Source organism: Salmo salar, chromosome ssa13 (genome assembly GCF_905237065.1).
Source record: "Salmo salar chromosome ssa13, Ssal_v3.1, whole genome shotgun sequence".
Taxonomy (NCBI): Eukaryota; Metazoa; Chordata; class Actinopteri; order Salmoniformes; family Salmonidae; genus Salmo; species Salmo salar.
Window position 1 is genome coordinate 72,979,367 of NC_059454.1, and position 72,089 is coordinate 73,051,455.

General features: G+C 43.4%; 1 protein-coding gene and 1 non-coding gene across 3 annotated transcripts; one reads left to right on the top strand and one right to left on the bottom strand.

Moving 5' to 3' along the window:
• Positions 1-3,319: 3,319 nt before the first annotated feature.
• Positions 3,320-50,995, bottom strand: hlcs (holocarboxylase synthetase (biotin-(proprionyl-CoA-carboxylase (ATP-hydrolysing)) ligase)). 2 transcript variants are annotated; one of them, XM_014137272.2, is made up of 11 exons: positions 50,576-50,995; positions 49,983-50,129; positions 46,284-46,446; positions 44,902-45,956; positions 44,501-44,683; positions 33,536-33,819; positions 9,771-9,838; positions 9,412-9,572; positions 5,520-5,634; positions 5,137-5,350; positions 3,320-4,907 (listed from the first exon to the last, which is right to left on the bottom strand). In XM_014137272.2, exons 1-11 carry the CDS (start codon positions 50,978-50,980, stop codon positions 4,736-4,738), a joined length of 2,967 nt encoding a protein of 988 aa, XP_013992747.1. In that variant the 5' UTR covers positions 50,981-50,995; the 3' UTR covers positions 3,320-4,735. The 2 variants fall into 2 exon arrangements, with proteins under 2 accessions (XP_013992747.1, XP_013992748.1); XM_014137273.2 differs by lacking the exon at positions 49,983-50,129.
• Positions 50,996-51,886: 891 nt separating this feature from the next.
• On the top strand, positions 51,887-58,958 carry LOC106567741 (uncharacterized). The gene is made up of 5 exons (XR_001320144.2): positions 51,887-53,754; positions 57,325-57,618; positions 57,695-57,755; positions 57,959-58,032; positions 58,248-58,958. It is a non-coding gene; the product is annotated as an uncharacterized protein (transcript).
• The last annotated feature ends 13,131 nt before the right edge of the window (positions 58,959-72,089 follow it).

A 72,089-nucleotide genomic window follows, 5' to 3' on the forward strand; every position in this document is an offset into this window, starting at 1 on the left:
ATATACCTGCTGGAGCGCGTGCTACAGGTGGGTGCTGCTATGGTGACCAGTGAGCTGAGATAAGGGGGGACTTCAGCTAGCAGGGTCTTGTTGATGACCTGGAGCCAGTGGGTTTGGCGACGAGTATGAAGCGAGGGCCAGCCAACGAGAGCGTACAGGTCGCAGTGGTGGGTAGTATATGGGGCTTTGGTGACAAAACGGATGCCACTGTGATAGACTGCATCCAGTTTATTGAGTAGGGTATTGAAGGCTATTTTGTAAATGACATCGCCGAAGTCGAGGATCGGTAGGATGGTCAGTTTTACGAGGGTATGTTTGACAGCATGAGTGAAGGATGCTTTGTTGCGAAATAGGAAGCCAATTCTAGATTTAACTTTGGATTGGAGATGTTTGATGTGAGTCTGGAAGGAGAGCTTACAGTCTAACCAGACACCTAGGTATTTGTAGTTGTCCACATATTCTAAGTCAGAACCGTCCAGAGTAGTGATGCTGGACGGGCGGGCAGGTGCAGGCAGCGATCGGTTGAAGAGCATGCATTTAGTTTTACTTGTATTTAAGAGCAGTTGGAGGCCATGGAAGGAGAGTTGAATGGCATTGAAGCTCGTCTGGAGGGTTGTTAACACAGTGTCCAAAGAAGGGCCAGAACTATACAGAATAGTGTCGTCTGCGTAGAGGGGGATCAGAGACTCACCAGCAGCAAGAGCGACATCATTGATGTATACAGAGAGAAGAGTTGGCCCAAGAATTGAACCCTGTGGCACCCCCATAGAGACTACCAGAGGCCCGGACAACAGGCCATCCAATTTGACACACTGAACTCTATCAGAGAAGTAGTTGGTGAACCAGACGAGGCAATCATTTGAGACACCAAGGCTATTGAGTCTGCCGATGAGGATGTGGTGATTGACAGAGTCGAAAGCCTTGGCCAGGTCAATGAATATGGCAGCACAGTATTGTTTCTTATCGATGGCGGTTACGATATCGTTTAGGACCTTGAGCGTGACTGAGGGGCACCCATGACCAGCTCTGAAACCAGATTGCATAGCGGAGAAGGTGCGGTGGGATTCGAAATGGTCGGTAATCTGTTTGTTGACTTGGCTTTCGAAGACCTTAGAAAGGCAGGGTAGGATAGATATAGGTCAGTAGCAGTTTGGGTCAAGAGTGTCCCCCCCTTTGAAGAGGGGGATGACCGCAGCTGCTTTCCAATCTTTGGGAATCTCAGACGACACGAAAGAGAGGTTGAACAGGCTAGTAATAGGGGTTGCAACAATTTCGGCAGATCATTTTAGAAAGAAAGGGTCCAGATTGTCTAGCCCGGCTGATTTGTAGGGGTCCAGATTTTGCAGCTCTTTCAGAACATCAGCTGACTGGATTTGGGAGAAGGAGAAATGGGGAAGGCTTGGGTGAGTAGCCGTGGGTGGTGCAGTGCTGTTGACCACAGTAGGGGTAGCCAGGTGGAAAGCATGGCCAGCCGTAGAAAAATGCTTATTAAAATTCTCAATTATAGTGGATTTATCGGTGGTGACAGAGTTTCCTATCCTCAGTGCAGTGGGCAGCTGGGAGGTGGTGTTCTTATTCTCCATGGACTTTACAGTGTCCCAGAACTTTTTTGAGTTTGTGTTGCAGGAAGCTAATTTCTGCTTGAAAAAGCTAGCCTTGGCTTTTCTAACTGCCTGTGTATATTGGTTTCTAACATCCCTGAAAAGTTGCATATCACGGGGGCTGTTCGATGCTAAAGTGTTAGGTACTTCCATAAAAAACGATTATTCTCATATCAGTGTTATGTACAGTATATCAACAATGGTCCCATTTATTTCTAAATTAACCTAAAAGAGCCACAGTGTAATTTGTGCTTTATGAATTTCAGAGGTCAGAAAATGTACAATGTAACACCAAATAAACACTACAGGTGGTTACCTGGGTATTTGCATGTTTCAAATAGAGCATAAAAACATTTAAATTCAATAACGCACCTTCCACTAGTTTTCAAAGACTCTTCAAAGTTTATGTAAATACTGTATGTCCACTCCATATGCTTGTTTTCCCTGCTAGTCTTTTAGGTTTCATCACGATGGGATATGAAGTCAGTCAACCATTCACCATCTAACCAGTACACATGGCAGAATGCTTGTAAAACAAAGTTCAGCAAACATATCAGCTCTCAACCATTATTTTCTCAATCTTACATCCTTCACTTCATTCTGTTTTCTATAACTTATAGAATAGAGTTAGCGTAAACATAGAAGCCAAGGATTTCCATCTAACTACCCTTTAAAACAACATGTCTAGATTTTCTTGAAGAAAAGCTCTGATATTTGAAGGTGAGCCAAAGGGCTCTGCTGTCTCTCTGGGGAGGCTGGATTGAGATGTGGTATTATGCAGCCAATATTAAAGAGGATAGATCCCTTTTGACCCTTGAGACCTGCCACTGAAATTGTTAAATAGGATATTGAGGAGGCACCATTTATGGCTCCAGAGGTAAGCTATTTGCTTAATGAACTTTAGGCTTGAGAAAATCCGGAGTCTTTGTAGCTGATGCTCCAGAGTGTACAAACGCACACCATCAGCTACATCAGAACGGTGCAGCTAAGACCTAAATCTTCATTGATCAAAATCGCTACATTGGAAGCCAGTTGTTTTCAACAGCGTTCAGAGGACCATATTGTTTCCTTAAAAAGTAACAGTACTCATAAAGCCAGGCACTGTAAATACCTCAATGTTGCCATTGAATACATTCTGTTAGCGCACTGCTAAACTTTGATGAAACCATATTGGGTACATTTATTAAAATCTGAGAAGGGGGAAATGAGCTTGTAATGGAGCTGAGGGCTGCATCCAGTTTGTGGAGTTAGCATGCATATTTTCTCCTTATCTAACCCCCCCCCAATCCTCACTCCCTCCTGGCCACCTGCACCAAGGGTCTCACCCACACCTCATCACTCCCCCACCGGAAGAGGGAGGGAATCTACTTCCCCCCTCCCTCTCCCACTCTACAGCCACTGCTGGGCAAAGCTGGACTCAATCAACAGTGTCTTTCTCTTTAGTACAGTTCAAGGGGCATGGAGAAAGGAGAGCAGAGCAAAGAAAGCAACAGGAAACCTACCTCCCTTCGTTTAAGAGGCCCCTTCTTGTTGTCCAATGACATGCCTTTAGATGGGAGACTGGGTTGTTGCAAACAACATTATTTTGAGGCAGACTTGAAACCCAATTCCGCTCTAGGGGATTCGTCCATGTGTCTACACCTTATTCCTAATACCCATGCAAAGGTATCATGGTCTACAAACTATTGCAAGTCAGAAAAATGATATATCCAAATCCATTTATTTCAGTATAGGTTTTTAATAATAGCTCTTATTGGAATGACAAGATAATTGATATTTATATATGTTTACCAAACAGTTTCTTCATCAAACAACTGCAACCAGTATTCCTTTATTACATAATTACATAGTTATAGAGTGCTGATGTTTTACATCAATTGTGTGTATTATCAAAATATACAGATCACCTCTTTATCTTACAAATATGTATCTTATGTTAGACATTGTGTATCAGTTATAGTCTCTGAAACTTAAAGTCAGGAATGCAATCCAGCATGCCTGTCCTAAAGAGTAACAAAATCATATCACTGTAACCTCCAAAACATCAAATGCAAGGCTTGAAGTAAGTGATATGAATTTATAGTTCTTAAATTGGAGTTCTAAGATAACATAAGTTAATACATGACTCAGCGCAACAGGCTTGGGTTATCCCGTAGCTCAGTAGCAAACAATGCTAAACAGTCCAGCAATTGGGATTAGGTGCCAGCCTTCGGGCAGTCTATCACATTGTGTTTGCACTCAGTGAATACATTTGCATCTAAGTGTGACCTCCCATGTCAATATAGCATCACAATGTCTTTACGCAAAGCAGATTTGGTACATTTCCAAGCGATAAGCTAAAGACGTGTTTTAACATGTTAATAGCACTCGCGTCAACACCTCTGGAAAAAAAGACTTTTGACCTCCAGCACTTTCTCGAGAGCCTTTGAGTGTTGTAACTAAAGATATTACATGGAATACTACATTACAAAAGGAAATAATCAGTGTTGACAATTTGACTTCACAACCTTTGCACAAAATTACTGGAAATATTACACTTAAACCATGCTATTGTACAATATATATTGAATATAAGTGAGTTGGGTGAATAACTAATTTTGTATTCTTCATAAACTACTGTATTTTAGAAATCCTGTAGCTGCCAACTACAATTTGATCATGTAATAAAGATGTGCTTGTCTGGGGCTACAACCAAAATGTATGCTGTTAGGAAACCCTGATGTAATACATGAACTAGTCAAGTAATTCCACTACCACCGCACTACACTAAACAGGCCAACTTTTAAAAACAGCTACCTAAATACCATGGAATTGTATCCTAACAAACGTTTTCAGATGCTTTACTTCCCAATAAGTTTCAGCCAATCTATCAAGTAAAATGAGCGAACATTTGTATTTATACTTGCAGATAAGTAATTGATAGGTCAATTCGTTATTTTTTCAAGTAAAAAACAAGAAAAAAATTAAGTAGTATTTTTCCCTAGCAGATTAGTTGTGTGAGATCTCACAAATAGTTAAGAGTATCTCCAACTCAAGCTACATAGGAGCTGGCTAATCTTCTTTCATGATGCCCCTGGCTAAAATGCCCTTCAGGCAACCAGGAGGGGCTACTCTATAGGGATCCTTACAGGGTCCTAGCGTTGCTTGGTGACCACCAGGTTCCTTAGCATGTCAAAGGAGTTGCCGTCAGGCTGCACGGAGACCACGCCCTGCTCCTCGGAGCGCACCTGCAGGAAGCCGTTGTCGTCGAGGCCCACTACGACAGCCTGGGGGCCATCCTCACTCCACAGACGCACCTGGGTCCCACTGAGACAGGACGGAGGGCACAGCAAGGTCAATGTAGCGGAAACACAATTCCCATGTTTAGATGTTATATCTGAAGAGTGAGAGGTGTTTATTGATGTGTATGTGTAGGAAAGAAGTTCCTCTTGAATGACAATTAATATTATGATCAGCAGTAGCAACTGCAGCAGCGGGAGTAGATTCTACAGGTAGCCTACAGAGTATAAAATAATATCCATCCAAGTTATCTTACTTGTGCACCCATCTCTTGTAGTAGAGGGGTAGGACGGCCTCTGACCCCCGATCTTGGAAGTCAGAGATGAGCTGCTCCAGGCAGGTGAGGGTGCGGCCAATGAGCTGGGCTGAGCTAAGGGCCTCCAGGCTTGTGCCACGCTCTCGGTTGTGCTGCATCACCAGGTCGTTGATGGCAATGGTGGGGTTGCTGTTGCTGACGTTAAAGCCACAGCCTGGAGAAGCAGATTGCTTAAAGACATTCATTGAGAAGACACTTCACCAAGAATAACAAATGGTATTGTATTCAAGCACTGTCTTTTTCTATAAGTTAACAGGTTAAGTCCTCAACAGAAGCTCCATTATACTGCACTTGGATAAACATAAGTAGAAGAGGATTCTGACCAATGAGGAGATGGAAGGTTGGCCCCATGACTGTTGATGTCACCAACACTCCTCCTAGCTTCATCAGGTTACCGTAGTAAATGTCATTAGGCCACTTCACCCTTAGGTCGATGTCCTACAACGAGACCAAAACTGACGTTGAGATACACTTTTATATCACACATACACTGGGGCGGCAGGTAGCCTAGTGGTTAGAGCGTTGGACTAGTAACCGAAAGGTTGCAAGATCGAATCCCCGAGCTGACAAGGTAAAAAAATCTGTCGTTCTGCCCCTGAACAAGGCAGTTCTGCCCCTGAACAACCCAGTGTTCCTAGGCCGTCATTGAAAATAAGAATTTGTTCTTAACTGACTTGCCTAGTTAAATAGAGGTAAAATAAATAAAAAAAATTTAAATGCTGGTGTAACACATCAATACATAAAAGTACTATTAAATACGGAGATATAGTACACGATACCGTATCCACTTTTATACAACGCGTGGTTCTAATCCTGAATGATGATTAGTTAAAACCGCATTCCAGCCAGTGTCTATTCCACAAGTTACCACCAGCTAAATCTTTTACATTAAAATGCCTATTTACTCTGTTCCATCGGACTGCGCAATCCACTGTCTCATCAGCCCAGCCAGGCAATTTATAAACTTGATTTCCACTATTAAAAGCATCAAGACATTCTCACATTTCTTTTAGACTAACATGTAGTTTTCAACAGCGGAGCTTTGTATAAACCTTGCTGTCTGTCTCTCTGACATTTGCAACATTGTTTCAATATTCAAATTCGATCTTCAGCTGTCCCATAGAGAGCCATTGTGTTGAACACTGCGATGTTTAACAGTGAGAATGGCAGAATGGTGAACTTACTAAATGACAGAGTTTGGCTGTGTGATATTAGGTTGCGTCTTGTGTAAATATTTTCCGTCTGGATTTTAATGATTTGTATGTTCGGGAGAAGAGATGTGGCAGACAGGCAGGTAGCTTTTCTAAGCCAGTCAAAATCATGAATCAGCATAATTTTTATGGATATATACAAAGAACTATCAATAGAAAACAGGTAAAAACAAAACGAAGTGCAGCTAGTTTACAGTCTTTCCAGCTTCAGTTTGAAGTCATTGTGTTAGCTGTGTTGTTGGCTAGCTCCTCTGAACAACAGTGTCCTGAAGAAAGAGCACATTTTATATGCCAGGCAAATCGTGCATCATTAGCTCATTGTTATGGATGTATCCAAATAAATGTCATTAGAAAACAGTTCAAACAAACGCAAACACAGCTACTTTCCTGTTATTCTGGCAGCACTGTTTGACATGGCTGTAAGTTAGCTGTAGTTGGCTAGCTAGCAAGGGGTAAGAATGTTGCCAGCCAGTATGGTAAAGGACCATTTAGAACAAAGGACTGGGTCGCGTCCATAGATACAGAACAAAAAGACTGAACGACTGGGTCGTGTCTCTGGAAACCGAACCGATAGAACAAACGACCAGCCAGCTTGGGTAGCAACCCTAGATTTGTGTCGGGACTATATCCTGTGGAAGGATGAAATAGTATGAATAAATTCATCAAAATAACATTTTTAATGATATAGGTCAATCATTATTTTAATATGTTGGTAAGCTGTTATATAAAAGTGATAATGCCCTTGAAGCCGCTGTTTGGAGGACCGTGCCAATATATCCTCCAAACACCAGATTCTCGGGCATTATTACTTAAATAATCAAATATGTAGTATTACATGTAAGACATAACATGCTAGACATGGAAATAGTTAGTTCTAGATCAAGCTAAGACAGAGATCAAAATAATGTGTCTGTCAACCTGAACAGCTCTTCTGAGTCTGGCCTGCTTTGAAGGTTAGGTTCTCCCCATCTGCAGCACATCCCTTAAAACGGCCACCATGTCTGTTTATATTTACCCATAACTCATGGCACACATCTACAATGGCTTTGACAGACCTACATTACCTCCAAAAATGGCATATCCAGCTACATGTAAACCTGGCCTCTAGTCTTGATTAAGAGAGAAATATTTAGGCAAAGTGTTGGCTGTTATTTCTTCACATCCAGTACTATTTCCTGCGCCATGCATTGGCTTGTTCTACACTTTGGCTGACTGGCCAGAGCCCATAAATTACTGGGAAGTGTGACACCAGTGTGTTTCTCATCACAGACCCCCACACTGCAGCGCATATATTTTCTCACACACACACACACACACACACACACACACACACACACACACACACACACACACACACACACACACACACTCCTGGAAGCAAAATAGGGCCCTTACACCATGTAAAATAGATGCTTAATGAGAGAGGGGGAGAAAGGAGAGTTCTAGCACAGAACCCTTGGATCAGTGAGTTAGACATACCATCCATTTGGAGAGGGAAGTGCATTGCGTTGAATAGAACAAGAAGAAGAGGGACACCTGACCGGCCATAAACAGCTGTGTGAAACCTGGAGCCCTTTATTTCGGCATAAGGAGTGCTCTCAATGGTAAATGTATCAGTGCAGTAAGTATTCTAGTGATGACAGGCTTAACCTCAGTAACATGGATTGGGATAGGGCAGGTCTATGGCTGTAGCTTGGAGATACACTACATGACCAAAAGTAAGTGGACACCTGCTCGTTGAACATCTCATTCCAAAATCATGGGCATTAATATGGAGTTGGTCTCTACTCTTCCATTAATATGGAGTTGGTCTCTACTCTTCCATTAATATGGAGTTGGTCTCTACTCTTCCATTAATATGGAGTTGGTCTCTACTCCCTTTGCTGCTATAACAGCCTCTACTCTTCTGGGAAGGTTTTCCACTAGATGTTGGAACATTGCTGCGGGGACTTGCTTCCATTCAGCCACAAGAGCATTAGTGAGGTCGGGCACTGATGTTGGGCGATTAGGTCTGGCTCGCAGTCGGCATTCCAATTCACCCAAAGGTGTTTGATGGGGTTGAGGTCAGGGCACTGGGCAGGCGAGTCAAGTTTTTCCACCCCGATCTTGACAAACCATTTCTGTATGGACCTTGCTTTGTGCACAGGGGCATTGTCATGCTGAAACAGGAAAGAACCTTCCCCAAACTGTTGGCACATCTAGAATGTCATTGTATGCTGTAGCGTTAAGATTTCCCTTCACTGGAATTAAGGGGACTAGCCCGAACCATAAAAAACAGCCCCAGACCATAATTCCTCCTCCACCAAACTTTATAGTTGGCACTATGCATTCAGGCAGGTAGCGTTCTCCTGGCATCTACCAAACCCAGATGCCAGATTGTGAAACGTGAGCCATCACTCCAGAGAACGCATTTCCACTGCTCCAGATTCCAGTGGCGGCGAGCTTACACCACTCAAGCCGACACTTTGCATTGCACATGGTGATCTTAGGCTTGTGTGCGGCTGCTCGGCCATGGAAAGCCATTTCATGAAGATCCCGACAAACAGTTATTGTGCTGACATTGCTTCTAGGAACTTGGTAGTGCGTGTTGCAACCGAGGACATACGATTTGTATGCGCTACGAGCTTCAGCACTCGGCAGTCCCATTCTGTGAGCTTTTGTGGCCTACCACTTCGCGGCTGAGCCGTTGTTGCTCCTAGACGTTTCAACTTCACAATACCAGCACTTACAGCTCTAGCAGGGCATAAATTTGACGAACTGACTTGTTGGAAAGGTGGCAACCTATGACGGTGCACTTTGAAAGTCACTGACCTCTTCAGTAAGGCCATTCAACAGCCAATGTTTGTCTATGGAGATTGCATGGCTGTGTGCTCTATTTTATACACATGTCAGCAACGGGTGTGGCTGAAATACCCCAATCCAGTAATTTGAAGGGGTGTCCACATACTTTTGTATATATAGTGTAGCTTGGTGATAACCATGCAGCAGCATGTAGTGTTTCTACCTGGTAACCGGGAAGGGTGCGTACGGCCTCCACCACGGCCAGGGCAGCCAGGTGCTGCAGGAAGGGGATCCTCTGGCCCAGTCTGGAACTCACAGCCACTTGCACATGCACACTAAACATGGCACATCCCAGAGGACTTAGCCACGCATTCCCCCCACGGCCTGACAAACGGAAAATGCAACAAAAAAACACACAAAAACACAGTAAGAGGCGACATGATGTAACAATCCACCTTTAGGTTGTTCATTGGAACGAGGTACAAAAATGTACCAATGTAAGTGAATTGAAAAGTAGTAGCTAAGTGAGGGAGAGAGAACAAGAAAGAAAGCGAGCGAGAGCACGTTGTGGTGGAAACTGACCTCTACCCTGGGTCTGTCGAGCCGCGATAGCAGTTAACCCCATTTTCTCAGGCAGCTGGAGCATCAACCTGGAGGACAGGAGTGAAGGAAGGAGTCAGAATATGAAAGTGTTGCCTTCACATAACTGATTAGTGATAAGAGTATTATTCATACACTGACAACACTCTGTAAATGACACCCTCTGAGAAAAATAGTAGTTGAGTCACTAGTTTAGTTCTGCATTCAAATCATTGGTGTTACAGAAATCCTTTCTGTATTAGCTAGCTGAGGAGGAAGGTCCTTCTATCACTTTCTCACACACACACACACACACACACACACACACACACACACACACACACACACACACACACACACACACACACCCTGCTACACTGCGTGTGACGTGTCAACTTCAACAACTCACCAAAAACATTGACTAATCACACGTGAAATGGGCCTAACACAAAAACACAAGCAAATGCCTTTGCACTGAGAGTAAAAAAAAAAAAAGGACTTAAATATTTTCTCCTCTCAAGTAGCTTGGCTGCAGACGCCTGGTAGTTAATATTTTCTTTCTAGAAGGCCCAGAGCTACTAGTGTTGCTTTGGATGGCCACCCTGCATTAATCACACTCAGTTAAAGATAAACTACTCAGGCAGGTGGTGTTAACTCTGCACCTGTCCTTTAACCCCAAACACACACCACAAATGCCACAAACACACACAGGCCCTGGAGCTAATACGTTTTAAACACAATCTTTCTACATTTTAGTCATTTAGCAGACGCTCTTATCCAGAGTGACTTACAGGAGCAATTACGGTTACCGTAATTTCCGGACTATAAGCCGCAACTTTTTTCCCAGGCTTTGAACGTTGCGGCTTAAACAATGACGCGGCTAATATATGGATTTTTCCCGCTTTCAAATGTTTTTCTCCAAAAAAAACACATTCTGTGACGTGCTCAGTTTTTTGGCGGCATGAAGCTTTCATTAGACCAATGAAATTGCCGAACGGGTTAAGGTCAAACATCTTTTTTTGTTTACTGTTTAGATTAAATCGAGCGCTCTCAAACTTCCCATCATTCTGATTACGGTAGTCATTTTGTCACCCTGATTCCTGGGGGCACAACAAAATATTTGCAGCCACTTGACATCAGTGTAAATCGTGCATTTAAGGTGGCGCTCTGTGTTCAGCGGGAGGCTTGGATGACAAGTGGGGAGAAATCCTTCACTAAAACGGGCCGCATGCGAAGAGCAACTTATGGTCAAGTCTGCCAGTGGGTCCTGACAGCGTGGAGCATTGTCAAAAAATCCACTATCATCAACGGGTTTCGAAAGGCTGGACTGCTGCATGTTGAAGAGGGCTCAGCGGGGGATTTGCCTCCGGATGAAAATGACGAGAGTGACAATGAAAACGATCCAATATTGGATGAAGCAATTCTGAGGCTATTCAACTCTGACACCGAAGGAGAGGACTTCAGTGGTTTCAGTGCACAGGAGGAGGAAGATAGTGACCAATGTCTTTCTTGGTAGGCTACTGTTTACTGCAAATTTTTTATTTTTTGTTACAAGCCGTGTTTCGTTAAAGCCTATTTATTTTTGGTACAAGCCGTGTTTCGTTAAAGCCTATTCATTTTTGTTACAAGCCGTGTTTCGTTAAAGCCTGTGTAAAGTTCATTTGTTTCAATGTACCGGTAGGCACCTGCGGCTTATAGACACGTGCGGCTTATTTATGTTCAAAATAATACTTTTTTAAAAATTCAGTGGGTACGGCTTATATTCAGGTGCGCTTCATAGTCCGGAAATTACGGTAAGTGACTTGCTCAAGGGCACATCAACAGACTTAACTTAGTTGGCTCGGGGATTTGAACCAGCAACCTTTTGGTTACTGGCCCAAAGCTCTTAACCGCTAGGCTACCTACCTGTTCTTATCTAATCATTTGGTCAGCAATTAATCAATTAAAATGAAATGTTACTTGTCACATACGCCGAATACAACAGGTGTGGACTTTACCATGAAATGCTTACTTACGAGCCCTTTATCAACAATGCAGAGTTAAAAAGTTTTAAAAAATTGCACACAAAAAAAAACAGTAACACAAAAACAATGAGGTTACAGTGCCTTCGGAAAGTATTCAGACCCCTTGAATTTCCACATTGGTACATTACAGCTTTAGTCTAAAAAGTATTAAATTAAAAAATATCCTCATCAATCTACACACACTACCCAATAATGACAAAGTAAAAATAAAAACAGAAATACCTTATTTACATAAGTATTCAGAACCTTTGCTATGAGACTCGAAATTGAGCTCGGGTACATCCTGTTTCCATTGATCATCCTTGAGATATTTCTACAAGTTGATTGGAGTCCACATGAGGTCGAAGGAATTGTCCGTAGAGCTCAGAGAGAGGATTGTGTTGAAGCACAGATCTGGGGGAGGGTACAAAAAAAGGTCTGCAGCATTGAAGGTCCCCAAGAACACAGTAGTCTCCATTCTTAAATGGAAAAAGTTTGGAACCACCAAGAGTCTGGCTGCCCGGCCAAACTGAACAATCGGGTGAGATGGGCCTTGGTCAGGGAGATAACCAAGGACCCGATGGTCACTCTGACAGAGCTCCAGAGTTCCTCTGTGGAGATGGGAGAACCTGCCAGAAGGACAACCATCTCTGCAGCACTCCACCAAACAGGCCTTTATGGTAGAGTGGCCAGACGGAAGCCATTCCTCAGTAAAAGGCACGACAGCCCGCTTGGAGTTTCCCAAAAGGCCCCTAAAGGACTCTCAGACCATGAGAAACAAGATTCTCTGGTCTGATGAAACCTAGATTGAACTCTTTGCTCTATATGCCAAGCGTCACATCTGGATGAAACCTGGCACCATCCCTAAGGTGAAGCATGGTGGTGGCAGCATCATGCTGTGGGGATGTTTTTCAGCAGCAGGGACTGGGAGACTAGTCAGGATCAAGGGATAGATGAAAGGAGCAAAGTACAGAGAGATCCTTGATGAAAACCTGCTCCAGAGTGCTCAGGACCTCAGACTGGGGCGAAGGTTCACCTTCCAACAGCACAACGACCCTAAGCACACAGCCAAGACAACGCAGGAGTGACTGACGCCGAACTGACTGCAGTTTGCGTGGGCAAATGCTCACCTTCGATGGCCAATGGCATGCTGGAGACTTCAGTGGGAAAATGCTCACCTTCGATGGCCAATGGCATGCTGGAGAAGTGTGCTCTTCACTGATGAATCCCAATTTGAACTGTATCGGACAGATGGCAGACAGCATGTATGGTGTCGTGTGTGCGAGCGGATTGCTGATGTCAACGTTGTGAACACAGTGCCATTAGTGGCGGTGGGGTTATGGTATGGGCAGGCATAAGCTACGGACAACGAACACAATTGCATTTTATCGATGGCAATTTGAATGCACAGAGATACTGTGACGAGATCTTGAGATCCATTGTCGTGCCATTCATCCGCCGCCATCACCTTATATTTCAGCATGATAATGCACGGCCCCATGTCGTAAGGACCTGTACACAATTCCTGGAAGCTGAAAATGACCCAGTTCTTCCTTGGCCTGCATACTCACCAGACATGTCACCCATTGAGAATGTTTGGGATGCTCTGGATCGACATGTACAACAGCATGTTCCAGTTCCCGACAATATCCAGCAACTTCGCACAGCCACCGAAGAGGAGTGGGACAACATTCCACAGGTCACAATCAACAGCCTGATCAACTCTATGTCAAGGAGGTGTGTCGCGCTGCATGCGGCAAATGGTGGTCACCCCAGATACTGACTGGTTTTCTGATCTACGCCACTTCCTTTTTATTAAGGCATATCTGTATTCCCAGTCATGTGAAATCCATAGATTAGGGCCTGATGAATTTATTTCAATTGACTGATTTACTTATATGAACTGTAACGCAGTAAAATCGTATCCATTTTTGCATGATGCGTTTATATTTTGATTTAGTGTATAATTCAACAAAATAATGTTTCAAGAATGCTAATCTTATCTGTTTCTGACTACAGAAACAATTTCAGAACATTCTGAGATGGTGGGTGTCGAAATCTGGTTTCTTGTGCTTTTTGAGGTGGAATTATTATTGTTTGCAGCAAATTCCTTGATCTACCCAAATATTTTTTATAAATGTTTTATTTTACCTTTATTTAACCAGGTAGGCTAGTTGCGAACAAGTTCTCATTTACAACTGCGACCTGCCCAAGATAAAGCAAAGCAGTACGACACAGACAACAACACAGAGTTACACATGGGATAAACAATAAACAAGCCAATGACACAGTAGAAAAAAAGAAAGTCTATATACAGTGTGTGCAAAAGGCATGAGGAGGTAGGCAATAAATAGGCCATGGTAGCGAAGAATTACAATTTAGCAGATTAACACTGGAGTGATAAATGAGCAGATGATGATGTGCAAGTAGAGATACTGGTATGTAAAAGAGCAGAAAAGTAAATAAAAACAGTATGGGGCCTTGGTCAGGGATATGCATGGTGGAGAGTGGTGGAAGCAAAAAAGAGAAACGAGAGAAAACGTGAAAACAATAACCAAAACGCTGATTTGCAGACGTAGGAATTTGTTGTCTCAAACTGATAGTAATTAAATTGGACGTGGTGTAATGGCCCGACGGCAAAAAAACTGAAGCCTTCAAAAAGTTCTAGACACAGGGAAAATGTTTAAAAAAACTTGAATATTAAGTATTCTGCTGTACTTTCTTTGCCAAGATAAATAAAATGTTGAATGAATAAAAATAAAAGTAGCAATATGCAATTTATGTTAATCAATTATGATGATGTTGAGTAATGCTTGGCTATGAACCTGTGTTAAGAAAATAGCTTTCATGCATGGTTTAGTTTAAAAAAGGCATGAAATCCTGTATACTGCCATGTCATAGTAAATCTCACACTGCTCTTCCAAATCTTCCCTCACACAGACACGCACACAGTATTTGTGTGCCGCAGTGTGAGCTGTGCGAGTCATGTCTGTGAACCATGTTAGCAGGAGCATGACCTCTCCGCGGCTGAGGCCAGTTAGGAGGTGGCCAGGCTCGGAGCACCGCGCAGGTGCCCTAATTGAGCGCTGACGCTGTTTGGCAGGACCAGGGAGAACCCTGCGCGCCGCTCCGTGACGACGGCCACCCCCTCGCCAATCAAGGCGCGAGGTGAAGCGAACAGGGGGCCCAGCTGCCTCTCTGGAGTCCTTCAGCCCCAGAAATTTGCTTTTTATAAGAACATCCGTGCCTTAACTAGGCTAGGAAGACTTTCGCTGACTTCCTCACCAGGTTGCCAGGGTACCGCTGTTCACCATTAAGTGTCTGATAAAGTGTCTGATACAGCTAGGGGTGTGGGTCGCGTGTGGGTGTGCATGTTTTCTTCAATTTGTGTGTTAGAGGTGTGTGTGAGAGTGTGTTTTTCCGTTGTTTACAGCCGAGGAGGAAGATAATGGCTGAGATGCAGTGGGAAGTGGGTGAATGAAGAGATGTACTACTGGTAATGTGAAAAGATGCTTTGTAAATAGGAAATGGCCTACGCATACTCGACTGACTACTGTCGAAGTGTAGAAAGTTTGAAGCATTTCATGAAAACATCATCTGGATGAATACTCAAAGCACTTTCGCAATATCCATAAGGAAGTCAACCTTCAGAATAGGCAATTTCCACGCCAAATCGTGGGCCACTGATTCAAACAGTGCAGTCGGAGAGTATTCAGACCCCTTGACTTTTCTACATTTTGTTACGTTACAGCCTTATTCTAAAATGGATTGAATAGCTTTTTTCCCCTCATCAATCTACACAAAATAACCCATAATGACAAAGCATAAACAGGTTAAGAAATGTTTGCTAATTTATTAAAACTAAAAAACTGAAAAATCACATTTACATATGTATTCAGATCCTTTACTCAGTACTTTGTTGAAGTACTTTTGGCAGTAATTACAGCCTTGAGTCTTCTTGGGTATGACGCTACAAGCTTGGCACACCTGTATTTTGGGAGTTTCTCCCATTCTTCTCTGCAGATCCTCTCAAGCTGTCAGGTTGGATGTGGAGAGTCGTTGCACAGCTATTTTCAGATCTCTCCAGAGATGTTCGATCGGGTTCAAGTCAGGGCTCTGGCTGGGCCACAAGGACATTCAGAGACTTGTCCCAAAGCCACTCCTGTGTTGTCTTGACTGTGTGCTTAGGATCGTTGTCCTGTTGGAAGGTGAACCTTTGCCCCAGTCTGAGGTCCTGAGTGCTCCGGAGCAGGTTTTCGTCAAGGTTTTCTCTGTACTTTGCTCCATTCATCTTTCCTTCAACCTTGACTAGTCTCCCCGTCCCTGCCGCTGAAAAATATCCCCACAGCATGCTGCTGCCACCATCATGCTTCAAAGTAGGGATGTTATTGGCTTCTGCCTTTTACTGAGGAGTGGCTTTCGTCTGGCCACTATCATAAAGGCCTGATTGGTGGAGAACTGCAGAGATGGTTGTCCTTCAGAAAGGTTCTCCCATCTCCACAGAGGAACTCTAGAACTCTGTCAGAGTGACCATCGGGTTCTTGGTCACCTCCCTGACCAAGGCCACTGGTACCCTTCCCCAGATCAGTGCCTCGACACAATCCAGTCTCAGGGCTCTACTGACAATTCCTTCAACCTTATGGCTTGGTTTTTGCTCTGACATGCACTGTCAACTGTGGGACGTTATATAGACAGGTGTGTGCCTTTCCAAATCATGTCCAATCAATTGAATTTACCACAGGTGGACTCCAATCAAGTTGCAGAAACATCAAGGATGATCAATGGAAACAGGATGCACCTGAGCTCAATTCCGAGTCTCCTAGCAAAAAGGTCTGAATAGTTATGTAAATAAGGTATCCGTTTTTGGGGTTTTAAAACATTTGCAAAAAATTCTAAAAACCTGTTTTCGCTTTTTCATTATGGGGTAGTGTGTGTAGATTGAGGGAAAAAATGATTTAATCAATTTTACAATAAGGCTGTAGCGTAACAAAATTTGTTAAAAGTCCAGCGTCATTATTAGTCCAATGTCTCAAAAGCACCTTTTAAAAAACAGAATTGTAGTCAAAATAGGCCTACTTAATGGTGGAATACTAGGAGTAAGAGTGAGAGTGCCATAGGGAGAGATAGAGAGAAAGAAAAGGGAGAGCCACTTCAAGTCTGTCTCCTCCTCCCAGACTGCTCTGGTCTCTATTATAGAGTCAGTACAGAGCCCAGCCACAGAGAGAGGAGAGAGAAAAGCTGCATTGTCCCAAAGCTGGGAACCAAAATTAACCGTGTCTGGGTGGAGGGTGTTTTACCCCCCAAATGTCTTTTTTTCTTGGGCTTTGTCACATCTAAAATAAGTTCCCCCTCTTCTCCCTGGGCCAGCTTAGCATGCAAAGCAGCGTGAAATACATTTCTACAATGCAAATATGAGATCACACAAAACAACTCAGTCCTAAACATGGTAATGCTCTTATACGCTCAATGAGAGATTGTCAATAAAGAAGGAGGTGGGGGGTATGGGTGTTTGTGTGTGTGCGTGCGTGCATGTGTGCGTATGAGTGTGTAGAAGCAAGTGCACGTATGTGTGTGCGTGTGTTTGAATGAAGAGCCATCTCTAATAAGGGCCAGCTCAGCCAGTCCAGGGCTGTAAAGCTTGGGGGGCTAATGCATTCCTCTAGAAAGTCAATCTAATTTTGAAAGCACATACACAGAGTACCACAGAGGTCGCCGCTGGCTCAGAAAAGCCCAAACACATTCGAAAGATTCTCAATAACGTCCACAAAAACGGAAAGAAAAGGCCCACAATTAACAATTAGACGGCTACAATGGCAGGGCTTTCACCTGCAAGTGACACAAATGGACAAGGAAACTAAGCTTGGGCGGTATACAGGGGTATTTGGAAATAGACAGGGGATGGTTTATGAATACGTCAACTATTTCTTTGAAGTTTATCAATACATTTTTATATTTGTAGCTACTTTATAAGTAAAATACCTGCAGTCAACTAGCGCAGAAGTTAGGAAATAAAGCAGAACACGTTGTTAATTTCACCGGTCACATTATGAAGCTTAACGTAGTTCACCAAAATAGTTGAGCCAGTCACGTGTTTGTTTGTAAATAGCACAATGGGAGAAAGCTTTTTATACTGAAAGTCAAGATTTTTTATGTTTTTTTTTTCCCTCAATAGAGTAATCAGGGGTGTGCAACTATAGAAAATTAGTGCAACACATTCCGCAGCAAATAGCTCAATTTTTATCAGATGACAACAGAAGTGCAACGCTATTTGGTTGGCAGCCACGAAAGTAAATGAGCTTACAATGAAAAAGCAAGGTATTTTTTTCAAAAACTACACATGGCCATCATATTTCTAATGTTTATCATAGAAAGAATGTAGCCAGCTACATTTCCTAATGTTTTGCATAAAGTTCATCTTTAAAATTTTACCAGAGAAAAATAGTTTACACAAAAAGTAGGCAACACCGAAAAGTACTGGAGAAAAGTAGCGACACTCCAGTCAGAGCACTGTCTGTTGATAGACTGCAAGTATTTTTTGTTGTGTTTATTTGTGTGAAAAACACTGGGGTTGCGTTAACCAGCAAGTTAAACTTGGAATTCTGCGTTATCTAAGTAAGTGGCTGAATTAATAAGCAGACGGGAGCATCATATAGTGTTATCTGTCTGCCATGTTTAAGAAATCTGTACAGCCCTCACTGCTATTTTGATTTCCTTGCTATTTTTTTTACTCCTCTCTGTTCTCGGCTGTCTCCTCCCTCCTATCCGAGCAGAGCAGGCAGACCCGTTGCCCTTGCGACTCCAGACTCCACACAGAAATAACGTGTACACATGCTGCTCCAGAGCCAGTACCGTTCTTCCTTCAGACAAGCATGAATATAAAACTTTGTTAATTTGTACAATGTCTCGCTTGTAAATGTCCAAACTCACCAAAAAGTACATTCGGTATCTCTTACCTATGTATAATTTTACGAGCTGGATTGCCTGTCTTTACAATTCATTTATTTTTTTGCTCTCGTTAGCATATTTAGTGACCAGCCTCCATGGAAATTCGTTATTAATTGTGCTAATTTTGTTAGCATTCCATAGACGTCCAATGGCTTCCATTTCATTTTAGCAAGCCAGGTTTTCAATGGGGTTCAAGTCCAGTGATTGAGATGGCCAGTCCATTTCTTTGACGATTTTATTAGTGTTTGGGTTTACTATCTTGCTGGAAGATCCACTCCTGGCAGAGTCAAATAGGTTTTGGATTAAAATGTCCTGTTATTTATTTTATACAGTCTTTTTTGCTCATCTTTATCAAGAGTGCCAATAATTATGGACCTGACTGTATGTACAGTGCATTCAGAAAGTATTCAGACCCCTTCACTTTTTACACATTTTGTTAAGTTATAGGCTTATTCCAAAATTGATTCAATTGATAGTTTTCCCCCCCTCAATCTACACAAAGCAAAAACAGGTTTTTAGAAATATCACATTTACATAAGTATTCAGACCCTTTACTCAGTACTTTGTTGAAGCACCTTTGGAAGCGATTAGAGCCTTGAGTCTTTTTGGGTATGATACTACAAGCTTGGCACACCTGTATTTGGGGAGTTTGTCCCATTCTTCTCTGCAGATCCTCTCAAGCTGTCAGGTTGGATGGGGAGCGTCGCTGCACAGCTATTTTCAGTTCTCTCCAGAGATGTTCGCATGTGTTCAAGTCTGGGCTCTGGCTGGGCCACACAAGGACATTCAGAGACTTGTCCCAAAGCCACTCCTGCATTGTCTTGGCTGTGTGCTTAGGGTTGTTGTCCTGATGGAAGGTGAACCTTTGCCCCAGTCTGAGGTCCTGAGTGCTGTGGAGTAGGTTTTCGTCAAGGATCTCTCTGTACTTTGCGCCGTTCATCTTTCCCTGGATCCTGACTAGTCTCCCAGTCCCTGCCACTGAAAAACATCCCCACAGCATGATGCTGCCACCACCATGCTTCACCTTAGGGATGGTGCCAGGTTTCCTCCAGACGTGACGCTTGGCATTCAGGCCAAAGAGTTTTCAATCTTGGTTTCATCAGACCAACGAATCTTGTTTCTCGTGGTCTGAGAGTCTTTAGGGGCCTTTTGGCAAACTCCCAGCGGTCTGTCATGTGCTTCCGTCTGGCCTCTCTACCAAAAAGGCCTGATTGGTGGAGTGCTGCAGAGATGGTTGTCCTTCTGAAAGGTTCTCCCATCTCCACAGAGGAATTCTGGAGCTCTGTCAGAGTGACCATCGGGTTCTTGGTCATCTCGCTGACCAAGGCCCTTCTCCCCCGATTGCTCTGATATTTTCCGCATTGACTGACCTTCATGTCTTAAAGTAATGATAGACTGTCATTTCTCTTTGCTTATTTGAGCTGTTTTTGCCATAATATGGACTTGGTCTTTTACTAAATAGAGCTATCTTCTGTATACCACCCCTACCTTCTCACAACAACTGATTGGCTCAAACGCATTAAGGTAAGAAATTCCACAAATTAACAAGGCACACCTGTTAATTGAAATACATTCCTGGTGACTATCCCTTTAAGCTGTTTGAGAGAACGCCAATAGTGTGCAAAGCTGTCAAAGGCAAAGGGTGGCTACTTAGTAAAAATAAAGAAAAACCCTTGATTGAGTAGGTTTTTATTTAACTAGGCAAGTCAGTTAAGAACAAACTTTTATTTACAATGACGCCCTACACCGGCCAAACCCGGACGACGCTGGGCCAATTGTGTGGTGCCCTATGGGACTCCCAATCACGGCCGGTTGTGATACAGCCTGGAATCAAACCAGGGTGTCTGTAGTGACGCCTCTAGCCCTGAGATGCAGTGCCTTAGACCGCTGTGCCACTTGGGAGCCCATAGGTGTGTCCAAACTTTTGACTGGTACTGTAGGAATATAAAACTCTTAGGATGCAGGACTATAAAAATGTAAATATACTGCTCAAAAAAATAAAGGGAACACTTAAACAACACAATGTAACTCCAAGTCAATCACACTTCTGTGAAATCAAACTGTCCACTTAGGAAGCAACACTGATTGACAATAAATTTCACATGCTGTTGTGCAAATGGAATAGACAACAGGTGGAAATTATAGGCAATTAGCAAGACACCCCCAATAAAGGAGTGGTTCTGCAGGTGGTAACCACAGACAACTTCTCAGTTCCTATGCTTCCTGGCTGATGTTTTGGTCACTTCTGAATGCTGGCGGTGCTCTCACTCTTGTGGTAGCATGAGACGGAGTCTACAACCCACACAAGTGGCTCAGGTAGTGCAGCTCATCCAGGATGGCACATCAATGCGAGCTGTGGCAGAAAGGTTTGCTGTGTCTGTCAGCGTAGTGTCCAGAGCATGGAGGCGCTACCAGGAGACAGGCCAGTACATCAGGAGACGTGGAGGAGGCCGTAGGAGGGCAACAACACAGCAGCAGGACCGCTACCTCCGCCTTTGTGCAAGGAGGAGCAGGAGGAGCACTGCCAGAGCCCTGCAAAATGACCTCCAGCAGGCCACAAATGTGCATGTGTCTGCTCAAACGGTCAGAAACAGACTCCATGAGGGTGGTATGAGGGCCCGACGTCCACAGGTGGGGGTTGTGCTTACAGCCCAACACCGTGCAGGACGTTTGGCATTTGCCAGAGAACACCAAGATTGGCAAATTCGCCACTGGCGCCCTGTGCTCTTCACAGATGAAAGCAGGTTCACACTGAGCATGTGACAGACGTGACAGAATCTGGAGACGCCGTGGAGAACATTCTGCTGCCTGCAACATCCTCCAGAATGACCGGTTTGGCGGTGGGTCAGTCATGGTGTGGGGTGGCATTTCTTTGGGGGGGGCCGCACAGCCCTCCATGTGCTCGCCAGAGGTAGCCTGACTGCCATTAGGTACCGAGATGAGATCCTCAGACCCCTTGTGAGACCATATGCTGGTGCAGTTGGCCCTGGGTTCCTCCTAATGCAAGACAATGCTAGACCTCATGTGGCTGGAGTGTGTCAGCAGTTCCTGCAAGAGGAAGGCATTGATGCTATGGACTGGCCCGCCTGTTCCCCAGACCTGAATCCAATTGAGCACATCTGGGACATCATGTCTCGCTCCATCCACCAACACCACGTTGCACCACAGACTGTCCAGGAGTTGGCGGATGCTTTAGTCCAGGTCTGGGAGGAGATCCCTCAGGAGACCATCTGCCACCTCGTCAGGAGCATGCACAGGCGTTGTAAGGAGGTCATACAGGCACGTGGAGGCCATACACACTACTGAGCCTCATTTTGACTTGTTTTAAGGACATTACATCAAAGTTGGATCAGCCTGTAGTGTGGTTTTCCACTTTCATTTTGAGTGTGACTCCAAATCCAGGCCTCCATGGGTTGATAAATTGGATTTCCATTGATTCTTTTTGTGTGATTTCATTGTCAGCACATTCAACTATGTAAAGAAAAAAGTATTTAATAAGATTATTTAATTCATTCAGATCCAGGATGTGTTATTTTAGTGTTCCCTTTATTTTTTTGAGCAGTGTATAAAACTCCCCATGTAAATATAAAACTCCCCGTGTACTGCTGCAACAAGATTGCAACGTCCCCTTGAGCCAGAAAACATGTGACTCAGACAAAAAACTGTATTCGAAATATGAAAGAAATTCTTGTCTTTAAGGAATACGGATTGTTCACCTCCCTCCAATCTATCTGGGTTGCTGGCGGCGGCCAAACGAGCCAAGGCCTGCTTCCCCCTGAGCCAAGGCCAGTAGCACAAAACAGCTGTGTTACTCCAGGTTGGTCTCTTCAAAATCAGCAGCATGGCCCTGATTAGAAACAGCAGTGGCCACAAGTGCAGGGACTACATCCTCAACCTGCACTGTGCACCCACTCAGACACACACACACACTTTTCCCTCCCTCCCTCTCTCTATTTATTTCTCACTCTCCCCCTCTATCTCTGTACACTTTAACCTATTCAAATCAAATCAATGCTGTGACTTTTAAAACAGGGAACTGACGTCTTAAGACCGAACAGTTACAGGTCAACTATTGCCAAACCTGAATGAGCAATACCTTCAAGTAGGGAAAGGAGAGGTACAGCTAGATTAAGATTAGGAGAGAGGCAGAAATGAGTAACCCCTACTACTCAACCACCCCATCCAGCAGCAGTAACCCCTACTACTCAACCACCCCATCCAGCAGCAGTAACCCCTACTACTCAACCACCCCATCCAGCAGCAGTAACCCCTACTACTCAACCACCCCATCCAGCAGCAGTAACCCCTACTACTCAACCACCCCATCCAGCAGCAGTAACCCCTACTACTCAACCACCCCATCCAGCAGCAGTAACCCCTACTACTCAACCACCCCATCCAGCAGCAGTAACCCCTACTACTCAACCACCCCATCCAGCAGCAGTAATCCCTACTACTCAACCACCCCATCCAGCAGCAGTAATCCCTACTACTCAACCACCCCATCCAGCAGCAGTAATCCCTACTACTCAACCACCCCATCCAGCAGCAGTAATCCCTACTACTCAACCACCCCATCCAGCAGCAGTAATCCCTACTACTCAACCACCCCATCCAGCAGCAGTAATCCCTACTACTCAACCACCCCATCCAGCAGCAGTAATCCCTACTACTCAACCACCCCATCCAGCAGCAGTAACCCCTACTACTCAACCACCCCATCCAGCAGCAGTAATCCCTACTACTCAACCACCCCATCCAGCAGCAGTAATCCCTACTACTCAACCACCCCATCCAGCAGCAGTAATCCCTACTACTCAACCACCCCATCCAGCAGCAGTAACCCCTACTACTCAACCACCCCATCCAGCAGCAGTAATCCCTACTACTCAACCACCCCATCCAGCAGCAGTAATCCCTACTACTCAACCACCCCATCCAGCAGCAGTAACCCCTACTACTCAACCACCCCATCCAGCAGCAGTAATCCCTACTACTCAACCACCCCATCCAGCAGCAGTATTCATTTCATCTTCACTGACCAGGCTGGGACCATTGTCCAGCTCATAATTACAACAAGCCCAGAAAAAAAGACATTACAAAGTAACACGTCTGGGGATGAAAGATGGGACCACCTCTCCCAGAAGAAGAGCAGGGCCCTTTTAAGTCCGGCCAGGTCTTTGTTTGGCTTGCCGGACCAGAGATAGGCTCCCAGGGCTTTGTCTTGGGGGGGCAGCTGAGCCAGAGGGGTCACTTACTCAGCGCCAATAGGTCAGAGGGACAAGTGGGGAGGAGTGGTAACTCATACCTCCCTAGACTGACATATAGTGTGTGTGTGTGTGTGTGTGTGTGTGTGTGTGCATGCGCGTGCTGGTCCTGGATTAGTGTAAAGGCCCAGTCGCTTACCTTGTTTTCGGGGGTATAGGAGAGAATGGTGTGGGGAGGTACACATTACACATAGCAGACAAAAATAGGATTTTCAGCCCCAAGGTTAGCCCTAGGCCTAGGGGTGAAGCTATGCTCTGTTGATTCTTAAACAGGCCAGGTGAAGATGTTTCTCAACAGCATGCTGCCTGTCACAGGGAATGGCTGTTGTGGTGACGGCAAATAAACAGTAACCCGTTTTTGCCCACACTGATGTGGATGACTGCCTCCAAGTCATTATAGTAATTTGCAATGACAAAATTAATTGACTTGACTGGATTTTATTTTCTGATAAAACTTCAATTCAAATCAGAACTCATCAGGCAGAGTGATATAGGCCTAAATCTCTAATTTGGGGACCTTTTACTGAAAGCCATTTATCATAAAAACACTCTCCCATCCAATCCCTATCCAATCCCCCAGATCAAAATATCTCAAATTAAGAGATTATTTCTGCCGTCGATGCTCTTTTTCACAATTGGATTTGCTGTGGTTAGCCTAAGCTAGTTTGCATTGATCATCAGCCGAAATAAAGGTGATGATCGATAGGAGAGGAATAACTAATCTGTAAATGTGATTAATTGAGGTAATCCTGTTGGCACAAATTATCATTTTCAAATAGCACCCTTAGAGGTGATCAATGGGAGGCGTTATCCATTACTGAGGACAGGCAAGGACAGGTCCCCCTCTTTTCCCTGACTCTGCTGGACCCTTTAAATGGCCCTAGAGGTTTAGTCAGAAACGCTAGTCATCAGAACATACGGAGGGACGCCACTCGATTTCTTTCTTTAGAGCTGTTATGTCTTTGTTTAAAGAACGATGTCTTGGACAGGATGTCAGTCTTTCCTTGGAGCTTGCGTTTTCATGACATATGTAGAACCTTTATCACATAAGGTGTTGAGCACCTATTCTCCTCCACCCTGATGATACCTATTGAATTTCCGACGACAAAATATGTTCATCGTTTTAACTCCTGTTGTTCATGTGTGCCGGAGGGTGTGTTTCTCTATTCTCCCACTTGTGCGAGTGTGTCTCTCGCTCTCTCTCTCTCCCCTTCTCCTGCTCCACTTGAACGCTTCTATGAGGCCTGTGCCCTGCAGGGTCCTCTCCTCAAAGCCTGACCTGCAGACTCCAGCTCCTTAGCATGCCGACTTTCTGGAGATGTAAACTTTAACTCTGGTCAGCCGCGCCAGATGTTCACTAGAATATGAAATGAGGACTTTAGGCATCTGCTTACAATTTTAGATAATTGCAGGTAGAGCATGCAAGGTCAATTGGACCAATTCAATTTTTATGTACAAACCTGCTGCTGCAGTTATGGGGCGTCCATTTTCTCTCTCTTTCTCGCTCGTGCTCCCCTTTCTCGTTTTCTACCCGTACAAGGTTCATATTTTGCACAGGAAACAGGACCCTAATTCCATACAGTGTCAGTTTGGATTTTGGATTCCCTGTCAAAACAAACACTGATTGCCGGGGCTTTGGCCCGACAACTGGGCTGCTTTAACCAGAAGAGCCCCTTGTTCACCGTGTTTGTCTTATTCCCACTTCCAGAGGAGGAAAGTGTTATGCTCCCATTAGCTTAACAGGGTCCTGTTTATGTCCCTACAACTCAAACCAAATATGGCGTGGGTTTTCACTGCTAAATCACACCGCTGGTGGTCATCTTTCAAGTCATTTGCATTTTACGTCCATCACTTGTTCCTCTCACCGGGCCCAACCTCTCTGCTTAATGAAAGAAAAAGGAGAAGTTAGAGGAGAGGAAAAGTGGGCCCTGGGGTTTTTCTTGACGGACCTGACGCCTGGGCTCAGATAGAGAGAATGAGAGAAACCGGGACAAAAAGAAGCGTATCGCTCCAGGCACTGGGATCAGGTTCACCGGAGCAGGAAAAACATCATTATGGCTCAGTAGACCCAGTGGAGTAGCGTTCAGGAACACCATAGGGTCTTATCCCACCTTGTTCACAAATAAACACTTCCACAAAACAGTCCAGTTTAAATGTCAGTCGGATGGAGGACGCGCACCCTCAGTGTACCGCGAGGAAGATGTCTGTCTGGGTGATGGGTTGCTACTGATCCGTCTTGATGCCCCACACCACCATCTCCCACGAGAAATGATTATGGATTATCAAACATTTCAGCAAACGAATGAACTGACACTTTTATGACACCATTTTCACAGTCTGACTGTGGCCAAAGTATCACACATATACAATAATAGAAATGACGAATGCGACAAGGAGTAAAGATACAGTTGAAGTCGGAAGTTTACATACACTCATTTTTCAACCACTCCACACATTTCTTGTTAACAAACTATAGTTTTTGCAAGTCGGTTAGGACATCTACTTTGTGCATGACACAAGTAATTTTTCCAACAATTGTTTACAGACAGATTATTTCACTTATAATTCACTGTATCACAATTCCAGTGGGTCAGACATTTACATACACTAAGTTGACTGTGCCTTTAAACAGCTTGGAAAATTCCAGAAAATGATATCATGGCTTTAGAAGCTTCTGATAGGCTAATTGACATAATTTGAGTCAATTGGAGGTGTACCTGTGGATGTATTTCAAGGCCTACCTTCAAACGCATGCCTCTTTGCTTGACATCATGGTAAAATCAAAAGAAATCAGCCAAGACCTCAGAAAAAAACATTGTAGACCTCCAGAACAACAGTAGACCTCCAGAACAACAGGAAAGGTCCTTGTGAAGATGCTGGAGGAAACAGGTACAAAATTTGGAGGAAAAAGGGGGAGGCTTGCAAGCCGAAGAACACCATCCCAACCGTGAAGCACGGGGGTGGCAGCATCATGTTGTGGGGGTGCTTTGCTGCAGGAGGGACTGGTGCACTTCACAAAATAGATGGCTTCATGAGGAAGGAAAATTATGTGGATATATTGAAGCAACATCTCAGGACATCAGTCAGGAAGTTAAAGCTTGGTAGCAAATGGGTCTTCCAAATGGACAATGACCCCAAGCATACTATCAAAGTTGTTGCAAAATGGCTTAATGACAACAACATCAAGGTATTGGAGTGGCCATCACAAAGCCCTGACCTCAGTCCTATAGAAACATTTGTGGGCAGAACTGAAAAAGTGTGTGCGAGTAAGGAGGCCTACAAACCTGACTCAGTTACACCAACTCTGTCAGGAAGAATGGGCCACAATTCACCCAACTTATTGTGGGAAGCTTGTGGAAGGTTACCAGAAAAGTTTGACCCAAGTTAAACAATTTAAAGGCAATGCTACCAAACACTAATTGAGTGTATGTAAACTTCTGACCCACTGGGAATGTGATGAAAGAAATAAAATATTAAATAAATAATTTTCTACTATTATTCTGACATTTCACATTCTTAAAATAAAATTGTGATCCTAACTGACATAAGACAGGGAATTTTTACTTGGATTAAATGTCAGGAATTGTGAAAAACTGAGTTTAATTGTATTTGGCTAAGGTGTACGTAAACTTCCGACTTCAACTGTATGTGCACGATATCTGCGTCCTTGTAAAATGTCTCAAAGGCTTTTGGTCTGATAAGTCATGAGACCATCTTTAGTAGCGAATTGAGTAGCAATTGAATAAAAAATATACAATATGACTGTGATGGGTATTTAGCCTCTATGTAATCTATCAGACTGTATGAGAAGTGTTAGAAAGTGTGAGTGTGTGAGTAGCTGACTAGCGGCGGGGTTAGTGAGTGTGAAGCGGCGGGGTTAGGGAGTGTGAAGCGGCGGGGTTAGGGAGTGTGAAGCGGCGGGGTTAGGGAGTGTGAAGCGGCGGGGTTAGGGAGTGTGAAGCGGCGGGGTTAGGGAGTGTGAAGCGGCGGGGTTAAGGAGTGTGAAGCGGTGGGGTTAGTGAGTGTGAAGCGGCGGGGTTAGTGAGTGTGAAGCGGCGGGGTTAGTGAGTGTGAAGCGGTGGGGTTAGTGAGTGTGAAGCGGTGGGGTTAGTGAGTGTGAAGCGGCGGGGTTAGGGAGTGTGAAGCGGCGGGGTTAGGGAGTGTGAAGCGGCGGGGTTAGGGAGTGTGAAGCGGCGGGGTTAGGGAGTGTGAAGCGGCGGGGTTAGGGAGTGTGAAGCGGCGGGGTTAGGGAGTGTGAAGCGGCGGGGTTAAGGAGTGTGAAGCGGTGGGGTTAAGGAGTGTGAAGCGGCGGGGTTAGTGAGTGTGAAGCGGCGGGGTTAGTGAGTGTGAAGCGGTGGGGTTAGTGAGTGTGAAGCGGCGGGGTTAAGGAGTGTGAAGCGGTGGGGTTAAGGAGTGTGAAGCGGCGGGGTTAAGGAGTGTGAAGCGGCGGGGTTAGGGAGTGTGAAGCGGCGGGGTTAGGGAGTGTGAAGCGGCGGGGTTAGGGAGTGTGAAGCGGCGGGGTTAAGGAGTGTGAAGCGGCGGGGTTAAGGAGTGTGAAGCGGCGGGGTTAAGGAGTGTGAAGCGGCGGGGTTAGTGAGTGTGAAGCGGCGGGGTTAGTGAGTGTGAAGCGGTGGGGTTAGTGAGTGTGAAGCGGCGGGGTTAAGGAGTGTGAAGCGGTGGGGTTAAGGAGTGTGAAGCGGCGGGGTTAAGGAGTGTGAAGCGGCGGGGTTAGGGAGTGTGAAGCGGCGGGGTTAGGGAGTGTGAAGCGGCGGGGTTAGGGAGTGTGAAGCGGCGGGGTTAAGGAGTGTGAAGCGGCGGGGTTAAGGAGTGTGAAGCGGCGGGGTTAAGGAGTGTGAAGCGGCGGGGTTAGTGAGTGTGAAGCGGCGGGGTTAGGGAGTGTGAAGCGGCGGGGTTAAGGAGTGTGAAGCGGTGGGGTTAAGGAGTGTGAAGCGGTGGGGTTAAGGAGTGTGAAGCGGCGGGGTTAAGGAGTGTGAAGCGGCGGGGTTAGTGAGTGTGAAGCGGTGGGGTTAGTGAGTGTGTAACCTGCTCACAACCCAGCGGTCCTGGCTGAGGGCATTGATATTCCAGCTTGGTTGTGACCTTGTGATCTGTCTTGGGGCCAGCCTATTATTAGCTGCTACTGGCCAAACAAAGCACTAATACTCTGGACAAACACACCGCCTCCCCACTGAGCTCAGACCCAGCCTGGCCGTCAATATATTCCCCCACCCCCTATACCAATCCCCCGTCTTCATCAGCTCTCCCAGCCGATGAGCCAGGCACTTTACTCCCCAACCAATTCCCCTTTTAATAAGCTCCCCCTCAATGGCCTATTACCTATTACTTATAAAAGAAATGCTCCACCATTGAGTTGAAGAAGTGATTAATCTATAATTGAAGTTGCATTTGGGGGAAAGGTTTATATACACACACAAAAGTTTGGGGTCACTAAGAAATGTCCTTGTTTTCCATGAAAACATATATGAAATCAGTTGCAAAATGAATAGGAAATATAGTCAAGACTTTGACAAGGTTATAAATAATGATTTTTAAGTGAAATAATAATAGTGTCCTTCAAACTTTGCTTTCGTCAAAGAATCCTCCATTTGCAGCCTTGCAGACCTTTGGCGTTCTAGTTGTCAAATTGTTGAGGTAATCTGAAGAGATTTCACCCCATGCTTCCTGAAGTACCTATCACAAGTTGGATTGGCTTGATGGGCACTTCTTACGTACCATACGGTCAAGTTGCTCCCACAACAGCTCGATAGGGTTGAGATCCGGTGACTGTGCTGGCCACTCCATTACAGACAGAATACCAGCTGACTGCTTCTTCTGTAAATAGTTATTGCATAGTTTGGAACTGTGCTTTGGGTCATTGTCCTGTTGTAGGAGGAAATTGGCTCCTATTAAGCGCCGTCCACAGGGTATGGCATGGTGTTGCAAAATGGAGTGATAGCCTTCCTTCTTCAAGATCCCTTTTACCCTGCAAAAATCTCCCACTTTACCACCACCAAAGCACCCCCAGACCATCACATTGCCTCCACCATGCTTGACAGATGGCGTCAAGCACTCCTCCAGCATCTTTTCATTTTTTTTGCATCTCAGGAATGTTCTTCTTTGTGATCCAAACACCTGAAACTTAGATTAGTCTGTCCATAACACTTTCCCCCCCCAATTTCCCTCTGTCTAGTGTCTGTTCTTTTGCCCATCTTAATCTTTCTTTTTATTGGCCAATCTGAGATATGGCTTTTTCTTTACAACTCTGCCTAGAAGGCCAGCATCCCGGAGTCACTTCTTCACTGTTGACATTGAGACTGGTGTTTTCCGAGTACTATTTAATAATGCTGCCAGTTGAGGACTTGTGAGGCATCGGTTTCTCAAACTAGACACTCTAATGTACTTGTCCTTTTTCTCAGTTGTGCACCGGGGCCTCCCACTCCTCTTTCTATTCTGGTTAGAGTCAGTTTGCGCTGTTCTGTGATCAGTCCACAGCGTTGTACGAGATCTTCCGTTTCTTGGCAATTTCTCACATGGAATAGCCTTAATTTCTGAGAACAAGAATAGACTGACGAGTTACAGAAGAAAGGTCTTTGTTTCTGGCCATTTTGAGCCTGTAATCAAACCCACAAATGCTGATGCTCCAGATACTCAACTTGTCTAAAGAAAGCAAGATTTATTGCTTCTTTAATCAAAACAACAGTTTTCAGCTGTGCTAACATAATTGCAAAAGGGTTTTCTAATGATAGATTAGCCTTTTAAAATGATAAACTTGGATTATCTAACACAATGTGCCATTGGAACACAGTTTGGGCCTCTGTACGCCTATGTAGATATTCCATTTAAAATATTTAAAAATAAATAAGCTGTTTCCAGCTACAATAGTCATTTACAACATTAATGTCTACACTGTATTTCTGGTCAATTTGATGTTATTTTCATGGACAATTTTTTTTGCTTTTCTTTCATAAACAAGGACATTTCTAAGTGACCCCAAACTTTTGAACAGTAGTATTGTGCTAAATTGTAATTATTTTCACCTATATGGCATATTTATTGCCTACCTCACTACATTTGCACACACTGTACATAGATTTTTCAATTTCTCTTTTCTTTTGTGTTATTGACTGTACGTTTGTTTATGTGCAACTCTGTGTTGTTAATTTTGTTCGCACTGCTTTACTTCATCTTGACCAGGTCGCAGTTGTAAATGAGAACTTGTTCTCAACTGGCCTACCTGGTTAAATAAAACAAATAAAAATACATATCTTTGTATATTATTAGCTTTCGTATATTAATAAGGTTATTACATTCTCAGGATTTTTCTTCCCACTGCTTTAACTAATATATTTGTGAACTAAAATATTGATTAAGAATGTACAAAAAATGTCTAATGGATTGTACAGTTTATCTGGAAATTATACATACTATTGAAAGTGACATGGATAGCCTATGATTAAATAAACTTCAGTTGAGGAAGAGGTGCAAAAAAATAGTTTTAGCCATTTTACTGTATGCTAAAAGATATGCATACAACAATGCCATAATTTTGTTGAACAATAAGTTCAAGTAAAATAAGTCAAACTAAACATTCAAATAGACTCCATCATTTATTTATTTTTTGCTTGAGTAATACATTGGTCAGAACATTTCTTGCCCGCGGCAACTCATTTGGATTTACATTTCCTTGCCAACACTGAGCACTACACCACCATAAAAAAGTATTTACATAGGAATGTGCAGCTAATTGTTGTTTTATGCCAGTTCAATTATAATCATGAATTATTCAGCCTATTTTCACTTCCTGTCTTACTTTGGCTTATAACAGAAAAACAAAAAAAAAATCAGCTTTTTGGATGAATAACAGTTACTGGTTTTGCATTTACTGTGGGTCCTTTACTCTCTCTCCATGCATCAAAAATTGTCCCTCTTGAATGAAATAGTGTATAATAAAGGAAACACTTATTAAATCCACTGTACTGGTGGCCCTCCAAAGAAAACTGAAACTGCTATACTTGAGTAGCTCCTAAACTGCCGTGGATCGGTTGTACGGTATTCCACTAACATCTGCACAAAAACTGACCCCACAGCTAAGAACAGGCCAGCAAACAAATTGAGAAAAGCATGTTGTACAGACTAAATAAAGACCTATTGAGTATGAATGAGAGTCACACATACTTGATACCTATAGTAGTTTCACCATCACCACCAGTCCATATCAGAATGCCAAAATACACTCAATACTGAATAGGCAAACAGTTGCTTATATGGTTAGTGTCAGTTATATTGATATTACCAGGACAGTGTTCATTAGGTCACAGCGTAGAAAAACATTTTGGAACGGAAAAAGAAAATGAGAGTTTCTTATTGAACAAGTAGAGATAATTTCTCCCCGTTTCGGAGCACTTTCTTCCTTTTGGTGCCTAATGAACACAACCTAGGTGTTCCCTTTTGATAGGAGCAAGAGCAGTCCAGATAAACAATGACAATCCTCCCATAGTCATCCTGGGCTGTATCACAACCAGCCGTGATCGAGAGTCCCATAGGGTGGCGCACAATTGGCCCAGCGTCGTCCGGGCTAAGGGATGGTTTGGCCGGGGTAGGCTGTCTTTGTAAAATAAGAATTTGTTCTTAACTGACTTGCCTGGTTAAATAAAAAAGAACTACTTGTGCTTGAGGGAATATAGGCTAAAACAAAGAAAAGGAATCCAACAAGAGGCTTTCATCTAGAATAATCCCACTTAATCAAGACTAACGGGACCATCTGGAAATTAAACCGCCAAAAAATCAGAGGGAGCGAAATCAAAACTCACAACTGGAGAACTGTTTTTTTCACGCGTCCTTGTCTTTCCTCCCTCTTTCGTTACCTTACAACCTTAATGACAACACTGTCAGTTCCAATCAATTCCGCGCAGGTCCAGAATCCATTTTTCAAACTTCATGACAGCTCTAATAGCTTCCACCTGTTCCTGGGATCCGCCTGTTGACTGGCAAGTTCCCAATGAGATGTGGGGATATAGACAAAGACCTGTATTAGGTACAGCCTGCCTCTGCTGCAGTAAGGTCACTCAGCCATTAAATTAGTTCCAGCCCAGCGAAATGCCCCCCCAACTCACAGCATGGTTGGTGGACCAACCAACCACTCACTCTCAATCGAATTTGTTTTCTCGCTCCTTTTATCGGTCTCACGCCGCACTGGTGTCTGACAACTTCACTTTCATTTAGACACCACTACTAAACCCGGAATCACCTCGTGGCGCTACGCTGACAAGGGTATCACAGTGCGTTTGTCATCGTATGTGTCCATGTTACTTTAACAATGACTGTAAACTGAACATCTTCCCCTGAAACCACCCACACCCGATAAAACCCGGATGTTAACTGGAGATATGAGTGCAGCCAACTCAAACTTCTGCTTAAGTCATGCATCGATGTCAATGGAGAGTTCTGTGAAACTTTGAGTTGGACTAATTCTTAGGTTAGGATTTGGCCCTTACTTACAGACTACCCCACTCCCTCCCTGTCGCAGAGCCAGGTGGAGGTAATGTTAACTTACCCCTCTAGTAGGTCCATTGTGGTAGGGGTGACCTGAGTGTAGAGAAGGGTCCGTCCCAGCGTGCGGGTCTCCAGGTGCTGGCTGTAGGTCTGCAGGCTGAACTGCTCCCAGCTCTGGGCCTCTGGGGCGTCCGTGACCAGGGCCAGGGTCCCCTTGGGCAGCAGGGGGGGCCCAGCCTGGAGCTCTGCGCTGGGGACTACTTTGAGGAATGCCTTGGAACACTTGAGCAGCCCTTCTTTGTCCAACTGGGTGTGCAGCCACTTGAGGAAGCTGGCCCTGCGCTCCTGGGGACAGAGGAACACAAGGCCGGTGTGATGAGATACTGAATAAATCCTCTGATTTCATTACCATTCACTTCACTAATTTCAATTAAAAATATTTTTCTTCATATCCTAATGGCTCCCATCCTTCCATGAAAACGTATAAAACAGACAACTATGATGCCATCTTTTTCAATTATATATATTTACAGTATAGAGTTAAAGAGCCAAGCCGAAGTCCAGTCTTAAATAAGATAATCAACGGCTGTTGAGAATCAATTACATGGCTTAATTAGGCGCTGGTTCCAAGAGTAGCGAAACATTCTGTTCCAGTCACTTCTCATCCATCAGAAGGATCAGACACTTTATGACTCCCACCAGAAACCATCTCCTCCGTGTTTTAGATCAATGCGTAACACTAAAAAGGTGTTGCTCAAGAAGTCAGCGGAAGCCCCTTCTCCACAGAGGGATTTGACATGATCCTCATCTAATTTGATGCTGTATACGGATGGTACGCAGAAAGGGAATGCTTCCATTGCGTTTGCCGCAGGCTAGATCAATTGTACTCAGCCAAGAACAGCAAAGTGAATTGTCTGAATTAAAAGTAATCTGTTACTTTGATGAATTTTATCAGACACAGGTTAAAAAAGGTAATTCTTTATAGTAACTACCAGAGACAGTACTAAGTCACAATTTAGCAAGTCCTAAGCAAGTCTCAAGTCTTAACCTTTGAGTCTCGAGTCAAGTCCCAAGTAATAATGGGCAAGTCTCAAGTTAACCTGTTGGGGATAGGGGGCAGTATTTGCACGGCCGGATAAAAAACGTACCCGATTTAATCTGGTTACTACGCCTGCCCAGTAACTAGAATATGCATATCATTGTTTGATTTGGATAGAAAACACCCTAAAGTTTCTAAAACTGTTTGAATGGTGTCTGTGAGTATAACAGAACTCATATGGCAGGCCAAAACCTGAGAAGATTCCAAACAGGAAGCGCCCTCTCTGACCATTTCTTGGCCTTCTTTGTCATCTCTATCCAAAACAAAGGATCTCTGCTGTAACGTGACACGTTCTAAGGCTCCCATAGGCTCTCAGAAGGCGCCAGAACATTGAATGATGACTCTGCAGTTACTGGCTAAAAAACAGTAGCACATTTGGTAAGTGGTTGATCTGAGAACAATGAGACGGGTGCGCGCGTGCACGTGAAGAGTCCATTTTACTTTCTCAGTCTTTGAACGAAAACAACGACTCCCGGTCGGAATATTATCGCTATTTTACGAGACAAATCGCATAAAAATTTATTTTAAACAGCGTTTGACATGCTTCGAAGTACGGTAATGGAATATTTTGAATTTTTTTGTCACGAAACGCGCCGGGCGCGTCACCCTTCGTTACCCTTCGGATAGTGTCTTGAACGCACGAACAAAACGCCGCTATTTGGATATAACTATGGATTATTTGGAACCAAACCAACATTTGTTGTTGAAGTAGAAGTCCTGGGAGTACATTCTGACGAAGAACAGCAAAGGTAATCCAATTTTTCTTATAGTAAATCTGAGTTTGGTGAGTACCAAACTTAGTGGGTGTCAAAATAGCTAGCCTGTGATGGCCGGGCTATCTACTCAGAATATTGCAAAATGTGCTTTCACCGAAAAGCTATTTTAAAAATCGGACACCGCGATTGCATAAAGGAGTTCTGTATCTATAATTCTTAAAATAATTGTTATGTTTTTTGTGAACGTTTATCGTGAGTAATTTAGTAAATTCACCGGAAGTGTTCGGTGGGAATGCTAGTCACATGCTAGTCACATGCTAATGTAAAAAGCTGGGTTTTGATATAAATATGAACTTGATTGAACAAAACATGCATGTATTGTATAACATAATGTCCTAGGAGTGTCATCTGATGAAGATCATCAAAGGTTAGTGCTGCATTTAGCTGTGGTTTTGGTTTTTGTGACATTATATGCTAGCTTGAAAAATGGGTGTCTGATTATTTCTGGCTGGGTACTCTGCTGACATAAGCTAATGTTTTGCTTTCGTTGTAAAGACTTTTTGAAATCGGACAGTGTGGTTAGATTAACGAGAGTCTTGTCTTTAAAATGGTGTAAAATAGTCATATGTTTGAGAAATTGAAGTAATAGCATTTCTAAGGTATTTGAATATCGCACCACGGGATTCCACTGGCTGTTGACTAGGGTGGGACGTTTGAGGTTAAGTCCCAGAGCTCAGGTCAAGTCACAAATGTTGTGTTTTGAGTCTTCAAATCAATGGTTAAGTCAGGGTTCTCCCCAGGATTGTTAAACAAGGTGGTGCTGATGGGTAAGGCAGGGGGAGACAGAGATTTTTGAGCACCTGTAAGTGACATTTCCTTCCATCTAGAGCCTTAAAGGGCCAATCTGTAGTTGCTACATCCATTTTTGGACTTATATGATATGTACCCATTGATCCTTAAAGGATAGAACTTATGCCTCATTAGCTTTGTTAAACTGTCATACCCCTTCAGAACCCCAAATATAAGCTTGTTTTACGCCAATGTTTGTTTACATCTACTTTGTTTACAAACACTATATAGACTAATATCAAAATGATTGTTTTAACCATGTTATTAGGGATGGTCAGTTCTTGCTTCCATAGCTCTGTCTATGAATTTGAGTTTGGTTACATTCCCTCAGCTTTCTATCGTAACAGGAACGGGCAGAACTCTTTGCTTTAACTGCTGATTGTCACTTTAAATCAGGGGTGTCAAACTCATTTTGCCCCAGGGGCAGCATTCTGTCTTCAACGAGGTCCGGAAGGCTACACTGAAAATTGCCTATATTTCTTTGCTGTAATTTGTATAATTTAAAAAAATATATTCCTCTATCCATCGTTTTTGGAACTGTCGATGTGCCTTGACTGTCTAGCTTTCATTTGGGTGAGTAGGCTATTAGCGAGCTGGACACAGTCAAGAAACTGCATGAATGTTCAGTAGGTCCATTATCATTTATACACAGTTTCAAGTTGGTTTTATTCATTTTAATGTGTATATACAAAAATTACAGGCTTAGTGGCACATTCTTTGGTGAGAACTCTTAAGTGTTTTATATTCATTTCAATACAATTTTTTAATTCAGGTTACATTATCTGTTTACCTTACACTAAGCATACTTGTACAGTACATAGGCCTACAAAATAAACTTAACAGATTATTAAAAAAATTGTTTTTGAAGCATTACTAATAGAAAGGGCATCCAAATGACGATTTACAGCTAGTGTTAATAGTACAGTTAAAGTTTGACTGACATTTTGAAATATCCAATTAGAATCAAGTGTTGTTTTCCCCCTGCCCACTACATGCACATTGAGAGGTCAGAATAAACATTCAAGGAAACTCTTGCTAAGAGCACATATTTTCAAGCGACAAGCGTTGAAAATATAGGACAGTGCTCTATTTTTCCCCTTGCCTTTCCGCATCTGCCGGCGCTAGGCAGAACAAAATGTAACAGTTATTTTACATATAACCCAATGCGATTCTCAGCTTTGAGCAACGGAACTGCCACAAATGTAGGTTCACGGTGTAATAACAGAATTTAACAGGATCGGAAGGGGGGAGAGCAGCACCATCAAAGTCTCAAGTCTCTTGATAGTTCCAGTCCAAGTTCAGTCCTGAGTCATTGATGCTCAAGTGAAAGTCAAGTCGCAAAATTTGCAACTCGGGTGGTACTCGAGTCCAAGTCACGTGACTCGAGTCCACATCTCTGGTAGCTACCAATTTAAAGTATATAATGTTGCTATTTAATCATGTTATGATCATTCAAACATTTTACTAATTCTTATTTATTTTCAGCTAAATATAGTTTTTTTAGTATCACATTAAGTATTATTCAAGTATCCAGGTTTTTTTTCCATGTTACTAATACATGAAAAAAATACATGCACATTTCTAGTGGTGTTCTGTAGTTTACTTTTAATTTATTTATATTGCCTTGTAATATAATAACTAGGGGTAGTGAAAATGTACAGCTAATCCTCCAATCCTTCCAATTTGGGGAAAGTTACCAGAATTTTGAGTGAGTGGATTAATAGTCCTTTCTGCCACCCCACACCCACAGAAGATACTCGGTTTAGTAAAGAGGATACGTGGTGCTCCTTTCATCTCCTCAAATTAGGTCATTTTTTTAACCTCTCAAGGCACCATCTGCTACGCAAATGTATGTGTTTGGCACCCCCTTGGCAATGAGAGAGGACAAGGATGACGGCCTAATTAGCCCAAATCCATATTTAGCAAATACAGTGATGGTTAATCAATTAGAGTCGCTGATCTGCATGCCTCAATTATCTGCTTTGTGCCAATCACAAAGGAGAGGGCGGTCACTGGAGACTGGTTGGGCCACTTAACAAGTCTGACATCTCTGGGCTTACAGGGATAAGGAGCAGGGAGCTCAGTAGGTTTCTCTATTGAAAGCACTGCCAGTGTGTCTGCTGTTGTACCTTAAAAACTAGTATAACCTGACTAGTACGAACTGAAAACATCTAAGTAGTATTTAAGACAAAGGAGAAAAAAATTTGGGTGCACAACTCCATTTTGCTCCTCCCTTCCTATAAGCAGAAACAGGAAGTACCCGTTCTAAGGTCTATTCAATGCTGGTCTGACCAATGGGAAAGCATGCTTCAAGATTGTTTTGATCATGCGGACTGGGATATGTTCCGGGTAGCCTCTGAGAATAACATCAACAAATATACAGATACGCTGACTGAGTTCATCAGGAAGTGTATAGAAGATGTTGTACCCACTGTGACTATTAAAACCTACCCAAACCAGAAACCGTGGATAGATGGCAGCATTCGCACAAAACTAAAAGCGCAAACCACTGCATTTAACCATGGCAAGGTGACTGGGAATATGGCCGAATACAAACAGTGTACTTATTCCCTCTGTAAGGCAATCAAACAAGCAAAACGTCAGTACAGAGACAAAGTGGAGTTGCAATTCAACAGCTCAGACACGAGACGCATGTGGCAGGGTCTACAGACATTCACGGACTATAAAGGGAAAACCAGCCATTTCTCGGACACCGACGTCTTGCTTCCGGACAAGCTAAACACTTTGAGGATTAGTGCTATCCCTGTGCTATCCCGCTTTGAGGATAGCACAGTGACAGACACGGCCCACTACCAAGGACTGTGGGCTCTTCTTCTCCGTGGCCGGCACGAGTTGAGACATTTAAGTATGTTAACCCTCGCAAGGCTGACGACCCAGACATCATCCCTAGCCGCGTCTTCAGAGAATTCGCAGACCAGCTGGCTGCAGTGTTTACGGAGATATTCAATGTCTCCCTATCACAGTCTGCTGTCCCCACTTGCTGCAAGATGTCCATCATTGTTACTGTACCCAACAAAGCAAAGGTAACTGAACTAAATGACTAACGCCCCTTAGCACTCACTTCTAGTTAAAGATCATATCACCTCTACCTTAACTGACACCCTAGACCCACTTCAATTTGCTTACCACCCCAATAGATCCACAGACGATGCAATCACCATTACACTGCCCTATCCCATCTGGACAAGAGGAATACCTATGTAAGAATGCTGTTCATTAACTATAGCCCAGTATTCAACACCATAGTACCCTCAAAGCTCATCATTAAGCTCAGGGCCCTGGGTCTGAACAAACCCTGTGCAACTGGGTCCTGGACTTCCTGACGGGTCGCCCCAAGGTGGTGAAGGTAGGAAACAACACCTCCACTCCGCTGATCCTCAACACTGGGGCCCCACAAGGGTGCGTGCTCAGCCCCCTCCTGTACTCACTTATCACCCATGACTGCATGGCCATGCACACCTCCAACTCAATCATCAAGTTTGCAGAGGACACAACAGTAGTACGCCTGATTACCAATAATGACAAGACAGCCTACAGGGAGGTGGTGAGGGCCCTGGCAGAGTGGTGCCAGAAAAATAACCTCTCACTCAACGTCAACAAAACAAAGGAGCTGATCGTTGACTTCAGGAAACAGCAGAGGGAGCACCCCCTCATCCACATCGACGGGACCGCAGTGAAGAAGGTGGAAAGCTTCAAGTTCCTAGGCGTACTCGTCACTGACGGTCTGAAATGGTCCACCCACACAGACTGTGTGGTGAAGAAGGCGCAACAGCGTCTCTTAAACCTCAGGAGGCTTAAGAAATTTGTCTTGGCCCCTAAAACACTCAAACCTTTACAGATGCACAATTGAGAGCATCCTGTTGGGCTGTATCACCGCCTGGTACGGCAACTGCACCGCCCACAACCACAGGGCTCTCCAGAGGTTGTGCGGTCTGCCCAACGCATCACCAGGGGCAAACTACCTGCCCTCCAGGACATCTACAACACCCGATGTCACAGGAAAGCCAAAAAGATCATTAAGGACATCAACCACCAGAGCCACGGCCTGTTCACCCCGCTATCATCCAGAAGGCGAGGTCAGGTGCATCAAAGCTGGGACCAAGGCACTGAAAAACAGCTTCTATCTCAAGACCATCAGACTGTTAAATAGCCATCACTAGCCGGCTTCCACACGGTTACGTAACCCTGCACCTTAGAGGCTGCTGCCCTATATACATAGACATGGAATCACTGGTCACTTTAATAATGGAACACTAGTCACTTCAGTAATGTTAACATACGGCTTTACTCATCTCATATGTATATACTGTATTCTATTCAATGCTACACCGACATTGCTTGATCTAATATTTAAATATTTCTTATTTCGATTATTTTAGATTTGTGTGTATTGTTGTGAACTGTTAGATACTACGGTACTGTTGGAGCTAGGAACACAAGCATTTCGCTGCACCCACAATAACATCTGCTAAATACGTGACCAATAAAATTTGATTTTGATAATTTGTTTGTCAGATTAGAGAAAGCATACCAGGGAAATCAGAGAGGGATGAGAGAGTAAGGACATAGAGAGAGAAGTGAGCAGTAGTGAGCAGTAGAGGGGAAAAGGGAAATAAACGCTCCCTTGATGAATCTGTCTGAGCACCGAGTTCCTCTGAGCAAGCCCATGCCATGTGACGTGCTAGAGCAAAGGAACCTGGGTAATAACGATAACACCAGGGTCTCCACTACCAATTCCAGAGTTTGCATTGCCAGATGCACACAGTCCATCCGCTCTAGCCAAGGTGCACAGAATACACTCTATAGAGTTCATTCTATTTCTGTGGTACACTATCTAATCCCCTCCAATTCCTCAAAGCACCTTCCATTTTCCAAGAACAATCTGGAAGCGATCCTGCATGCCCTCGCTTTCATCATCCTGGTGTATATTTTAACAAAGTTGCTGGGACAGTGGGGTGAAGAAGTCACAGCCCAGTCCAAACAGTCATAATTAAACTACATTTTGGGCCTTTTCGGGAAACACTTTTCCATTGTCGGGCAGAAGGAGGCCAACTATGGCCAAGTGTATGGATAAATAAGTAACTTAACTTGTCAGAGTCGTTCAAGTGGGCCCATAAGATGTGATTTGCCAAGCGGAGGGCAACGGGTTTGTGACATCTCTCCTGTCCAGGGTATATTGAGGTCTTTATTTGGCATTATGAGATAATGCATTTGTTTTGGGGCTCACAAATCGTGGGCAAAGTGAATTTTATTTTGAGGTACAACTGTACTGGGGTATTACATTCTTTGATTTATTTTCAGTAAGTGTACACTTTGATAAAGAATACTCAAGAACGTTAATCAAAGTGACTGAATTATTTCCTTTTTGCTAAGACGAATCACCACAACAAACAGTATGAAATACCAGACAGATGGTGTTGTAGTACTCATAAAGGGCAAAATAGAGATTTTCTGCCACCTAGTGGAGAGTTATTTCACCACAGGTGCATAGGAAAACTTCTGCTGTCATTTGTATCCCCAGCCAAGAGGGTACAGCAGACTAGAGTAACATAACACCTGGGCTGCAGTCTTAAGACCCAGGCTGAAATAACGACATTTTCACAATCTTTTCACAACTCAGGTGCTGCATTGCACTTCTCCCTGTCTGACAGACCTACTCTAGACTCTATAGCCCTTATGGGTTTAACTAGATTACACATAACTGCTAAGGCTGAAGCCTCCAGAAACAGCCTGGCTGTCTGTGGCACGGAGGTATATAGAAATGGAGACAGCATCCAACACGTCCAACCGTAGTTTTCAACGTAATGTTAATATCTTCGGCTGTGAGCGATAGAGAAAATAAAATAATCGGCCTCAGCAACAATCATTTGAATAATTCAATGGATGTTTTGTGCACAAAGGTGATGACTAAAGTGTCTTATTAGGAATTTTCTAATCTGACTTCTCTATGTGGCCGTCTATGGAAATTGTCTTTCTTGGCAGGCGTCAGTTAAACTGCAGTACCAAAGCAAGACTGTAGTTGCAGTCGAAACCATGCTTCTAGACCGGAACCCTGGCCTCTTGGTGTGTGGTCCTGAGGCGTTTCACTTCCTGCTCTCAGAGGCCTGTTAGGCCAATCAGTGGCGAGAGCCTGGAATAACCCTCTGAGATCCCTCTGAAGTGGGTGAGTAAACGGTCAGTGATCCATCTCAAACACTGATTAACTCCCAGAGCTAATTCCCCACATACCACAGCAGAGCACAGCACTTTGCTGGGGGGCCATTTCGAATGTCAATGAAAAAGTCAGGGGCCTCATCATCAAACACAATGGAGTAATAGCCTCAGCCTGCCAGTCAGCAAGTTGACTGGGAGTAATAGCATCAGCCTGCAAGGCCGCAAGTCGACTGGGAGTAATAGCATCAGCCTGCCATTCAGCAAGTTGACTGGGAGTAATAGCATCAGCCTGCAAGGCCGCAAGTCGACTGGGAGTAATAGCATCAGCCTGCAAGGCCGCAAGTCGACTGGGAGTAATAGCCTCAGCCTGCCAGGCCTCAAGTTGACTGGGAGTAATAGCATTAATAGCCTCAGCCTGCCAGGCCGCAAGTCGACTGGGAGTAATAGCCTCAGCCTGCCAGGCCGCAAGTTGACTGGGAGTAATAGCCTCAGCCTGCCAGGCCGCAAGTTGACTGGGAGTAATAGCATCAGCCTGCCAGTCAGCAAGTTGACTGGGAGTAATACCATCAGCCTGCGAGGCAGCAAGTCGACTGGGAGTAATAGCTTCAGCCTGCCAGGCCGCAAATTGGCTGGGAGTAATAGCCTCAGCCTGCCAGTCAGCAAGTTGACTGGGAGTAATAGCATTAATAGCATCAGCCTGCAAGGCCGCAAGTCGACTGGGAGTAATAGCATTAATAGCCTCAGCCTGCCAGGCAGCAAGTCGACTGGGAGTAATAGCCTCAGCCTGCCAGGCAGCAAGTTGACTGGGAGTAATAGCATTAATAGCATCAGCCTGCCAGGCCGCAAGTCGACTGGGAGTAATAGCATTAATAGCCTCAGCCTGCCAGGCAGCAAGTTGACTGGGAGTAATAGCATTAATAGCCTCAGCCTGCCAGCCAGCAAGTTGACTGGGAGTAATAGCATTAATAGCCTCAGCCTGCCAGGCAGCAAGTTGACTGGGAGTAATAGCATTAATAGCATCAGCCTGCAAGGCCGCAAGTCGACTGGGAGTAATAGCATTAATAGCCTCAGCCTGCCAGGCAGCAAGTCGACTGGGAGTAATAGCCTCAGCCTGCCAGGCAGCAAGTTGACTGGGAGTAATAGCATTAATAGCCTCAGCCTGCCAGGCAGCAAGTTGACTGGGAGTAATAGCATTAATAGCATCAGCCTGCCAGCCAGCAAGTTGACTGGGAGTAATAGCCTCAGCCTGCCAGGCAGCAAGTTGACTGGGAGTAATAGCATGAATAGCCTCAGCCTGCTAGTCAGCGACTGGGTGCACACAGACTGGGGGCACTTTTTGAACTGTCACCACTGACATCACATAGAGAAACTGCATTGTGCACTGAGCAATAAGGTGTGTGTGAGAGAGACTGTGCGCTACCTCTTACGTCCATGTCAGGCCTTTTCTTGGCCACACACAATCCCCCCCCACACCAGACCATAATTACCTGGGTAAATGTTTATTGTGGCAGCCCTAGTCCAGACACGCCCCAGACGGGTCTGAACATGTGGAAACCATTTTGTTTCTTAATACATGCAAATACATGTCCAATATATGCAACAGGCTTAGAGCAGGTTTATGTGTCCAGAGGGCCAGTCAAAATAAGTGAGGGCAGGGCTCCACAAGAACACAAACAGTAGAACTAGAACAGACCTTGAATCAGCAGTCAGCCTCACGGCATATCTAGTTGAGAGACTGATGAGCTAACATTGTTAAAGCAGTAGGATATTTTTTTTATCCAACTGGAGGACAGGAGTAATGTGAGAACTCTAATAACAGACAAGAGTGTTGAAGGTTTCCATACCCAGTTGTCTGGATATTGTGGGGCAGGCTAGCCAGCCATGTTCACACCACAGGCCAATGTAGAAATATAGAATTTGTTACTGATCAAATGTAGGGTGGGGAAGCCTAGGTCACGTTTAGTCAGGTGCATACACTATACGCAACACACTGACCGATGCAGATAGAAATACCATGAATAGAGCAGTCATGACTCCTTACTCTGTCAGAAGCATGTCTGTTCTACACAATAGATTTCTGAATAAATATCTGAACATTCCAAAAACCTTGTGCATACTGAACACGGCCCTGGCTGGGAGAGGCCTTAGCTTTAACGGATAGGTAGCAGGGGAAGAGTCAGGTACGTACCTCAGAGGTGGCGAGGAGGTAGACAGGGCTGGCCGGCGGGGCCTGACACTGCTCACAGCTCAGGCCCAGGGAGGTGATGATCTCCGTCAGGACCTCGTAGCGCCGCGCATTGCTCATCTTCAGCTCGTCAAAACCCTGAGACGACACAATATCTTCAGAGTTGGGGGCCGTCTCCAGGTGCACCTGAGGTCAGTGGTGAGAGGGCAAAGGTCAGCTGAAAGGTTAAGTGGTTGTAAAATGCACATTCATCTAAATGAATGAATACTGTATATTATTTGCTAAATAAGTTAGTTAACATGAACAGCAGCAATACTTTCCATTTATAGAGCATTTTATTTACAAATCTAGTGGTTTACATGTGAAATGACATCTTTGACTGATCGAGACAGTGGAGTGCAAACCTGACACAGCACAGCCTCCCCTCGGTCCTCTCCACGCGTCACCCTGACGATGACCATGTCCTTGTCTCCACCATCTCCGTCCAACTTCAGCTCCCCCCAGACTTCCGTCTCTCCAGGGTCCCCACCACTCTGCGGCTCCCTGACAAACACACTCCCACTGGCAAGCACGCTCAGATCCAGCTCTGTGGTATCAGCCTTGGTGAAGCTTAGCCTGCAGATCTGGCTCCTCCTGCTGTTCCTGGGCACCAGGGCCAGCCCCGTGGGGCAGAGGGTGGAGGAGAGCCCCAGGACCCTGCCACCCTGCTCTAGGTATGCAAGGAAACGGGCCTGGAGCTGGGGGGTAAGGGGTTCGTCTGAGGCCAGCACTAGCAGGATTGCACTCTCCAGCCAGGGTTCACTGAGGGCTTGCTGGGGCCTTAGGGGGTACACCGTGTAGCTGTCCATGTCGATGCACTCGCCCAGCAGCGAACGCACCCTCTGGAACCTCTCCTGGCAGCCACCCGTGAACACCAGCACGTTGGGGGGCTTCCCGGTAACGTTGACCCGCCGGCTTTGACCAACAAAGCTCTCTGCCTCGTCCTCCTCAAACTCGTCCAGAGTCTCGTCCCCGCTGTCCGTGCACGTGGCGTAGTCGTCGGGAAGGTCAGGGATGTTGTCGACCGAGGCGTACTTGACGGAAAGGATGGTACTGTTCTCCAGCTCCAGGCACTCGTGGCAGCTGGAGAGGTGGAGGTGGCGGCCGTGGCCCTCCATGTGCTGGTGGTTGATGCCAAGTGAGTTGTCCCCGCTGTCCACCCCAGGGCTGACTCCTCGTAGGGGCTCGGAGCCTCGTCTTTCCACTAAAGCCCTCTGGATCTCTGGCGGTTGGAGCAGGCTGCACTTCCTATTTTGTGTTAGCTGGAGGTCGCCTCTCACTGAGAGTACCTCCCACTCGCAGGGAGAAGGCTCAGAGAGGATGATCTCAGTCTGTTTTTTGAGGTTGAGGGAAGAGATGTGCTTTTCCGACTTTCCCTTCTCCAGAAGTTCTTTGAATGCAGATTCTCGGAGCAGGACAGCTGTGGAAATGAGTACAAAGGGCAATATTTGAATTGCAAAATGCGTCCCTCACTCAGTTTTAAGCAATGTGAAAAAATTTCACAATAGACTTGGAAAACTGATTTGGATCATGTTTTTGGATGTAGCCTAGCTAAGTGAAGTTCTGAGATGGCATTGGCCAAGAACTGAAACTTATCTGCAGTTAGGGAAAAAAATTGCCTCTTTTTAAAAATACTAACATTTTTATTTTAAATATCCTAGGTTTACAATCAAGTTGAGGATAGGTATAAAACTGTATATACACACACATGAGAAACCATTGACATTTTTGCAATAACGACACTCACAGACTATCTTTGAAGGCACTAGTCCATTGTCCAGCTGAAGGCGATCTTCCATAAACGCCACCCCAAGGCGGCTGAAGTTGTCAACGCTGGCCTGAGCCACGGCCCTGAACGGCTGCACTGGGCTACAGGCCAAAGGCAGACAGTAGTCTGACCACTTCAGCACCTAGACAACAGAGCATAGTACACTTTAACCGTTAGTGGACGGTAGAAGGAAAAGAGGATCATATCAGACTTAGTTTTCTAGATTAGTTGGGATCGGGATTAGTTCAACAATCAACAGAACATAGATACTGCACTGCTTTACCACTTTTGAGTAACTAAGCAAAATCTACCTGCTGTCTGAGTAAAATAACAATTTGTGTGTTTAAAGGCTGAAGGGGAATTAAGGATTTCCTCTCCAACCAAAACATTTTGGCTCCAGGATCTTAACATGGCATCTCAAGTGTCAGTTGACCCTCCATATTAAAGACCTGCTTTTTAAAACATGACTTCCAAAAGGCCAGAAGCTCTCTCTTTCCTTGAGCCTTTTGAAGGAAAACAGCCCAATTGAACAGTGTCCAGTGCAGTCCAAACCAGACGTGAGGAACAATGGAGCGGAAGTAAACACTCAGAAGGAAAGAATGCGACCTGTCTAAGGTTAAAATCCTCTGTCCAGTAAGCAAAAGAGAGCATTCCCCCCTGAACTATACAAGCATAGTCTCAAAAACCCGACCCTAGGCAACAGTGACTAGTGCAGGGGTCTACAACCAGTCGATCTCAAGCTACCAGTAGCTCACAGCCCACCTATGAGTAGCTCGCCAAACAATTCTGAAAGTATGTGCAATTTTCACGTGTTCCACCGCAAACGGTCATAAACAAATCTCACAAGCATCCAACACCGCAAGCTACCAGCTAATCAACGCAACAGTGACATTATCCCACCACACCTGGTTAAGCACCACTGGCTTAAAAAGCCAAACCTAACACTATCTGCCAATTAATTTCCATCAATATTATCCGTCTGTCTGTGTGGTGCGCGCATTTGTCTATCACTCTATGTGTAGCCAAGTTGATGTGATAACCGTCTTGTGGGTTGACAGAAATACTTTCCCCAAAACTTTCTCAATTAAAATGTTAACTGCAAAGTAGGCTTACCTGGCAGAAGTATATCATTTGCATCTATTATTTACAAACTTTGCTATGGAACGAGCCGCAGAACATTAGACTGCACATTCCTCACTTGCTACAGTGAACAAAAATATAAATGCAACATGTAAAGTGTTGGTCTCATATTTCATGAAATAAAAGATCTCAGAAATGTTCCATAAGTACAACCGAAGAATTTCTGCACAAACTGTCTGAAACCGTCGCAGGGAAACTCATCTGTGTGCTGGACATCCACACCAGGGTCTTGACCTGACTGCAGTTCGGCGTTGTCACTGACTTCAGTGGGAAAATGCTCACCTTCGATGGCCACTGGCATAGAAATGTGCTCTTCACGGATGAATCACAGTTTCAACTGTACCGGGCAGATGGCAGATAGCGTGTATGGAGTCGTGTGGGCGAGCGCTTTGCTGATGTCAACGTTGTGAACAGAGTGCCCCATTTTATTGATGGCAATTTGAATGCACAGAGATACCATGATGAGATCCTGAGGCCCATTGTCATGCCATTCATCCGCTGCCATCACCTCATGTTTCAGCATGATAATGCATGGCCCCATGTCGCAAAGATCTGTAAACAATTCCTGGAAGATGAAAATGTCTCAGTTCTTCCATGGCCTGTATACTCACCAGACATGTCACTCATTGAGCATGTCTGTGATGCTTTGGATCGACGTGTACGAGTGTGTTCCAGTTCCAGGCCAATATCCAGAAACTTTGCACAGCCGTTGAAGAGGAGTGGTACAACATTCCACAGGCCACAATCTACAGCCTGATCAACTATATGCCAAAGAGATGTGTCACACTGCATGAGGGAAACAAATGGTGGTCACACCAGATACTGACTGGCTTTCTGATCCACGCCACTACCTTTAAGGTATCTGTGACCTATCCCCACCCATTACATTTTTACATGTTGCATTTATATTTTTGTTCAGTGTTAGTTTTGTCACATACAGTGCCTTGCGAAAGTATTCATCCCCCTTAGCGCTTTTCCTATTTTGTTGCATTACAACCTGTAATTTAAATGGATTTTTATTTGGATTTCATGTAATGGACATAAACAAAATAGTCAAAATTGGTGAAGTGAAATTGTTTAAAAAAATAACAAATGGAAAAGTGGTGCATGCATATGTATTCACAACCTTTGCTATTAAGTCCCTAAATAAGATCTGGTGCAACCAATTACCTTCAGAAGTCTCACAATTAGTTAAATAAAGTCCACCTGTGTGCAATCTAAGTGTCACATGATCTCAGTAGATATACACCTGTTCTGAAAGGCCTCAGAGTCTGCGACACCACCAAGCAAGTGGCACCATGAAGACCAAGGAGCTCTCCAAACAGGTCAGGATTGGGTTATAAAAAAAATATCCAAACCTTTGAACATCCCACGGAGCACCATTAAATCCATTATTTAAAAAATGGAAAGAATATGGCACCACAACAAACCTGCCAAGAGAGAGCCGCCCACCAAAACTCACAGACAAGGCAAGGATAGCATTAATCAGAGAGTCAACAAAGAGATCAATGATAACCTTGAAGGAGCTGCAAATCTCCACAGCAGAGATTGGAGCATCTGTCCAAAGGACGTCTTTAAGCCATACACTCCACAGAGCTGGGCTTTATGGAAGAGTGGCCAGAAAAAGCCATTGCTTAAAGAAAACAATCAGCAAACACGTTTGGTGTTCGCCAAAAGGTATGTGGGAGACTCCCCAAACATATGGAAGAAGGTACTCTGGTCAGATGACACTAAAACTGAGCTTTTTGGCTATCAAGGAAAACGCTGTCTGGCGCAAACCCAACACCTCATCACCCCAAGAACAACATCCCCAGAGTGAAGCATGGTGGTGGCAGCATCATGCTGTGGGGATGTTTTTCCATCGGCAGGGACTGGGAAACTGGTCAGAACTGAAGGAATGATGGATGGAGCTAAATACAGGGGAATTCTTGAGGGAAACCTGTTTAAGTCTCCCAGTGGTTTGAGACTGGGACAGAGATTCACCTTCCAGCAGGACAATGACCCTAAGCATACTGCTTAAGCAACACTTGAGTGGTTTAAAGGGAAACCTTTTTAAACGTCTTGGAATGTCCTTGTCAAAGCCCAGACCTCAATCCAATTGAGAATCTGTGGTATGACTTAAAGATTGCTGTACACCAGCGAACCCATCCAACTTGAAGGAGCTGGAGCAGTTTTGCCTTGAAGAATCGAGACATACCCCAAGATGCTTGCAGCTGTAATTTCTATAAAAGGTGGCTGTACAAAGTATTGACTTTGGCGGGGGGGGCTGAATAGTTATGCACGCTCAAGTTCATTTTTTTTTTTTGTTTCACCCAAAAATATTTTGCATCTTCAAAGTGGTAGGCATGTTGTGCAAATCAAATGATACAACCCCCCCCCCCCCTCATATTTTGTTTGTTTTTATTCCAGGTTGTAAGGCGACAAAATAGGAAAAATGCTAAGGGGGTGAATACTTTCGCAAGCCACTGTATATGCTTGACAGTCTACAAAAACTGACAGTTTCTTTGCTTCTCGATAAATATACTTGTGATCCATACTTTTTTTATTTTCTGTAGTGTGATGAGCCTGGCTGCCCACTCTTTGTCCTGATGTAGCCTCTATGATGAAAGAAATGTTCTCTATCCGCGGGCCACAACTCAGAGAGGACCCCCACAAAAGAGTCCACTTGCTGAGGTCCTCACATGCCTAGGAACAATAATACAGACAACATATACACTGATCTACAGTATGGATAGATATTAAAGCATGTTTTAGAAAGTTAGTATGATCATTAGACATTAGTAAGACTTTCACATATACAAAACTATGTAAAATGACTAACATATCATGTAAGTTAATGTGCACCAAAAAGATCTGACAAATTCACAGAATTGACTGGATTTTGACGGATTAGCCATTTACCACAGAGCATGCACAAACTGATAGCTAATAATGGAGGAGGCCTATTTCACATTTTCGTGCTCTGAATGGAACAGAGCAGAAATATGTGTACCTTAACGCCTGTCATTTAGCTTGCAAGCTGATCTTGCCCATTCATTGATAGCGGAGTAGCTTGTGTTTTTTGACAAGACAAGGCCTCGGATGCTAGCTAAAATAAAAAGCTAGCTAGCTATATCAAACAAACGTGTCACCTGAGGTTCGGTTATGTAAATAGCCTTGTCGCCCAACTTGAGAAAAACGTCCTCCTCAGGCAGAGGTGGACTGAGCTGCTTATTGACACTTTGCAGGCTGGTTGGTTGTCCTTTCTGAAGTCGAGGCTTCCCCAGTGGATTCAAGGCACAGAATGTGAAGCTAACGTTACTGGCATTGGTTTTGCTCCCCCCGCACAATCTGTGCAGGGTGCTCCGAATTACCACTGTGTAGCACTTTTGAAAGCGCACCCAAAGGTAGACGTAGCACAACGTTATTAGCATTTTCTTTACATTTGGAAAGCCGTTTTTGAGCCCATATGGTATGGCCTCTCCTCTGCTCAGATTCGACCTGACCGTAGCTTCCCTGTTGTTGACAGAAAAGCTCTTCCCACTATAAATCGTCATTACGCATGCTCGCAGTCTGTGCAGATGAGTGGCACAGTTTCTAAACCCAGAGGCACAACCTCGCGAGACTTCCGAGAACACTTGCGAAACAGACTATGCAGACCGGTTTGGGGTTTGTGAAGTCAATGAGGGAAGTGACACATCTTCTTTAGTTATTCATTCTCGAAAATTAAAAGCAAAACCTAGATTCAAGCCAATGTTTTAAGTATATGAACTTGTTATTACTCCAACCACGTGAGAACAACAAACTGATACTTTTTCAGTTTCGTCAAAAACAACTTTATATCGAAGGAGAGCCTTTGCGTAGTCGGTTTGCACATGCGCAGTTTGGCGCGAGACCCAATGACGTGAAAATCTGAAACCCACAACAGACCCAACCGCTAAAATCGAAAGCGCACTGTAGGCTACAGTCAGAGACTGCGGAACGATTTCTTTGACAGGGCGGACTTTTTTTTGGTTGCTTGATTTAGATATGTTTTTGCTTATAATTTCCGACATTTTGGTAGCCTATTTGCTAGTTAACTTGTCTATAATTGTACTGAACAAAAATATAAATGCAACATGCAACAATTACAGTTACAGTTCAGTTGGAAATTAGTCAATAGAAATGAATTCATTAGGCCCTAATCTATGGATTACATGACTGAGAATACAGATATGTATATGTTGGTCACAGATACAGTACATTTGGAAAATATTCAGACCTCTTGACTTTTTCCAAATTTTGTTATGTTACAGCCTTATTCTAAAATGTATTAAATAGTTGTTTGCCCTCATCAATCTACATGATTTTAGAAATTTTTGCGATGTATTAAAAAAAAATACAACTGAAATATGACATTTACATAAGTATTCAGACCTTAAATAAAAGGTTCAATTAATTAATTAATTAAGCCGCATACAAACAGGCAGCTCCAAAATGGTGTTTCAGCTTAGCTCAGTGCTTTCTGTGGTGGTGGGGCACTTGTTGGGATGTGTTTGTTGAGTAAGGATGAATATGTTGGAGACCCATTTGAGGCGTCAAATGGTGAAGTTTGCGCTGGGAAAAGTGGAGTCTCAGAGTGACCAGGATTTCTGAATAACAGTGGCAGCCTCAAAAGAATCTGGACAACAGAAGTTTTTGTTTTGAACATCGGAGTAGAGCACCTGTCAAAGGAGTCATCTCAGGGGTGATGACGGATGTTCAGGTTGAAAACCTGAAGATAATTCCTGGTGTGGTTGGTGCCCGGTGTCTGACCAGCTGGGTGAAAGGAGAAAGTGTTGGTCCTATTTTTTGATAAAGAGCAGATAACTACGCATGTGAAGCTTGGTTAAAGTAAAATACGCCGTCAGAGCTTTCGTCCCCAAACCATTGCAATGTAAGAATTGTAAAGGATTTGTCCATGTTTCAAGTGTGTGGAGATGGACAGAGTATTGAAGGACGACAGTGTTGCAATTGTGGTGGGGATCATGATCCCCAATTCCTGGAGTGTGCTCTAAGGGTGAAGGAGATTGAGGTGGTAAAATTAGAGCAGTGAATCGAATCTCCGATGCGGATGCGATTAAAATAATTGAGAAAACAAGTTATGCTAGGGAAGATATGGTAGTGTTAAAAAGGTGGATTTTGTGGCGTTCATTGCTATAGTTATAAACTGTACGGCACGTCTCAGAAATCCTAAGAAACTGGACATTATTGTGGCTGCGGCAGAAAAGTTTACATTTGAAGACCTGTAAGGGCGCTGGAAGACCTGACCTTCCAGGTGCCCCTTGAGCCGGTGTAGGGATCAGATCTGTTTTATTTATTTTTTAACAGAAAAGTAGAGTATTTTTAATTTTTTTGTATTTTATTACATTTTTGGTATCCTGTTTCCATCCTGCACAGTAGGTGGCGGAATGCACATTAAATTGTGCTATCACAAATATATTATAGTATAAATAGTTTTTGGTGTGGTAGAAGTTAGATATTTATTTGGTTTTGAATTTTATTTTCATGGTAGTATAGAATTGCGCAGATCATGATTGATCGTACATTCCAGCACAGTAGGTCCCGGCATTCACTTAAATTATTGTTTGCGGACTGCCATGATATTGTAGAAGTATTCGGGCCTGGGAATTTAGCGGAGAATGTCTCTCCGTGGGGACTGGCCCCCTATGCAAGTTTCCATGTCTTGTCTGTTTGGGTGTTTGCTGTGATCGCAATGGAACAGTGTCTGCGGAATGCAAATTCTTACTGGCGAATTCGAGTGAGGAAGTGGGCGGCTACGCTGACGACGAACTGTCGCTAAAATGGTCATCCAAGAGCAGAGGACGGAGAGAGGCATTGGTACAACACACATCTAGGAGCTTTAGCTCCTCTAAGGGACGTGATTCTTCCTGTGTTCCCCTTACAGGCTGACTACACCACTCGCGTCGCGTGTGCGAGCGTTGCAAAATAAATGTAGAAATCTATGTTATTCAATTATTGCACCCACACTGCTCGCACGCGCCAACGAGCGTCTGCGTTGCTAAGGGCAAAATAGAACTCGGTTCCATTTCTGACGCAGATCGCGGTGTAAATCCTGCCTCTCATCTCCTCATTGGTTTATAGAAGCAGGTATCCACGTGCCATCTCCTCATTGGTTATACCCACTGGGTGACTGAAAGACGAACGAGGTCAGTGGCATAATGCACCTAATTTATGAAAGTTGCCAATCGCAATATAAAGTCAAGAGAAGAAAACGCATGGAAGGAAGAAATTCGGTTGACCATTTTATCTGTGGATTAATTGGAGGAGTAGAGGACCTTGTGCATTTCAGGTAAAACAACAACTCAATGTTTATATCCCAGGACAAATTAGCTAGCAAATGCAAGGTAGCCAAATAGGACAAATTAGTTAGCAAGTGTAAGCTAGCTAAATTGCCATGAAGGTTTAATGCTTTTCGGCCTGTCCCCAAAATAATGTAATTGGTTCAGAGTTTGTTTTGATATTTTAACCTGCGTGTCGTTTTCCCATTTGGTGTGGGGGGACAAAATACATTTATGCACGATGGCACATGCGCGCAGCCGGTTTGGATTCCGTGTCAGACCGGGCGCGTTCCAGGACAGGGAGCTGTGCGGATCTGGATATCACCATACAGAGGTTTATTTTGTGGGGATATGCTTCTCGTCGGGCCCTAGAAATCGAGAACCTATCCCTACCCTGTTGTCTTGTCTGTCCTCCCTATTTTGTCCTATAGTAGAACGTCCGTTAGAGGAGTTGGCAGAGTAGAGCAGGGCCAGGGTTAGGGTTCTTACTTTGCGTTTTGGTGTACTGAAAAATACTCTGATGTCCGTCTTTTATTTTTCTGCCATTTTTCTACCTGGCTGGCTGGCTACACACACACACAGTGTGTAGGTTATTTACAGTAGGAGATGGGCTTCTATCATCTTATCTTTTATCATTCTATTTGGGCTTCGATCTAAAAGGTAGCTAGCAAATGTGAAACGGATTAAAATGACAAGACTTGACAGCTGTATGAGTTCACCATTTACACAACATATGCGGCAACCTTTTGTAATGTTAATAGTTTGTTTCATATTGGCTGGCTTCCAACAATAGCTGAATTTGCAAAGCTAGCGAGCACCAATTCAGTTTCAGTGGTGTTTGCTATAATCTTTGCTACCCGGGTTAAATAAAATAAATAAATAAAAGTTCCCTTGCGACAATTTAGCTTTTGCAACAAGACCATTAAATATATTTAAGACAATGGTAGAAGAGAGTGTAGTTCTGTTCAGTTTGGACTTCAGTTTATCGCTAACCTTATCACAGGGACTTTGAAGCACTAACTTACATCATCTGCATGCTGATCTCGGAATAAATTGACGATAGCAAAGATTCCATCTTTGACGAGGCCACATAAATGGAATAGGTACTAGCTAGCTTAATAGTTAATATTTGCGCGCTAGCTCTGCATATTCAGCTAGTGTGTGTGCGCGATTGACTGGATTAACCTCACGTCAGTTACGTTCATTGAGTGCCTTTCAGACAGTGGCTACGACCCCTCTGTTCCCTTGCCAGTGGATCAAACCATTGTGAGGAAAAGGGTGGGGGGGGTCGCAATCTTTTGAAACTTAAAAACGCGCTATTAAGTGTCTAATCAGCACAATTGCTTTCATTGCGTATTATTAATATTATTTAAATTACATAGTTATGTTTCAGTGATATATTGGGGGGGACAAATCATATTTTTCCCAGGATGGGGGGGGTCGTGTCCCCCCCGTCCCCCCCGGGATTTCCGCCCCTGGGCGGATGGATAGTCTTGGCAAAGGCAAAATGCTCACTAACTGGTTTGTAAACAAAATTGTGCAGAAAATTTGAGAAGATTTTTGTGAATATGGAAAATGTCTGATCTTATTTCGGCTCATGAAACATGGGACGAACATTTTACATGTTGCGTTTTATATTTTTGTTCAGTGCAAATACATGCAGTTTATCTTCTGTCATTAGCCTAGCCCATATGTTTCCCTAGAAGACTAAATAAACCCTTGCTCACCAGAATGTTATAAATCGATAGAATGAATGCTTGACATCGGTAGGTTTTCTGTAATCTCTGCTTTTGTGGAGCAAAGACGTTTAGGTACCAGGGAGAAAATGCAGTCATAAACTGGAAAGATTTTCTGCGCAAAATGTCCAAATGACATCAGTTTGACCAGTTGTAAAGAAATAATAAGCTGTGAAAACGACCCAACATTTTGTGCTGTCTGTGCCCAATGTTTGTAACATGTTTTGTGCTGCTGTTATGTGTTGCTACTGTACCATGTTGTCATGTTGTGTTGCTGCCATGCTATGTTGTCTTAGGTCTCTCTCTTTATGTAGGGTTGTGGTGTCTCTTGTCGTGATGTGTGTTTTGTCCTTTAATTGTATTTTTAATCCCAGCCCCCGCCTCCGCAGGTGGCCTTTTGGTAGGCCGTCATTGTAAAAAAGAATTTGTTGTTAACTGACTTGCCTTGTTAAATAAAATATATATTGTTTGATAAGATTTCAGTTCAGCTTGGATGCATAGCCTATTTTATGTGGTTTAAATACTGATTTTATGATGCTGATAGTGCCTCTACAGACTGTATCTAACGGTGCATTCCCATTCTCTCAAGATGCTGAAAGAAAGACATATTTCTCCACTCCTCTTCCCGAGTCAAAATGTAGCCTACATTTGGATAAATTTACTGAAAAAAATGCTTAATTCTGCAGGAGTTAATATTAAGGCTGTGTGAGGTTATAGACCTACAGTCAGTGTCCAGATTTCAGTTTCCATTTAACCCATCTGAACTGTAGTTCCCTTGATGTGCCATAAGCCTATTTGAAGTCCAGTCTTGTGACTGTCGACTTTGTATAGCGTCTCATATCACACAACATTGCGGCACTGCTATCATCCTCTCTTACCACTTCACCAAACCTTTCCCAAACATTACTTTTCTGGCCGTCCCTTGTCTTTATTTTCAAGTCAACATATCTCAGCTTTTCTCTTATTGAAATAAACCAAGACATTGTCCTTCTTGCCTCAGTGGATGTACATTTACTTTTTCTGCCTGTTCTCAAAAGCGTTTAGTGATTGACTGTTGGCTATTTGGCACGCATAAAGTTAGGCCCTAAAGTTTAGGCTTACCCACTAATGACAGAGAGCCTAAAATAATGAAAGGAAAAAATGTAGCCTATTGTTCTCTTGTACCTGTTTTCATTTCGAGGACCTGTGTCCTTTATTACTCATACAGACTTCCCAGAGCTGAGATTTAAAATTGTACAGCTACATCGTCTGTTTTTAAATTTAAAATAAATTGCACAATAATTATATTTTGATGGATTTTTAAAGGTATTCTCTTTATTCAACCCGACCTGCCATCCACCCGCCCTTCATCCACACAATATGTCATGACCCTAAACCCACGCGCCCGGCGGATATAACAGCGGGGACTACAGGTTGAGTCAACCCACTCATCACTAGTGCAGACATACCGTATATACAGTCATGACTGCAGGGCAAACTTTCACTGCGTGAGGCCGAGGCCATGTGAGAGGGAGAATTTGAAACACTCAGGGAAAGAAAAAATTCAATATCTATTACGAGAACACAATGTGAGAGGCTATTTGCATATCCCTTAGCTCACCAAATGTTATACACATTCTTATACAGTTTCTTCCTTAAATGAGAATTAAACTAATTATATTCCATTTAATCTAAATGTACCCAGTACAAATGCATATTACCAGTAAACTTACCAATAACTATAGGATAGGTCTATAAAATAAATGGAAGGACAGCCAGGGCCTTAAAGTTCAATAACATGAAAAAGATAAACAATATTTTTTTGTTATCTGAATAACTAACTTTTCATGATCCATCTTTGAAAAGCTTCAATTCTGTGGAGGAAGGGGACCTGCAATTTGACAGCCGAAGACAGATCTCAAAGACTCCCCCCACCCAAATCCACTTTTGTTTATTCAAGTGAACAGTCAAGATGGGAAAGCCTTGATAAACAGCATACCTGACCGTATCCCTCAGTCTAGGAGTTTGCAGGTAGTGGGTCAGTCGAAGACAGAAGATGCTCCCTCTTGGTCAGGATATGCAGTTGACGTCGCTCACAGTGAAAGACCAATTAATGAGATGCATGAGAAGAAACGGGGAGTCTGAAGAGCCAATCCTAAGGTATGAACGTTATATTTAGCCTGTTTGGAATATGGAAATAAAAACCAGTTCAATAAAAAATGTTCTACTTTTGCAGTTATCCAGTGATATGGAGACCATGGATTCCCTGTCATAGAGAAACTGGATGTCTAGAAAAAGTAAGGACATTATGCAATTACTTTAGGCCTACTATTAGATTAGGAAGTAATTCAATTTCATCCAACCTATCACAAGAAACCTGTAGCCTAGTAAACAAGATTATTCAATACTTTACTGACACAGGTCCTTAGAAATGCTGTATTTGGTATTGTATAGGTTTATTCATTTGAGTTGAAAATGAACATCTAATTGTCCTGTTTAGTTTGACCAAGGGAATGTGTCATCAAGAACCAGACAGATGTCCAAAGGTGCTCATGGATTCCAGCACCCTGTCAGGTATGTAGACTGTTAACAGTTGAGAGAAGATAGTAAGTTGGAATTGTTACTACATTTAGACTCATTTGGGGAAAAGACCTGTGTTGTGAATACATTTTATGATTTGACGTTATCACTTTCATGAAGACCATTTTTGTATACCGGTATGCTAATTTCTTTGAATAGTAAAACACAGATGTATTTTAAAATACTTAATACTGTAATCTGATCCATAGGCTCTTCATGCCCAAGTCCAGGACTGAGGAATATGTGTCTCATTTGGGGAAGGTGGTCTTGGACAGTTTCCCTGTCCAAGCCACTCTCCACTTCTACAACGATGACTCCAGCTCTGAGGATGATGAAGATATGGAGGAAGAGCTGGAGGTTCATTCACATAGTTTGGATCACAGGTCCCATCCACTCAGAGATAATTCAGAGAGGTAGCTAGTCTTTACTGTTTTGGAAACAAGCAGGTGTGATTGGACAAGGGAGACGGACAGTGCAGCAGGTCACAGGAGACATGTTACTTCCATGGTGAGGGTCTAGTAGGACCCAATGTGTTCACCTGAGACAGCCACAGAAAGCCGGGAAGGGCCAGGTCACTGGCTGCATGTGGCTTCACTGAGGTGATTCTGTTTACACCAGATCACCGTCAACACACCTTTAACCTGGATATGGCCATTTTCCTTGACAACGTCCTATGTTCTCTGGACCTTGTCATACAAACTCAAGTTGGCCTTGTGCTGGTCCCTTGTTTTTGTTTGTAGTGAAACATTTTCTATGCTTTCAATGTTTTGTAATTATAATATTTTTTTTATGTGTGTATGACAGTGTGTGTGTAATACATTGCTGGACATATGAGTTACTGTGTAGATGGTTTGTTGGTTGAAATGTAAATAATGTATGTGCATAGAATTGAATATTACTGTTATGCGCTTAGCTAGTGAGTGAATATGTTGGTATGGATGCCAAGTGAAATGTAACAGTATTTCAATGATATCATTTTAGTTAAGTAATAAACATTTCTTTCAAAATCATAATTTTCCTACCCTTCTTGTGGATGTGGACTTATACTTTTGTTCAGGATCAATTCACATGTTCATTGAGGTATTTGCTATCACATTACTCCTAGTCAGTAACCTACTCCTAAGCAAAAACAACAGTGAATATAAATTATTTAATATTGGCTGACCAATTCTCTAAAATGCTTGAAAGTGACAGTACAGTGCATGCAAAACAAGGGGAAATGGAATAAGGTGGCATGAACCTATCAACATGTAGGGTTTGAGGTCATAGAAGGCCGCGCCAGTACAGGCTCATGCTACAAGGGGAAGAGACAGACCCAATGAACCCTGACAAGTAAAAGGAAAATGGATCATAAAGGTCAGGCATACTGTATGTCAGTGCAAATCAACTGACTCTTTCAGTACATATAAAATAACATCTCTCTCATGAATCATATTGTGAATTTCAATGGCAGAAAAAGAGTATAAACACCCCAAACCTCATCCATTTAAGGTGACCAAAGTTGTGATCTTATATGGGATCTTCTAAACATAATGGTCCACCATTGACTATTTCCCGGGAACTCAGAGAGATCAGAAAACAGCTGGAAAACCATTGGAAATAAGTCGAATTGGTCACTTCCTAATCACTCCTAATGACACTGGGTCCAGTGATCAAAGCCTGGGCTGAGGTTGAGCCTGGGGGCAAGTTTAGCCCTCAAACAACCGGCACCATCCCCTCCCTCTAGGGTTGGGTAGGCTATTTTCTACATGTAATCCGTTCATTACTAGTTACCTGTCAAAAATTTTAATCAGTAACATTACTTTTTGATTACCCAAACTCAGTAATGTAATCTGATTACTTTCAGTTATTTTTGGATTACTTTCCAAAAGGCATTTAAATAAGACAAAAAGGATCCAACCAACGCATTTGGTGTGTCATCATAGTTGTCTCTGACTTGCGGTCAGACTCGCTCAGCTGGAACAAACTTAAACTTGTGGCTTTTTTTTATGCTGAATTGAATTTCATTGAGAAAACAGAAAGATGTCATATTTTTTTGCAAACATCCATTCAGAATGTAAAAGTAATCAGTAAGCTGATTACAATATTTTTTCTAGTAACGTAACTGATTACAGTAATTGTTTTGTAGTCAGATTACATGTAATCAGTTACTCCTAAACCCGGACTCCCCCCCCACACGAACACACACAGGGTACGATATAGTGCCAGGGCTCTCCATCATCAGGTCCAGCTTGGCTTACAAACAGGGCAGCAGGAACTGGTGGCCCTCCAGAGGTTAAACACTGGCCAGCCATCTGATCCCAACCTCTTGTTTGTTTATGATGGTTTATCTGTGCAGCCTGGCTGAGGTGGCCGGCTGACCCGTCTGGTGGGCTGGCTGGGACAGGCTAGGGGAGAGGGGATGGGGATAGGGTTTGTCAGTCCCCAATGGGTGGCTAGGTCACTGAGGTGGGCAGCAGACTGATTGAGGTGTCTCAGCGAAATCCTGAAGATGAGAAGATAGTGCTGTGACCATTTCACTTGCAGTCTGACGAGTTCAGGAGGTCATAAACCTACTGACCTCACCCCAACTGAAAAGAGCACATCATACTGTAGAAGCACAGGCACAATGCTTGATTTACATCACCCAAAGGCTTAAGCATTATAAAATCGAGAAGTTGTTGATCTCATATTTTTGACTGATTATTACTAATACAGTCATTGGATAAATATAAGACTAATTAATCTCGTTCCACACAGCACCACTAATTTTACATGTTCCATTACACAACATTTTCTATCTGCATTTTCATTAGTTAGTCGAGGGGCTGTGATGACGGATTATCACAAGAGGTTGAAGAGCAAATGATGTGCGAGCTGCTGTGGTCAGGTCACCTCCCTTCCCAGGGTTCATATACAAGTCAGATCTTTGTCCTGTCACAAGTGATGGAAAAGGTGCATCTAAAACCTCCGCAAATTCCCACGGTGAGGAGAGATGCCAGTTATGGTGACAAAACTGCCCTCTGCTTGCCCTGAGACTTCAAATAAGACCACTGGCTCAACACAGTGGATGGTGGACAATTATAACGTACAGGTATGTTGCAGGATTAATACAATTGAACAGTGTTGAACTATAATAAACAATGTTAAAATGCTAAATTAACAAAACAAAATATGCAGCAAATAGAGGTAAATTGGTTGTCTACCCTCAGCTCAGCAGCATATTGAAACATTTTGCATATAGAATTTACATTTGTGCTATACTTCCAGTTACCTTTGACAGGTGTTGAGTGGACTATAGACACAAAATAGTGGGAGTGAGAAAGATAGCAAGATAAGACAAGATAACTGACTTTTCTCTGAGAAATGCATATCCACAGAAGTACTATTTAAGTTAAACCAAAACGTACAAATATAATAATTAAGATCAGTTCACATGGTTTTAATAGACATTATTATGAACCCTAAGTTGGTGAGAGGATAATGAACTTACTAAAATGAAAATGTGTGAAGTTGGTGATAAATGTTCAGGAATTGCATTAAATAACCTTCTAAGGAACCTTCTTCTTGAGGAGCTTCTTAGATTATTTTCAGACAACTTGTGAATCAAGGCTGAAGTCATTCATATTCCCCAAAAAAACGTAAAAAGGAAATCATTTGTAAGACATTTACAATAGTAAGGGGACCCCTTGAAAGTGATAGTGCTCGACAAATACTAAATAAGTATCATATGACACACCACACTTATGTCAAGCAATTATCGTTGCAGTGCATATAAAACAGCATCAGCTATTTGTTAATTTTCTTAGTGAGCATCCTCACTGAGGTAATGCCATGCTTCTTAGTGCCGTATGCCCGCACCTGCCAGCCAGACTAGCATCACTACTCTGGACGGTTCTGACTTAGAATATGTGGACAACTACAAATACCTAGGTGTCTGGTTAGACTGTAAACTCTCCTTCCAGACTCACATTAAGCATCTTCAATCCAAATTAAATCTAGAATCGGCTTCCTATTTCCTCCTTCACTCATGCTGCCAAACATACCCTCGTAAAACTGACTATCCTACCGATCCTTGACATCGGCGATATCATTTACAAAATAGCCTCCAATACCCTACTCAACAAACTGGATGTAGTCTATGTCAGTGCCATCCGTTTTGTCACCAAAGCCCCGTATACTATCCACCACTGCGACCTGTATGATCTCGTTGGCTGGCCCTCGCTACATATTCGTCGCCAAACACCACTGGGTCCAGGTCATCTATAAGTCTTTGCTAGGTAAAGCCCCGCCTTATCTCAGCTCACTGGTCACCATAGCAACACCCACCTGTAGCACGCGCTCCAGCAGGTATATTTCACTGGTCATCCCCAAAGCCAACACTTCCTTTGGCCGCCTTTCCTTTCAGTTCTCTGCTGCAAATGACTGGAACGAATTGCAAAAATCACTGAAGCTGGAGTCTTATATCTCCCTCTCTAACTTTAAGCATCAGCTGTCAGAGCAGCTTACCGATCACTGTACCTGTACACAGCCAATCTGTAAATAGCACACCCAACTACCTCATCCCCATATTGTTATTTATCCTCTTGCTCTTTTGCACCCCAGTATCTCTACTTGCACATCATCATCTCCACATCTATCACTCCAGCTAAATTGTAATTATTTCACCTCTATGGCCTATTTATTGCCTTCCCTCCCTACTCTTCTACATTTGTACACACTGTACATAGATTTTTCTATTGTGTTTTTGACTGTACGTTTGCTAATGTGTAACTCTGTGTTGTTGTTTTTGTCGCACTGCTTTGCTTTATCTTGGCCAGGTCGCAGTTGTAAATGAGAACTTGTTCTCAACTGGCCTACCTGGTTAAATAAAGGTGAAATAAAGAAATAAAATAAAATGTTCTTCCAACGGAATGTGAAAAATCTGTTGTCATTGAGGTGATAAATAGAAAATGATGTTCACTTCACTGATGAAGACATCCTTTAATCTGGGTATGGCCCTCTTCTGGCAGTCATCCATCCTCTGACCTCTGGCATAGACATCTTTTCAAGACAATAAGGTGGGCTACAGGTTACAGTCGAGGTGACTAGATTCAGAGAAACAGATATTAGAGAACCTTGTTGAAGCACCTTTGGCAGAGATTACAGCCTCGATTCTTCTTGGGTATGACGCTACAAGCGTGGCACACCTGTATTTGGGGAGTTTATCCCATTCTTCTCTCAAGCTCTGTCAGGTTGGATGGGGAGTGTCGCTGCACAGCTATTTTCAGGTCTCTCCAGAGATGTTCGATCAGGTTCAAGTCAGGACTCTGGCTGGGCCACTCAAGGACGTTCAGAGACTTGTCCTGAAGCCACTCCTGCGTTGTCCCCCCAATTGCTCAGTTTGGCAGGGCGGCCAGCTCTAGGAAGAGCTTTGGTGATTCTAAACTTCTTCCATTTAAGAATGGAAGGCCACTGTGTTCTTGGGGACCTTCAACGATGCAGACATTTTTTGGTACCGTTCCTCAGATCTGTGTCTCGACACAATCCTGTCTCGGAGCTCTACGGACAATTCTTTCGACCTCATGGCTTGGTTTTTGCTCTGACATGCACTGTCAACTGTGGGACCTTATATAGACAGGTGTGTGCCTTTACAAATCATGTTCAATCAATTTAATTTACCACAGGTGGACTCCAATCAAGTTGTAGAAACATCTCAAGGATGATCAACGGAAACAGGATGCACCTGAGCTAAATTTAGATTCTAATAGCAAAGGGTCTGAATACTTATGTAAATGTGATATTTCTGTTTTGTATTTTTTATTTTATTTGCACAAAATGTCTAAAAACCTGTTTTCGCTTTTTAATTATGGGATATTGTGTGTAGATTGATGAGGGGGGAAAAACTATTTCATCAATTTTAGAATAAGGCTGTAATGTAATAAAATGTGGAAAAAGTCAAGGGGTCTGAATACTTTCCAAATGCACTGTATATAGCGCTATAAAATTTTAAAAAATCAGTTGGAGATTTGTATTACATATTTGAATAATCTAATGTTTACATAAATCCAGTTAGTTGCATTTTATTGAGAAAAAAAATATTAGAGGTTGTTCCTTTACATGGTGTGATCTGATACTTTGGGTCTATCAAATACAGTACCAATCAAAAGTTTGGACATACCTACTCATTCAAGGGTTTTTCTTTACTATTTGCTACATTGTAGAACAATAGTAAGGACATCAAAACTTTGAAATAACACATATGGAATCATGTGGTAACCAAAAATGTGTTAAATAAATCAAAATATAGATTATATTTGAGATTCTTCAAAGTAGCCACCCTTTGCCTTGATGACAGCTTTGCACACTCTTGGCATTCTCTCAAACTCAAAAAGGTGAGGTAGTCACCTTGAATGCATTTGAATTAACAGGTGTGCCTTGTTAAAAGTTAATTTGTGAAATTTCTTTCCTTCTTAATGCGTTTGAGCCAATCAGTTGTGTTGTGAAAAGGTACGGGGGTATACAGAAGATAGCCCTATTTGGTAAAAGACCAAGTCAATATTATGGCAAGAACAGCTCAAATAAGCAAAGAGAAACGACAGTCCATCATTACTTGAAGACATGAAGGTCAGTCAATCCGGAAAATTTCAAGAACTTTGACAGTGCAGTCACAAAAACCATCAAGCGCTATGATGAAACTAGCTCTCATGGGGACCGCCACAGGAAAGGAAGACCCAGAGTTACCTCTGCTGCAGAGAATAAGTTCATTAGAGTTACCAGCCTCAGAAATTGCAGCCCAAATAAATGCTTCACAGAGTTCAAGTAACAGACACATCTCAAGATCAACTGTTCAGAGGAAACTGTGTGAATCAGGCCTTCATGATTGAATTGCTGCAACCACTACTAAAGGACACCAATAATAAGAAGATACTTGCTTGGGCCAAGAAACACGAGCAATGGACATTAGACCGGTGGAAATCTGTCCTTTGGTCTGATGAGTCCAAATTTGAGATTTTTGGTTCCAACCACTGTGTCTTTGTGAGACGCAGAGTAGGTGAACGGATGATGTGTGGTTCCCACAGTGAAGCATAGAGGAGGAGGTGTGATAATGTGGGGGTGCTTTGCTCCTGACACTGTCAGTGATTCATTTAGAATTCAAGGAACACTTACTCAGCATGGCTACCACAGCATTCTGCAGTGATACGGGGAAGGAGTAGAAAATTGGCAAAAACATAAAGTACATTGAAAAGTCAGACTAACACACTCCATTTGAGAGCACATTTGGCTTTTTCACATAGTCTACAGAGAATAATATGGCATTGAATCTCCAACTTCAGTCTTCTTCTTCGATCGGGTTTAAAGGCGGTTGGCATCCACTGTTAATGGTGCATTACCGCCACCAGCTGGACGGGGTATTGAATAAAAAAAACATTTTGGGAAAGGGGGAAAACGACGTCATCCAAAATAAACATGTCAACAGCTCAGCTTTCCCCATTGAGACCGTGTCTGTGCCTCGATCTAGGTTGGGCAAAATTAAAAATGGCGGTGTTCGCTTTAGCAATCTCACTAGTATAAAGACCTCCTCCATTCCTGCCATTATTGAAAGAGATTGTGATACCTCACATCTCAAAATTGGGTTACTTGGGTTGGGTTACCTGACTGAAACATGGCTTAAGCCTGATGAATTTACTGTGTTAAATGAGGCCTCACCCCCTGGTTACATTAGTGACCATACCCCCCGTGCATCCGGCAAAGGCGGAGGTGTTGCTAACATTTACGATAGCAAATTTCAATTTACAAAAAAAAAAACAATGACGTTTTCGTCTTTTGAGCTTCTAGTCATGAAATCTATGCAGCCTACTCACTCACTTTTTATAGCTACTGTTTACAGGCCTCCTGGGCCATATGCAGTGTTCCTCACTGAGTTCCCTGAATTCCTATCGGATCTTGTAGTCATAGCAGATAATATTCTAATTTTTGGTGACTTTAACATTTACATGGAAAAGTCCACAGACCCACTCCAAAAGGCTTTCGGAGCCATCATCGACTCAGTGGGTTTTGTCCAACATGTCTCTGGACCTACTCACTGCCACAGTCATACTCTGGACCTAGTTTTGTCCCATGGAATAAATGTTGTGGATCTAAATGTTTTTCCTCATAATCCTGGACTATTGGACCACCATTTTATTACGTTTGCAATTGCAACAAATAATCTGCTCAGACCCCAACCAAGGAGCATTAAAAGTCGTGCTATAAATTCTCAGACAACCCAAAGATTCCTTGATGCCCTTCCAGACTGCCTCTGCCTACCCAAGGACGTCAGAGGACAAAAATCAGTTAACCACCTAACCGAGGAACTCAATTTAACCTTGCGCAATACCCTAGATGCAGTTGCACCCCTAAAAACTAAAAACATCTGTCATAAGAAACTAGCTCCCTGGTATACAGAAAATACACGAGCTCTGAAGCAAGCTTCCAGAAAATTGGAACGGAAATGGCGCCACACCAAACTGGAAGTCTTCCGACTAGCTTGGAAAGACAGTACCGTGCAGTATCGAAGAGCCCTCACTGCTGCTCGATCATCCTATTTTTCCAACTTAATTGAGGAAAATAAGAACAATCCGAAATTTCTTTTTGATACTGTCGCAAAGCTAACTAAAAAGCAGCCTTCGCAAATGGAGGATGGCTTTCACTTCAGCAGTAATAATTTTATGAACTTCTTTGAGGAAAAGATCATGATCATTAGAAAGCAAATTACAGACTCCTCTTTAAATCTGGGTATTCCTCCAAAGCTCCATTGTCCTGAGTCTGCACAACTCTGCCAGGACCTAGGATCAAGGGAGATACTAAAGTGTTTTAGTACTATATCTCTTGACGCAATGATGAAAATAATCATGGCCTCCAAACCCTCAAGCTGCATACTGGACCCTATTCCAACTAAACTACTGAAAGAGCTGCTTCCTGTGCTTGGCCCTCCTATGTTGAACATAATAAACGGCTCTCTATCCACCGGATGTGTACCAAGCTCACTAAAAGTGGCAGTAATAAAGCCTCTCTTGAAAAAGCCGAATCTTGATCCAGAAATTATAAAAAACTATCGGCCTATATCGAATCTTCCATTCCTCTCAAAAATTTTAGAAAAAGCTGTTGCACAGCAACTCACTGCCTTCCTGAAGACAAACAATGTATACGAAACGCTTCAGTCTGGTTTTAGACCACATCATAGCACTGAGACTGCACTTGTGAAGGTGGTAAATGACCTTTTAATGACGTCAGACCGAGGCTCTGCATCTGTTCTCGTGCTCCTAGATCTTAGTGCCGCTTTTGATACCATCGATCACCACATTCTTTTGGAGAGATTGGAAACCCAAATTGGTCTACATGGACAAGTTCTGGCCTGGTTTAGATCTTATCTGTCGGAAAGATATCAGTTTGTCTCTGTGAATGGTTTGTCCTCTGACAAATCAATTGTACATTTCGGTGTTCCTCAAGGTTCTGTTTTAGGACCACTATTGTTTTCACTATATATTTTACCTCTTGGGGATGTCATTCGAAAACATAATGTTAAATTTCACTGCTATGCGGACGACACACAGCTGTACATTTCAATGAAACATGGTGAAGCCCCAAAATTGCCCTCGCTAGAAGCCTGTGTTTCAGACATAAAGAAGTGGATGGCTGCAAACTTTCTAATTTTAAACTCGGACAAAACAGAGATGCTTGTTCTAGGTCCCAAGAAACAAAGAGATCTTCTGTTGAATCTGACAATTAATCTGGATGGTTGTACAGTCGTCTCAAATAAAACTGTGAAGGACCTCGGCGTTACTCTGGACCCTGATCTCTCTTTTGAAGAACATATCAAGACTGTTTCAAGGACAGCTTTTTTCCATCTACGTAACATTGCAAAAATCAGAAATGTTCTCTCCAAAAATGACGCAGAAAAATTAATCCATGCTTTTGTTACTTCTAGGCTGGACTACTGCAATGCTCTACTTTCCGTCTACCCGGATAAAGCACTAAATAAACTTCAGTTAGTGCTAAATACGGCTGCTAGAATCCTGACTAGAACCAAAAAATTTGATCATATTACTCCAGTGCTAGCCTCCCTACACTGGCTTCCTGTTAAGGCAAGGGCTGATTTCAAGGTTTTACTGCTAACCTACAAAGCATTACATGGGCTTGCTCCTACCTATCTTTCCGATTTGGTCCTGCCGTACATACCTACACGTACGCTACGGTCACAAGACGCAGGCCTCCTAATTGTCCCTAGAATTTCTAAGCAAACGGCTGGAGGTAGGGCTTTCTCCTATAGAGCTCCATTTTTATGGAATGGTCTGCCTACCAATGTGAGAGACGCAGACTCAGTCTCAACCTTTAAGTCTTTACTGAAGACTTATCTCTTCAGTAGGTCCTATGATTAAGTATAGTCTGGCCCAGGAGTGTGAAGGTGAACGGAAAGGCTGGAGCAACGAACCGCCCTTGCTGTCTCTGCCTTGCCGGTTCCCCTCTTTCCACTGGGATTCTCTGCCTCTAACCCTTTTACAGGGGCTGAGTCACTGGCCTACTGGTGTTCTTCCATGCCGTCCATGGGAGGGGTGCGTCACTTGAGTGGGTTGAGTCACTGACGTGGTCTTCCTGTCTGGGTTGGCGCCCTCCCCTTGGGTTGTGCCATGGCGGAGATCGTTGTGGGCTATACTCGGCCTTGTCTTAGGACGGTAAGTTGGTGGTTGGAGACATCCCTCTAGTGGTGTGGGGGCTGTGCTTTGGCAAAGTGGGTGGGGTTATATCCTGCCTGTTTGGCCCTGTCCGGGGGTATCATCGGATGGGGCCACAGTGTCTTCTGATCCCTCCTGTCTCAGCCTCCAGTATTTATGCTGCAGTAGTTTATGTGTTGGGGGGCTAGGGTCAGTCTGTTACATCTGGAGTATTTCTCTTGTCTTATCCGGTGTCCTGTGTGTATTTAAATATGCTCTAACTAATTCTCTCTTTCTCTCTTTCTGTCTTTCTCTCGGAGGACCTGAGCCCTAGGACCATGCCTCAGGACTACCTGGTATGATGACTCCTTGCTGTCCCCAGTCCACCTGGCCGTGCTGCTGCTCCAGTTTCAACTGTTCTGCCTGCGGCTATGGAACCCTGACCTGTTCACCGGACGTGCTTGTTGCACCCTCGACAACTACTATGATTATTATTATTTGACCATGCTGGTCATTTATGAACATTTTAACATTTTAACATCTTGACCATGTTCTGTTATAATATCCACCCTGCACAGCCAGAAGAGGACTGGCCACCCCTCATAGCCTGGTTCCTCTCTAGGTTTCTTCCTAGGTTTTTGGCCTTTCTAGGGAGTTTTTCCTAGGGAGTTTTTCCTAGCCACCGTGCTTCTTTCACATGCTTTGCTTGCAGTTTGGGGTTTTGGGATGGGTTTCTGTACAGCACTTTGAGAATATCAGCTGATGTACGAAGGGCTATATAAAAATAAATTTGATTTGAACTAAGGAAACCCATCACACTTCTTCAATCACAGTCCACTACAAAATACATCCTTACACAGGCTCAGGTGGTACATTCACCGACAGGATTTCTTGCATGGCCTCGGCTGTGAAATCACGGAGACCCAAAAAACGTTCAGCGGCATTCACAATGATTCCAATTTTCTTAAAATTCTTCTCCGCTTGTGCTGTACAATTTATGACCATTGCAATACATAATACAAAGTCCACCTTTTTAACATGTAGCATTCCACTATCCCTCGGTTGATGAGAAAACTTCACTGGTCGTGGTGGCTCTAATACCATTGCTTCTTCCCCGCCACTCGTTCCGTCCAATCTTCTCACCGCCTCCAGATAGAAGACATGCTGGACACTCCTTAACCTTGCCACCTCATTCTCACTCAGGGCACTCCAAGAATTCAGGTGCATGTTCACCTGCACAGTTGTAGCATTTCCCTTCATCTGGCATATGATCTTTTTCCCTTCTGCACACACTTGACACATGATCAAATCTTTTACATTTATGACACTTGTGCACAAAAGCTCTTACAGGGTATCGCATGAATCCTAACTTTATATGTTAAGGGAGAGACTCTTCATCAAAGAACAGTAGCATGGATGAAGTTAATTTATTTTCTCCGTCCACCATACAGGTCAGTCGATGTGCACCAACCACTCTATCAATGTCTTCAGTTATATCCTCTGCCTTTACTTCTTGCGCCACCCCAGAAATAACCCCCTTGATTAGGCGCTATGCTATGAAAATCCATGCAGGAAAGATTCCACTCCAATATCTTTTTGAGTCATGCTTCTTCTGCTCCGCAGACACACAAAAAATCTAAATAAGACCACTTCTTGTGACTCTCACCGACTCCACACTTTCCCCCAACCCATTCCAGATTTTCCTGGAGACGTTAAACAGATAAATAGCATTGATCCAAAACCCTGACTCCGACTAAAAACGAGTCTACTGGTTTCCTGTTTCCCAACATAGCTTTAATTCTCGTTTCTCTTTTTCCTCGCCAATGTAACCCACTCATTCTCACTTTCTGTACTATTAGCTTCACCAGACTCACTAGCAGTTTCAAACAAAACTTCAGGTTCTGCCATCTTCCGTCACATTCCAATCCCAACTTCAGTCATCGACACAGCCTAAACTCAAAAGTCACACAATTGTGATTTACAGAAGCCAACTTGTGAGCCAAGGAACAGAACAAAGCCGTAGACGGCCCTTTCTGGCAGCGGAGAGGGCAAATTTTCCACCACATAATCTGAAATCATAGAAAAGAGAAGGAGATAGAGAGGTAAATATGACGCATAGACAGATGAATTGCTTGGTTATAACAGGCTAATGTATAATTTGAGATATTCACCACAACATCAGCATGCCTCATTTGAAGATAACTTTATGCTTTTTCGTAGGGCTAGGGAGGGAAATTCAGAACCATGTAATAAATCTTGTACCCATCTTTATTACTTCCATATTTCAAAGTGGGTGTTGGTAACTTTGTCATGTGAATTCAAGAGAGTGGGAAGTGGAACAAGCAACTGATTAGGAATGAACGAGAAACACAAGCTGTGTTCAAATACCCATTCCTTTCATACTGTATACTACATACTTAATGAGTATATACGACATACTATATACTATTAGTTCTTTGTAATATACTGTAAACGAACATTATCGTTTCAGTTGAGCGTACTAGCACTACGAGACAGCCAGTCCGACTGCTATTTCCACAACGCAGCTTCTATTTCCACTTCCTCTCTGCCGGAAGTTGATGCTGTTGCTATGCAACCTCTTGCTAGCATAACAAATTACTAGACAGACATTTAACGATTTCGGGTGTGTTCGTAAATTTAATCTGGAGTGCCATTGTGCACTCTGGGCGTTCCTAAATCAAGCGTTGTCAGATTGTCGTTTCGCTCTTGGAGCTTTCAGCACACTGGACGCTCTGGCTGAGGAGTAGGGTTGATCTGAGCGTTCTGACCTCACAACAGCAGTCAAGCACCCGAGCTAATTGGCTAACGTTGGCTTGCTACTTCCAGACACAACTGAGAGAATATCTCACTCTGACCATTTTACTTGCCCTAGCAGAGTTGGTTAGGCTGTTTTCATGTTAACCAAAGCATTGGTGACTGTAACTGTGCTGCTGGCAACAATTTAATTAAGCTTTCTGTTTGCCAACGTTTACTGACACGGCCATATTCAACGGGTGTTATTCTGTGCTCTGGCACATTCAGAGAGTGCTCTGAAATCGGAGTTGATAGCCAGGATGAACAATGTCCATTGAAAACTTAGCTAAGAATGAAGTGAATAATCAAGTCAATAAATGTTGGGTAGTTAGTGAAATAGCATATAGTTAATATACTGTCTGGCTAGTTCAAATGTATTATTGAAAAGTCATTCATGTATTACATTGCTCAACATTTTCTTAACATTTGTCATAATTCGGCTGCATATTTTCCGCCATTTTCCTCACATCTGAAAACGTTGTGAAGCCGCGCCCGTTTTCTGAAGAATTGCATTATGGTCCCTAAAAGCACGGAAATGGTGTCCACTGCTTGTATACTTCGTATTTTGTCGAATTTAGTACGACG

What these genes read in the sequence shown, in the direction of transcription:
- hlcs (XM_014137272.2), bottom strand. Translation starts at nt 50,980, where the DNA reads ATGACGATTTATAGTGGGAAGAGCTTTTCTGTCAACAACAGGGAAGCT. An exon ending in TTTACATAACCGAACCTCAG is followed by an intron (nt 50,130 to 50,575) that starts GTGACACGTTTG and finishes TATTGTTCCTAG; the next exon opens with GCATGTGAGGACCTCAGCAA. An exon ending in ACAATGGACCTACTAGAGGG is followed by an intron (nt 9,839 to 33,535) that starts GTAAGTTAACAT and finishes CCTGTCCTCCAG; the next exon opens with GTTGATGCTCCAGCTGCCTG.